General features: G+C 39.2%; 1 protein-coding gene and 1 non-coding gene across 2 annotated transcripts; one reads left to right on the top strand and one right to left on the bottom strand.

The window, feature by feature from the left end:
* Nucleotides 1–18,104: 18,104 nt before the first annotated feature.
* Nucleotides 18,105–19,847, bottom strand: LOC141628985 (uncharacterized). The gene is made up of 2 exons (XM_074442064.1): nucleotides 19,218–19,847; nucleotides 18,105–18,968 (listed from the first exon to the last, which is right to left on the bottom strand). The coding sequence occupies exons 1-2, from the start codon at nucleotides 19,845–19,847 to the stop codon at nucleotides 18,105–18,107; spliced, it is 1,494 nt and encodes a 497-aa protein (XP_074298165.1).
* Nucleotides 19,848–48,762: 28,915 nt separating this feature from the next.
* LOC141635451 (5.8S ribosomal RNA) lies at nucleotides 48,763–48,917 on the top strand. The gene has a single exon (XR_012540142.1). It is a non-coding gene; the product is annotated as a 5.8S ribosomal RNA (ribosomal RNA).
* Nucleotides 48,918–69,868: the final 20,951 nt, after the last annotated feature.

Genomic DNA, 69,868 nt, shown 5'->3' with positions numbered 1-69,868 from the left:
AACCCGTGCCCATTAACCCTAACCCATACCCTAATATCCTACCCGAGGGAGAAATCGCTGTTTGAAAGTTGCTGTCCAGATTCGATAAAAACGCGTGTTTGCTTTGTTTCTTCGTCGACGACGGCCTCTCGAGATAAAATCTACCATCGATTACGACCCAAGACGGTGTCAACGATACATGTAGGTTGAGGGTGCATCAAATCCTCCTCTTTCTCCTTTTTTTATTTCGTTTTTATGTTTGTTTTTCTTATAGTTTGTTTTGTTCGTTTATCGCTTTTTATTTATCGTTTAAATTAACTATGAAACTAGTTTAGTCCGAGTATGAGTTAAAGTACCACCATGAACACCCGCGTTGACTTGAGATGGGAAAAGAAACCGCTACATCAGTCGGTCGTACACCCCTGTCTCATTTACATATCCTCGTGTTCAAGGTAGGGCATAAATAAAACGAATTTCTAACTTCGCTCCTCGTTTTTGACCCTTTGTTTGTCTCGGCCAATTCGACCCACCTTAGGACCCGTCACATATTAGTATGACTTCTGATTGTTAACATATAACTTATTTAGATGACATTAGATCAATTTAATAACCTAATTAGACACGATAGGTGGCTTCGACATAAGCTTTAAAATCAACTAACAATTCTGTAATTCAATCGAATGCATCTCTCTTTCACATAATTTCTCGCTAGTATGAGAGTGCGTGATTAGCACCTTCTTATTGACACTCGATGAGTTAAATTAATTAGCGAGTTTGACCTAACTTGACCCCTTTTAGGCCGTGTAGAATGCCCCTTTGCGCGACATCATCTCAACCGATCAACGTCGTTTTCAACTTGTTTTCTAATTTGTTTCGAGTTCGTTTCGCAATCATTTGATCTAACTAATGAACCTGACCTAGGACCTAGGGTAGCCGTGTTTGGTTTGGCCGTGATTTGGCCGTGTCTTTTGGTCCTTCTGGTTTCGTCCGTTTTATGAATCGCTTGTTCTTTATCGCTTTATAACTTGTAATTTATCGTTTGTTCATCGAGTTGTAATTTTCAAGTTAGTTTCCCTTTATCGAGTCAAAACCTCTTTCAAAAACCTTAGTTTTGTTTGGTTAGATGGTTGTGTCCCAATGCATGTAAGAGCGTAGTAAATCGCATGTTGTTTAAAGCAACATGGCCCGGTTTATGCTAATGCATGCTTTGGTGCGTAGCCCTATGTCTAATTCGATGAGATTAAGTGAAAGCACACATCACGAGGAGTGATCCAAGGCCGTGAGTCATGTAAGCCGTGGGCCACCCCTCTTGTGCACGCTTTTCTAGGCCGATTGGCCGTGTGATGTGTCGTGTACGGTTTTGTGTATAGCGTTGTATTTAGATCGAGTTGTATCTTTAATTTATCGTTGTGTCGGCATGAAATGCCTGGTTTGTAATAGGTAGATCCCACGGCTCCCCCATTCCCCCTTAAGCCTTGTTTGCTTTGTTTTGTATTTTGTTAGATTAATCAACCCACATGCTAAATTACAACTTTGACAAAGTTAGTTTAGTTGCATCTAAATCGACGTAGAAACTTCACATGTTAGGGTTTTAAAACGATGTTTGCATATCATATATCGTAGTAGCTATGACCTTGTTTGAAATCTATACTTGACTTAGTAGAGGCCGTTATTGACGGGCGGGGTTGGGTGTCCTTATGGGCTTCCCAACACGTACCCTCACCCCTTACTCAAGATCTATGGTTTGTGGATCCGTCTAAATACCATTGGATTATGAGAGTCATTCAAATCGAGTGATATAGGGTACAAGTCTTTATCTTTAATCACTCGTAGTCGATTGGCTTTATGCTTTTCGATGAAAGGTGTAAAGTTGACTTGAACGGTTCCAAGTTCCCAAAAAACTTGGTGGCGACTCTAATTGGTCTTAATTCGATTCGAAAGAACCTCGAGTCGATTATGCCTAGTGTGGATCCCGCGGACGCAGTTCCCGAGGGCCTTGTCCACAGTTTGGCGACTCCGCTGGGAAAAGAGGACTAGTTACACTTTGTTTCTAGGGTCTTTTCCTCCGAGGTGAAACTTGAAAAGAAAGTGTTGGAAAGTAAAACATTACTCATAGTGCTACGATTCATGCATAAACCCTTAAGGACTTGCCCGGGCCATCCCAGCGTTTCTTCGTGATGCGTGGGGGCGACGTCCCACTATGCTAGGAAGCTGCACATTGCTCGCTTCCACTTCACCTCGCGTGGTTCTTGATGGTGGGGACGATCTTCTAGGTACTCTACCTTAAGACACCTTGCTCTATAAGACCGCAAAAGGATGGAGGGCATAGACCTTCTTGTAGAAGACTTGCCGAGACTTAGAGATGTCTAGGAGCATACATCCTTGTAACATGAGAATGACAATGTGCAAATTGTTTTCCCGAGTCTTTTCGAAATTTCCCATGTCCTTTTCAAAACCGAACTTTTGAACAACTTACTTTCAAAATAGCATGGTTTTAAAAACGCGGAATGCTGCCCAAATAGGACTAGAATTTTCGGCCCAAAATGAGCTTTTATAGCCGGCATGCTGCCCATTTCAAATCTCATTTTCGAATCAATCTTTCGTTTTTTTAAAACCAATCCAAAATGCCTCTCGAACCTCAACCAAGCATGAAATGCGTCAAGTCGTGTCCAGGTCATGGCCGTGTTAGGCCGGGTGTGTTTCGTTCTAAGAGTCTAGAACACGACCTTGTTGGGTCACCCAAGCTCACCTCTTGGGCCTTGAGTCATGTTGGTCGACCATTTGGTCTAGGATAGTCCACAAAAACGCCCAAGCTAGGCCATTTAGGGCGTTTCACCCGAACCTATGGGCTATGTTAGTCCAATCACGGGTTTAGTCATACCGAGTCCGGTTTAGAATCGTGCTATGACAGTTTGAGTCATGTCGTTTTGCCGAGTCTAAAATGAACCAAGGTCTAGATCCAACCGTGAGTCGAACCTTTGGTTAGTCAATCTCAAGTCGAGTCTTTGTTTGAGTCAAGTTGGGGTCGTGTCCTTAAGTGTGCAGGGGCTCTTACTTTAAATATTGACTCAGTACGGGGTTTTCTTGTAGAAAGGCCGCCAAAAACCCGACGTCAAGCAATGGAAGATGCTGTTAACAAGCTTACTGAGGCCGTGAACCTCATGATGACCCGAATGGATGCAATCGAACTAAGCTGGGTGAAGATTCCCCTCCACCACTGACTGATCTGGAGAAACGATTCAAGTTCATCGAAGACCGTTTGAAACTCTCCCAGGGGAAGAACATTCACTATGAGAATGCTAGGGCCTATGCCCCGGTGCAGGATAAGTTGCCCACGAACATGGTGCTCACTGACATCCCAAAGTTCAAAGGCACCGAAGATCCAGTCCATCATGTTAAGGCCTATAAAGGGTACTTAGCACTGAAGGGAGTACCTGCTGACATGCTCTCTGAAATTTTTGCCCAATCTTTGGATGAACACCCGAAGGCGTGGTTCTATAATCTTGACCTTAAGAACTTCCCCACCTTCGAAGATATTACGGTGGAGTTCTGCAAGCACTATGCTGACAATGTTGAGATTCAAACCAACATAAGGACTTTGGAAGTAATGACACAGAAGGAAAAAGAGGGCTTTACTGAATTCCTCGCAAGATGGCGCGCTGAAAGCGTGAAATTAGCCAAGAAGCCTGACGAAGTTGAAATGGTAGATAAGTTCGTAAAGAATCTACGACCTATTTACCGCAATGCTCTGAAATACCAGAATTTTGGCTCTTTCAAAGAATTGATAAGAATCGGGATAAAGGTAGAAGATGATGTCATAAGGGCAGAGGCTGAAAAGCCGAAAGGGTACCAAGGGGCCTCATCGTCTAAGGGAAAGGCCCCAGCAATGGCCCATATTGATGAAGCCATCAATCTCTTAGAAGGGCAATCGAAGAAGTCGCAGCGCCAAACACCTAGGGCATTCACCGATATCGGATGCACTTATACATACGCTCTCCAAAGGCTCATAGCCCAAGGAAAGCTGAAGCCTATTGGTCCAACTCCGGACCCTCCCGCTGATCAACAAGGTAAATGGTATAAACCAAATGCCTCATGTGCCTTTCATCAAGGGAAAGGCCATGATACTTGAAAGGTGCTATCGATCAAGCACGAAATCCAAGACATGATTGAGAATGGAACACTCCCGATCCCGACTGTTAAACCCAATAACATCACCAATCCATTTGGCGATCACTCTAACTTTGTTTCTGTTGAAGACAATGTCGATTATTCCCATCTTATCTGCCCATGCCACTTGAAAGGGGTGTTTATCGGGAAAATATTTGTGGATTGCTTTGAATTATTGCCAAACCCGAAGAATGAAATTCAAATCGGGAGTCTCGCTCTAGAATGTACTCCTCTCGTTAACGAAGTTAATAAAGGACAATTCGATTCACCAACCTTTATCATTGGCGTAGATCCTCAGAGGACTACCTCGGGATGGAGGCAGACCATCAAAGGGATCAAGGACAAGAGCCGAGCATCTAAGTTGACAGCTGAACAAGAGAAAGCTCATGACCAGATTTGAAATTATGAGTTGGGATCTGTTTTCTTATCTTAGTCGAGTCGAGTCTAGGACTTTCTTTTCCTGAAGTTGAGTCGTTTGTTCCGCGATGACCTAGGGTGTGTCTTAGGAATCGTTCCTTTGAGTCTGTCAAGCATTTGTCTTTCCAATAAAAAGTTACAGTTTCGTTTCCAAATATCTCTTGTTTCCAATCCTCAATCATTCCGAAATATGATAAAACGCACAACACACTCAAAGGAATCCCTGGGGTAGAAATATGTCCTGTTTCAAAATGTAAGGTACACTAGGATCCAGTGTTTGATTCCTTTACCTATTCCATGTCTGGTGGTAGAAAACCTCCATCTGAACCAATGTTTGTGACAAGATTTTAGATGATTCTATGACAAACCCGGACTAGCTCCTTGTTTCCCCTATCGATGATGGAAGGCAAGCCTTTTCCCCAACAAAATCATCCCATCTCGAAGAGAGAAGATATCAACCCATTCTAACAAGGAATTGTTAGTTCTTACCCAAATTAGTTGGCGAAGCCCAGTTTTCAAGGTGTATCCATTTGTGACTAAGAGAATGAATAGAAGATCATTTTCAAAGAGAGAAAAAAAATGAAAAAGAATGAAAAGATGAAAAGATGAAAAAAAGGATGAAAGAAAAGAAAAATGAAAAAAAAGAAAAGTGATGAAAGAAAAAGAAAAAAAAAAAAAAGAAAGAAAAAGAAAAAGGAAAAAAGATGTTGAAGTTATTGCAGAATGCTTTTGGTTGGATGTCAAAGTTACGGAAGCCAGAATTCAAGTCAAGTACCCATAGTTGAGGTTCAATGGACGAAGCCCAAAAGCTTAAGTAGTGACCTCTTTACCCTCTAAGTCCTTCCTGAGACGATTCTGAGGGGATAGTCAGGAATTTTGAGAATCATTCCACTTGTGCTGTTACACCCAGCCTTTAGGGTCCAGATATGGAGATTTGAACCCACTTTGTTTTTCAACCCATTTGCACTCGGATTTTGTCAAAACCGAGACACCTTTTCCAACCACGATGTAAGCCATAACCCGTTGGCCTTAGCACCACAAAACAAACCTTCAGAATGATGGTTAACCATTCCAACTTGTTATTTCCAAGCTCCACATCTCAAAAGATCCAAGCCTTTTACACCTAACCCCAAACACGGGATTTAACGGTACCTTACAGGCTAGAATGGGATACGACATGATACCTTAGGTGAAACCTTCGAGTGTGTAAACACAATCAATATGCCAAGTTTATGCACCTTGATCGAACTACGTCGGATTTGATTTCGCTCCACGCGAATACGTAGGCAGTCCTTCAGAATAAAGGATTCAATCCACTCATCAACCAAGTTGTCATCTTGTCGGTTTCTTACGGGTCCTAACCAAGTCCAAATGAAGCCACCTTTGTTTGAGTCGGTCTTAGCACTCGATGTAGACTAGGATAAGGATATAGGTTCAGATGAATAGTATCAAGTCTCAGAATGAGCTTTATCTAACGGTTTAGGCAGAGATGCTGAGTCACATAGATGTGGGTTTGTGTTGGGAACAGAAAATATGAAAAACCCGCTGAAAAGAAAGAAGGCGTGGAAGAAAAATAGTAAAAGCCCGCTGAAAAGAAAGAAGGCGGTGGCAAGAAATGATGAAAACTCGCTAAAAAGAAAGGAGGCGAGGAGAAGAGTGACAGAATATTCCCAACAAGAGTGATGTGTGATGTCTAAGTGTTCTCATAAAATCAGTCTGTGTTTAATGTCCGGGCGAAGCCAACGTTGTTGCTCCGTGAGTATAATCCACCCTGTCAATGCCAAGTGATCTTGATTCCCATGTGCCCTCGGGAGCACGACCATGCCATATGATATCTTCGTCCCAAGTTCGACGTCCTTCTGATTCCCATTTTCCATCTTTTGGTGCGCCGGATTGGCCAATTTACGTTTCTACCCCCAACAAGTCCATATTTGAATTAAAGCTCGTGCACACTTACGGTTTTATTTTCTTTTTTTTGTTTTACGGTAGCGGGCTACGCCCACGTTGTTTACGAGTCATACAGAGTGTCCGTGTCATGTTTCATGCTCACCCATCAAGGTCTGATTTCAAAAAATTTCAAAATTTCAAAATTCCAAAAACTTTTTCGGTGTGGATAGATGATCCAAGTAGTAGAAACTTCGGGTCGATGGCCCAATTATCCAAAATTTTCAAATTCAATCTTCGGGTCGATGGCCCAATCATTCAAAATTCCAAATTCAATCTCGAAGGGTCGATGGCCCAACATACCTTCGGGTCGATGGCCCAATTATTCAAAATTTTCAAATTCAATTTTCGGGTCGATGACCCCAATCTTTCGAAATTCAAAATTTCAAATTCAATTTTTGAAGGGTCGATGGCCCAACATTCCAAGTGATGTCAAATTTAAAATTCGGGTCGATGACCCAATTATTCAAAATTTTCAAATTCAATTTTCGGGTCGATGACCCAATCTTTTAAATGATCCAATTTCAAGGTCGATGATCCAAATATGCTTATGTGATAATTATTGCTCGTACATTTTTTTTGTGCTTCAAATATAGCAGGATATGCTTCAACTGGGGGGCTCTAAAGTCTTCGACTTTAGAGCCATTGCAAACTGGGGGCTCTGAAGCCGTTGGCTTCAGAGACCATTATCAAGATGTAAAGGATGATATCCACCAAGAATTCAATTCAATACAAGAGTATGAAATGGAAGAATTCCGTAGCTGAAAGCAAATGATGAAAGCGGCGGCAACCTCCTTGGAAAGTCCCGTCCCATTCGAACAAGTGCCAGCAGATGATAAATTTTGGGCAAATGTCAGCAGATGATGAATTTTGGACATACGCCAACAGATGATAAACTTTGGGCATGTGTCGTGATTCTTAACTACGACGCGGTTTGATTCCGTCAGAAACGGATACGTAGGCGCCTAAGGATAAGGCTCAACTCACCATATATGTAATTTTATGGGTCGACGACCAATGACGATAATTTGACACAACAGAAGCAAGAGTCAATCCCCAACGAAGTTTCAGGTATGATCTCTTCTTATGGTCAAGTGGCTTATATACGCAAGTCTAATGGACTATAAACGACCCGAAGAATCCTCAGGTCGAGAGGGACCTGGGGTATACTTTGACTTTCGCCTTGTCCAAGCCTCAGTCAAAGTGGGGGCTCTGTAGATACCCGTATCCGTCGATATTGGAATTTATAAGAGAACCCGACAAACACCCGATGATGATAGGACACATGTATTCTTTAGTTGTCATTGTCATTATTTAGAGCTCGTTTTACGATGTAGAATGGGCGTCGTCGATGAAGTATTTTATTAATTTAAATGATATTTAAATTAATGTTTTTTTAAGTGAGTTCATTTTATTAATTTAAATGATATTTAAATTAAAGTCTTTTTTAAGGTGATTTCAATTTAATTTATTTTATTTTGAATTTATTTTCCCAAGTTTATTTTATTGAAAATAAAATAAATATTTGATTTGAAAAATCATTTTATGAGTATATTTGGTTTGAAAAATCATTTATTTTAATATGTTAATTGATTTGAAAAATCGATTTAAAAATCGAAAAGAACTCGTTTCAACCACACGTTTTTGAGCTCGATTTTAGCTCGGTTTTTGAGCCCGTTTTCTTTACGAGTTGGCACGAATATCGAGTACACTAATCAACCTAAGCCACTACCCATCCAACCCCAGTTCGAACCCCATAACCACGGCCCAAACCATGCCCCAAATCACCCCCAACCAGCCCGCAACAAACAGCAGCCCCCCCTGTTTTGCAGCTCAATCCCGAGCCCAAAACCCGCTCCAAATACCACCAAAACCCGTGCCCATTAACCCTAACCCATACCCTAATATCCTACCCATATTACCTTACCTTAATCACCAAGAAAAACCCCCAAACGAACACTAGAAAACCCCCCAAAAGCTGCTGGACAGCAGCTATGTTCAGCCGAGCCCGTCTGCCTCTCCTCCCTTTTACCCTACTTAAACTCCTTATAAATACCCACCCTTCACCATACATTCATTCCTCTAAGTTCTTCATACATCCTACCTTCACTCACAAGCTTTAAACCTCAGAAACAAACCCTAATTGCCTCTCAAAAACCCTCCACAAAACCGACATCCAAACTGAAACAGTTTGTGTGTCCTCTTCGAAAACAATTCGTTCCTCCTTCAAACCTCCATCAAAACTCGAGTTTCTTGTTCCTAATTAACCATATAACATCCATCTACACATTAGACAAAGATTTACGAGCCAAATTGCCCTTGAGAGTACACGAAATCCCTCGAAAAACAGAGTGTTATACACTCTGTTTTCGCGGTTTGTTCCTATCTGTCCAGTTCTGTTTGTGCTCATTTTTCGTGCCCAATAACTCAAAACGTGCAGGGGTTGCTCTAAGATCTCTGTTCTCCTCTCTTTCTAGTTTTTAAAACATCTTTTAAATCGAATTTTCATCGTGAAACGAGGGAGAAATCGCTGTTTGAAAGTTGCTGTCCAGATTCGATAAAAACGCGTGTTTGCTTTGTTTCTTCGTCGACGACGGCCTCTCGAGATAAAATCTACCATCGATTACGACCCAAGACGGTGTCAACGATACATGTAGGTTGAGGGTGCATCAAATCCTCCTCTTTCTCCTTTTTTTATTTCGTTTTTATGTTTGTTTTTCTTATAGTTTGTTTTCTTCGTTTATCGCTTTTTATTTATCGTTTAAATTAACTATGAAACTAGTTTAGTCCGAGTATGAGTTAAAGTACCACCATGAACACCCGCGTTGACTTGAGATGGGAAAAGAAACCGCTACATCAGTCGGTCGTACACCCCTGTCTCATTTACATATCCTCGTGTTCAAGGTAGGGCATAAATAAAACGAATTTCTAACTTCGCTCCTCGTTTTTGACCCTTTGTTTGTCTCGGCCAATTCGACCCACCTTAGGACCCGTCACATGTTAGTATGACTTCTGATTGTTAACATATAACTTATTTAGATGACATTAGATCAATTTAATAACCTAATTAGACACGATAGGTGGCTTCGACATAAGCTTTAAAATCAACTAACAATTCTGTAATTCAATCGAATGCATCTCTCTTTCACATAATTTCTCGCTAGTATGAGAGTGCGTGATTAGCACCTTCTTATTGACACTCGATGAGTTAAATTAATTAGCGAGTTTGACCTAACTTGACCCCTTTTAGGCCGTGTAGAATGCCCCTTTGCGCGACATCATCTCAACCGATCAACGTCGTTTTCAACTTGTTTTCTAATTTGTTTCGAGTTCGTTTCGCAATCATTTGATCTAACTAATGAACCTGACCTAGGACCTAGGGTAGCCGTGTTTGGTTTGGCCGTGATTTGGCCGTGTCTTTTGGTCCTTCTGGTTTCGTCCGTTTTATGAATCGCTTGTTCTTTATCGCTTTATAACTTGTAATTTATCGTTTGTTCATCGAGTTGTAATTTTCAAGTTAGTTTCCCTTTATCGAGTCAAAACCTCTTTCAAAAACCTTAGTTTTGTTTGGTTAGATGGTTGTGTCCCAATGCATATAAGAGCGTAGTAAATCGCATGTTGTTTAAAGCAACATGGCCCGGTTTATGCTAATGCATGCTTTGGTGCGTAGCCCTATGTCTAATTCGATGAGATTAAGTGAAAGCACACATCATGAGGAGTAACCCAAGGCCGTGAGTCATGTAAGCCGTGGGCCACCCCTCTTGTGCACGCTTTTCTAGGCCGATTGGCCGTGTGATGTGTCGTGTACGGTTTTGTGTACAGCGTTGTATTTAGATCGAGTTGTATCTTTAATTTATCGTTGTGTCGGCATGAAATACCTGGTTTGTAATAGGTAGATCCCACGGCTCCCCCATTCCCCCTTAAGCCTTGTTTGCTTTGTTTTGTATGTTGTTAGATTAATCAACCCACATGCTAAATTACAACTTTGACAAAGTTAGTTTAGTTGCATCTAAATCGACGTAGAAACTTCACATGTTAGGGTTTTAAAACGATGTTTGCATATCATATATCGTAGTAGCTATGACCTTGTTTGAAATCCATACTTGACTTAGTAGAGGCCGTTATTGACGGGCGGGGTTGGGTGTCCTTATGGGCTTCCCAACACGTACCCTCACCCCTTACTCAAGATCTATGGTTTGTGGATCCGTCTAAATACCATTGGATTATGAGAGTCATTCAAATCGAGTGATATAGGGTACAAGTCTTTATCTTTAATCACTCGTAATCGATTGGCTTTATGCTTTTCGATGAAAGGTGTAAAGTTGACTTGAATGGTTCCAAGTTCCCAAAAAACTTGGTGGCGACTCTAATTGGTCTTAATTCGATTCGAAAGAACCTCGAGTCGATTATGCCTAGTGTGGATCCCGCGGACGCAGTTCCCGAGGGCCTTGTCCACAGAAACCTTTGAAGAATTCCACGTTTTGATTAAGAAACTCCAAAACAAACTTGGTCACAAATTGATCTCCATTAGAACCGACCATGGAAGAGAATTTGACAATGATTCGTTTATATCCTTTTGCAGGGAACATGGTATTGATCATAACTTTTCTGCCCCTAGAACACCACAACAAAATGGTGTAGTGGAAAGAATGAATAGAACTTTGGAGGACATGACCAGATCCATGTTACTTTGTAGCGAGTTACCTAGAAACTTTTGGGCCGAAGCTATGAACACAGCTTGTTATATTCGTAACCGTGTTGCTATTAGATCTATCCATAAGAAAACGCCTTATGAGCTTCTATATGGGCGAAAGCCAAACATTTCACATTTCCGCTGCTTTGGATCAAAATGCTATGTTCATAACAATGGCAAAAATAATTTGGGAAAATTTGATCCAAGAAGCGATGAGGCGGTTTTCATTGGATACTCAAACGAAAGCAAGGCGTATAAAGTTTACAATAAAAGAACTATGTGTTTTGAGGAAAGTGTACATGTAATTTTCGATGAAACTAATGTGCTTAACGCTAAATTGCAGGATGATGATGACTTTGAGATTGGATTTGTAAGAGATTATCCACCTGAACTAGAGGAGAATCCCTCATCATTGGAAGGAACAGTGCGAATGTCCACGAATTCGGGGAAATGAATGAACACAGGACTGTCCATCTGGAAAATCACCAAGTTGAGGCGTCTCGAATGATACCTGCACGGTCTAATGAGACAAATCAGGCCTCCAGAGCTCGGATACGTTGAGAAAGACAAATATAGATGTTGAGCGCGAATCGAATGTAACCCAGATACTATTCAGGTTTACTGAGATACGAATGTAGAAACAGAATCGAATGCAATTCAAGATCTTGTTCAATCTACACCAAAACAAACATTTGTTCCTCGACGTTGGAAGCATCAAAGTTCACATCCAATGGATAACATTCTGACTGACATCCATGAGGGAGTCAAAACTAGATCTTCATTAAGAAATTTTTGTGCTCATTATTCATTCTTATCAGAATTAGAACCTTCTAATATTAATGATGCTTTAACTGATCCTGATTGGGTTATTGCTATGCAGGAGGAGCTTAACCAATTTGAACGAAGCAAAGTGTGGCACTTGGAACCACGTCCAAGAGATCGTTCCGTCATAGGAAGGAAATGGGTATTTCGAAACAAATTGGATGATGCAGGTGTGATAGTGAGAAACAAGGCTAGACTTGTAGTGCAAGGATACAATCAACAGGAAGGGATTGATTAAGATGAAACCTTTGCACCCGTGGCGAGACTTGAAGCCATTCGTCTCCTTATTGCTTTTGCCGCTCATATGGGTATCAAACTCTTTCAAATGGATGTTAAGACCGCGTTTCTTAATGGCTATTTGCAAGAGGAAGTATATGTTGAACAACCTCCCGGTTTTTTTTATAGTAATTTTCCTAATCATGTTTATAAATTAGATAAGGCACTTTATGGTCTTAAACAAGCACCTAGGTCTTGGTATGATAGACTATCAAAGTTCCTTATTGAAAATGGCTTTCAAAGAGGTTCAGTTGACAAAACAATATTTCTAAAACTGGTGAAAGAGGACTTATTAGTTGTTCAAATTTATGTAGATGATATCATTTTTGGAGCAACTAATGATGTTTTATGTGCATATTTTTCCAATCTTATGCAATCGGAGTTCGAGATGAGCATGATGGGCGAGCTAGGATTCTTTTTGGGTCTTCAGATAAAGCAAACCACACATAGCATAATGATCCATCAAAGAAAATATATCAAGGAGATGCTAAAGAAATTTGGTATGACTACAGCTAATCCATTTCCTACACCTATGTGTTCTACACTCAAGCTTGACAAAGATGAAAAAGGTAAAAGTTTAGATGAAAAGGTGTATCGAGGTATGATAGGTTCACTTTTATATCTCACAGCTAGTCGTTCGGATATTCTTTATAGTGTTTGTTTATGTGCCCGGTTTCAATCAAATCCCAAAGAATCACATTTAACAGCTGTAAAGTGTATTCTTCGATATTTGATTGGAACTCAGGACTTATATTTATGGTATCCTATGGATTACAATTTCACTCTCACGGGGTATTCAGATGCAGATTATGCAGGTTGCTCAGTTGAAAGAAAAAGTACATCTGGTATTGCCACCTTTGTAGGACCGTGTCTTATCTCTTGGGCGTCCAAGAAACAAAATACGGTTGCTCTATCTACTGTCGAGAGTGAATATGTCGCTGCTGCTCAATGTTGTGCTCAAATCCTATGGGTAAGACAACAGTTGCGGGATTACGGTATGATCATTAATTGTGTTCCCATTCTTTGTGATAACACTAGCGCAATTAATATTTCTAAAAATCCCGTTCAGCACTCCATGACAAAACACATTGATATTTGTCATCATTTTCTTCGTGATAACGTAGAAAAAGGGAACATAAGCTTAAAATTTTGTAAAACCGAAGATCAGTTGTCCGATATTTTTACTAAACCATTGGCTCGAGAAGAATTTGAGAAAATCCGATTAGAATTAGGTCTTTTGAATAGCAGCTTGTAGTATCTTTGGTCCTGAAAATTAATACCTCAATGATTGACTAGATTGAAGATGTCGTGATTATGTGTCATTAATTTAACTCATGAAATTTTAAGTTGACGTGCATTCTGCTTACTCTAGTCGGTTTCTTTAATATAGACTAGTTATAAGTTGATTCTCTATGAATTGCTACTGTCTTTCGTAATTAAGCATATTCTTCTTGGCAAAAGACAAACAAACCTATCATAAATCTACCTAACAAGCCCAAGCCCATATGACCAAAATCCAAATAAACTCCATATACACTCTCCCCTCACCCGTCAAATACCCTCAACCCAAATCAAAATCCCCAAATTAAACCTAAACCCTAAAAAATTCCAAATCACTCCCCTTGTTCCGCGGCAACAATGGCGAAAAAGAAAATCAAAGCCGCCTCCAACCGCTTTAAGCTTCCTACTTCAACCATACATGAGAACCCCACCTCACCGGAAACCACAACCACCACCTTAACCCAGCCGGAAACAACCCCTATACCCACAAAAACTCCACCTAAATCAAAAGCCCCAACAAAACAACCACTTAATCCCACTGCCACCATATCCACTCGTTCTAAAACAATGCATACAACTTATTTCGCGCCGCCAGCTACAGAATTCGAGGAGTTACCATCTCTATCTGAAGAGCCTAAAGCTCCAAATCGACCCACAAGGCTTAGAAAAGGGGTCCGGATATGTGAACTCGAGGATGGTAATCGAGTTGTTCCCACGTGTGTGTATGGGAAAGGTAAAGGGAAGATGGTGTATGGAGATGAAGAAGGATTGTATGGAGATGACGAAGGATCTGGGGATAAAGAGTTGACTGATAATCTTTATAAGAGTTTGAAACCTTTGGAGTTGTTTAAAAAGGGAAAGGGGCGGTCTCTTAAAAGAAAGTGCCCGGATTCTCCGGAGTCTGCCGATGATGCTACGGCAGATGGTGCTCCCGTCCTGAAAGCTACGCTGCTGTCTGCCATGGATAATGATAAAGTTCTTTATTTTCTTCGGTCTGTGGATATGACTGACACGGAGTTCAGTATGTGTCAAAGATTACTTGCTCATTCTATTCTCCCAGGCCGCTACTACCCGCTTCTATGGTTAGAATCTAAACCCGCCTTTTCTTTTTTTCTTGATCTCCTTAATGCCCAAAAGTGGACTTCCATATTTACCGCTCATTTCATAGTATTTATCCAGGAAATTTTGCAATTTTATCAATCAGTGGCGGTGAATAACCAGGGTACTCTCCTATCTGCTAAAATTAATGGTAGGACTTTTGTCTTAAGAGCCGCTGAGCTTGCTCACATGTTTAACATTCCCTTTACTGGCTTTGATATTCTTGCTCAAAATAGTTGGTCGGGGTTGGTTGACTAGGATCCCCTCATGGTTCTTCAATATTTTGATCCTACTGCTACTATAGACTGTCACATTAGCCCGAGTATTCTTGATGCTCCTCATCAATTTCTATATAATGTTATCCGCCGAACCATCACTCCCCGTCCTCATTCACGTGGTTATTGCCATATCTCTGATCTGCTGCTTATGTATCATCTTATGATGAAGAAACCCGTCAACCTGGCTGTTATTATGTTTCATTATATCCGTGAGGTTGCAGCCGAAGTTCAAAAAACAACCAGCAAGAAGGCACGGGAATTACCCTATGGTGATGTGGTTGAGTCATGTATTTTGGCAATTGAAACTTCTGTCCGATGATAGTTTCTGTGTTGCTTTGGATGATCGTATGGGAGATGGGCTGATGGGTCAAATGCATATTCGGGTTGTTGATGATCAGCTACATGGGTTGCGCAGTAAGGCTTCGAGTTCTGCTGGGACTAGTACAAGTGGTTTTGGTGCTCTTGGATTGAAGATGGATGATCTATCGGATACCATGGCTGGTGGCTTGGGAACGCTTTTAGATGAATTAGTGGCCATCAGAGAACTCCTTGAACAGCTCACCGTTATTCCTGACCTCCTCAAACAACTCTTAGCCCGCCTTCCCAAATAGACCTCCCTTGCCCCACCCTTCTTTTGCTAACTTCTTATTGCTGGTTATGTATTATTCGTACTTTTCTTAGTGGTCTGTACTTATTTCGATGATGTCTTTTGACTGTGTCCGGTAGGTGCACTGACACTTAACTGACCATGGGGCGATGCGTTGACACATTTTGACCGTCCTTCTCCTTTTGATGATGCCAAGAGGGGGAAAGATTTAGGGACTCTAGTGTACTTAGTAGCTGCTGATATTAGACCTATGCCTATGATAATCTCGACTATATTTCATGAACCTTGGTTTAGTAGTTATTTTACTGATCGTGTTTGTTTCCTATTTTTATTGTTATTGTCTTGAATTTTTCAAATGTTTGCAGGGGTGTTTTGATTTTAAGGGGGCACTCTTTTAGGGACTTGCCATCATCAAAGGGGGAATTTGTTGTGCCTATTTTATTGATGATGACAAGTCATTTACTCTTATATTCCTCTAAGTTAATGGTGTATGCTAGATGTGTGTTTGACAGGTTCAAAAGTCTTTTTATCTGTTCGGAAAAGAAGACGGGTGGAGCGTTGGATGAGTCTTGGTTCGTGTCTAGAAAAATTGTAAGAATATATATCTTGTGCTTATTCTTATTCGGTCCAATAAATCACGGCTTATCTTTTGGACAAATTAATTTCCAAGATAAAATATTTTTGCTAAATAATTGTTTTGGAAAAATTCATTCCGTTGGAACTTCCTATATTTGCTCAAAATACTATCTTAACTTTTTGTGGAGTTTGAAGGCAACTAAATTAACAGATTCAAAGATTTCGTTTAAAAGATTGGTTGCTTGTTTGAAAAGATTTTATTTGGTCAATATTTGAATATATATAATACGAATAAATCTTGGCGGAAAAGAGATACAACACAGACGGAGAGTTTAAGAAAGTCCAAAAAGAATTTTTTATGCAAAGTCAACTTTGTCAAACTGGTTTTTAAAATCGTCTTTTGCAAATCTGGTGAAAGCATTCTTTTTTGTTTTATTTGCAAAGTTTGTTTTAAAAGCCGTGAGTTGTGGATTGAGTTTTGAGTACGCAAGTTATAAATTCATAAGGCTGATTTTTGTTCTCCATCGTTCCAATTGTTGAACCATATAAGGAGACAATTTGTATTGTAATTTTACTTTTCGTGAGAGAGTGTTTTTGGGGTATGGGGTTGTACTCGAGTCGCACGACCGGGGTTGATCGTGGGGTTTTCTTTGTAATCGAGTTTGGTTATAAAGGAAATAGTAATAAGAGAGAGGGTGGACGTAGACCTTTAGAGAGTAGGTCGAACCACGTTAAAAATCGTGTGTCTCTTGCTTTCTTTTGTTTCGTTTACCTTTGATTTTATTTGTTTTTCCTTTTTGTTTCACGTATTCACTCTAACGAACAATACAGCACAACTCTGATTGTTTGAACAGTCACAGAGACTGTTCAATTAGCCTGTGTATTGTTCCAGAAGGAAATTCGTGAACGGCCTAGCGCTTTAATTTCACTTTAATTTTTAAAAGGGTACTTAATTCACCCCTCTCCCCCTCTTAAGTACATGATCGATAAACTCAACAGTCGAGTTTGTTAGCAATAATATCAGTGTATCTCATATTAGGCAATAATCATCTACCATGATAATTTATTCTGTCCATTATTGTAAATGATATTCTCCTTAACTTCAATTAGTGATGGCTTTAACACTCATATATGTCCATATGTGTATATAAAGGCCGCTACTATACGTTAATCTTTTAAGCTAATACAATACATTCTTACATACTCTTTACAGAGTTAACTCGTAAGCGATGTGATAAATTGTTGAGATAGAAAAACTGAGTCAACTCGGGCGAATCGACTCAAGACAGAACATGTTCTCACCAAAAATTGCGAAAGCCGATTGAAGTAAAAAAAATGATCAATACCAATCACCCCTCCACCCTCCTCCAAAAGCAGACAAAAAGATGCCAACATCCGTCCTACACTTCATTCAATAATATTATAAATTAAATTACCTCATTCCTTGTTATAAAGACTCAACAACCCTTATTCACCGACGCAGTTGAAATATGCCGTCATCAAAATCGTCGACAAAAAAATGTTGATGATTCCGATGGTATGAATTATGAAGGTTTGCGCCGATAATCCATGATTGGAAAAGCGTCAGTACAAACACCCCAAATACATCACATGATCCACGATTGTGTATTTTTGTAAGTAGAGGTTGTTGTGGAGTAGGTTTTTGTTTTGGAGGAGATGAATTGTCATGCTAGTTGAAGCTTTTGCCTGTTGGTAAAGAATACTATAGAGTAATAAAAGTATTTTTTGGAAGTTGAAATTCTGCAATTACCTAGGATATAGAGGTGCTGTTTGGCCAAGCTTTAAAAGTGTTTTTGTAACTGAAAAAGTAGTAGTTTGGTCAAACACCCTAAATTAGGAGTTTTAAAACTACTTTTAAAAAGTTAAAAACTTATTAATCACCTCCAAAAGTAGAAGTAGATATTTTCTACTTCTTTTTTTTTTTGCGGTAAAACCCCCTAAGGGATTAAATCATTTCATTAATATCGTGGAAAATAGCATCAATAATGTTTTGAGGGGCATTATCAGACCAAATGCGTTTCCCCTCTAACCACGGACTCGAATGAGCTAGCAAATGTGCCACCCGATTCGACTCCCGTCTAACAAAAGAAAACTCAACCGAATTAAAACTACTGCGTAAGTGAAAAATGTCATCATAAATACGAAAAATATCCGCTCTTCCTTTCTTCTTCTCCCGGAGATCCTTAATCACAGCTTGACAATCGCTTTCCATCATGATACTCATGTGTCCCCTGCTCCAAGCCTCCTTCATGCCAAACAAGATCGCCTCCGCTTCCGCGTTCTTCGCCTCACCCACCATACGGTTCTGCAGCACCGCAGCCCACAGCAGTTCCCCACTAGAATTTCTAGCCACCACTCCCAACCCCGTCCCCATCCCTTCAGCCACCCCTGCGTCAGTGTTGATCTTAACCACTCCCTCAACAGGCCCTCTCCATACTCCCCTGTCAACTGCCACCTCTCTTCCGTTCCCTCCAATATCGACCCCCTCCCCTGCTTTCCTATTCCACCCAGCTCCTCTACATCCCCCTTCACCCTCCTCTCTCCTCCTACTACCCTCAGCCTCATCCATCTCCCTTAGCATCTCCTGCACCCTACAAATAACCAGCTCACAATGCCTTCCCTTCCCCTCGAAAATAGCAGCGTTCCTGCTTTCCCAAATCGCCCAACACGACAGCATAAACACCTTCCTCTCCTTCTCGTCTCCCTCCCTCATCACACCCTCCACCCACTCCCTCACCCTCTCAGCCCATATGTCCACCTTCTTCTCCAACCCAACCCCTTCCCACACCCCAGAAACCCACCCACAACCCTAAAAAACGTGGAGACAAGTCTCCATGTTGCAAGAGCAGAATGGGCAGTCCTCATCCCTCAACGCTAACCTACGCCCAATATTGTGCCTGGTAGGTAAAGCATCGTGACATAGCTGCCACATGAATATTTTGACCCGAGGTATGACTGGCGTTTTCCATATTACATTCTAGAGCCACTTGCTACGCCCATAGTCCGTTTGCTCCGCCTCTCCTCCCCTTCCCATTAAGAGATGATAAGCTGTCCTCACCGAGTATTGTCCGTCCTTTGTGTGGTCCCAACACCAATCATCCATAGGCTTAATGTCGCTTATCCGTATTGTTCTAATGCGTTCTTGTTCGAAGGGTAAAAATAAGGCACCTATGAGCTCCTCATTCCAACCGTTATAATCGTCATTCATAAGCTGCGCCACTTTCAAGGATATGTCACTGCCATTCCGAGGAGAGAGAACTCGTCGCGATTGGGTATTCGGGATCCAAGGATCCAACCACACCTTAGTGCTCCATCCATCCCCAACTCGCCTCCTCGCACCCGACAATATCACATCCTTCGATTCCCAAATACTACGCCATGTGAAGCTCGGATTCGACCCAAGTTCCGCCTCCAAGAAATCACGATCAGCAAAGTACTTGCCCTTAAGGACTCTCGCCATCAGGCTCGTGTCCTCCGTCATCAACCTCCATCCTTGCTTGCCAAGTAACGCTTTATTAAACAAACGAAAGTCACGAAAACCAAGCCCACCATTATCTTTGGACCTACACAATTTCTCCCAAGCAACCCATGGTATTTTCTTTCTTCCATTTTCGGCCCCCCACCAAAAGTTCAGAACCAGACTTTTAAGCTCATCGCAAAAGAAACCCGGAAGCTTAAAAACACTCATCGCGTATGTCGGAATCGATTGCGCCACCGCTTTGATTAAAATCTCCCTCCCAGCCTTGCTTAGCATCAAACTCCTCCACCCTTGCAATCTTTTATTTTACTTGTCCCTCAAGATTTGCACCAGCTCTCTTTTCGAATTTCCAACCACCGTCGGAAGCCCCAGATATTTCCCTTGTTCTCGGACAGCCCGTACACCCAAAATCGAAGCCACAAGATTCTTCCTATAATTGTGTGTACCTCTACTAAAAGAGACCGTGGTCTTGTCGAGACTAACCAATTGCCCGGACGCCTTCTCATACCTATTTATAATTGATTTAACCAAACGAGCCTCCCTTTCATTTGCCTTAGTGAAGATGATACTATCGTCAGCGAAAAAAAGATGCGACACCATAGGTGCCACCGGTGCAATCCGGATGCCATGCAGGTTACTCATCTCCATCTCACGGCGAATCATACTCGAAAACACCTCCGCGCAAAGAATAAATAGGTACGGGGATAGAGGGTCTCCCTGGCGAAGGCCCCTCTGAGGTTTGAAACACTCGGTGTAGGATCCGTTGATTTTCACCGCGTATGTCACCGACCGCACACAAAGCATCACCCTATTGCGCCAGCCCTCGTCAAACCCCATAGCTCTCAATGTGCCCTCAAGGAAACTCCATTCAATCCTATCATAAGCCTTTGCCATATCAAGTTTTAAAGCCATGTGCCCTCCTCCACCCCGGGAATTCATCATATAATGGAATAGTTCAAAAGCCACCAAGATGTTATCAGTAATAAGCCGGCCCGGTACAAAGGCACTTTGATTTTCAGAGACAATATCTCCAAGGAACCTCTTCAATCTATTAGCAAGCACTTTCGACACAATTTTATAAATTACATTACAGAGACTAATCGGTCGAAACTCAGCCATACTACTAGCCTCCTTCTTCTTGGGTATAAGAACTATGTGGGTCATGTTGATCTCCTCGGATATCCTGTCCCCATTGAGGATGGCCAAGCAACCCTTAATCACCGAAGCCCCTACAATGTGCCAATAAGTTTGAAAGAAGAGAGCATTCATACCGTCGGGCCCGGGGGCCTTTAGAGGGTGCATTTGGTTCAGTGCATCAAGGACATCCGCTCCAGTGTATGGCTCCTGTAGGCCCCGGTTCATATCCCCCGTCACCCTCCCCTCCACTCCGCGGAAATCATCCTCCATCAAGACCGGTCCAGACGAAGCAAATAGCTGCGTAAAGTAATCAACCGCCACCTTTTTGATACCCTCTTGCGTTTCCACCTTACGTCCTTCATCATTTATAATGAATTTAATGTGGTTCTTTTGCTTCCTCTGTCTCGCTTTTCGATGGAAATAAGCCGTGTTTCTCTCCCCTTCTTTGAGCCATAAGACCCTTGATCTTTGGCGCCAAAATTGTTCTTCCTGCTTGATCAGCTTGGCTATTTTCGATTTAATGTCCCGTCGCTCCTTGACATTGCTTTCAGTCCGCTCACAAGAATTAAGTTTTACGAGCTTTTTCCGATGAAGCTTAATATCTCTCACCAACTTACCAATATTAGCTCCCTTCCATGCAGATAGATTAGTTGCACATTTCATCAGATTAGTCGACATATCTTCCCCCGGGTCCCAAGTTCGTCTTATCGTATCCTCGCATCCATCTTCACCTATCCACATCTGCTCGAACCGAAATGGCCGGTTGCCCCTCTCCCCCTCCGAGTATCTGCTGTCGAGGACCACCATAATGGGAACATGGTCCGACCACCCCGGCTCCAAGTGAAAAAATCTTGCCCTCAGGAACATATCCACCCAAGATTCCGTCACCATAGCTCTATCAATTCTACTCTGGCGATTATCCATCCCCGCTTGACCATTGTCATAAGTGAACTCATACCCATCAAAAGGCAGGTCCCTAAGACCACAGTCATTTACCGCATCCCAGAAATTTGTCATTTGCCATTGAGGTCTCGTGCCGCCCTTCATTCCGTCCCAAAAAGAATCTCGTTGTAATCGCCTATGCATAACCACGATGTATCATTATCTGCCGCCAGAATGCGTAATTGCTGCCACGAAAGATGGCGATCTTGGACAGCAGGCCATCCATAAAAACCGGTCAATCTCCATCTCCTTTCCCCGAGGACCACTTCCCAATCCATATAGTGCACTGTAGCGGATTTGAAGCTAACCTCCAACCCCTTTCGCCACCAACACGCAAGCCCTTCTGACCGCCCAACACTATCCACGGCCCACCCGTCGTACTCTCTCATACTATGTACAATGACTGTCATCTCCGCACCACTTAATTTAGTCTCGCACAAAAAAATAAAATCCGGGTTCTCTCTACGGACAAGGTTTTTTAATCCGCCTACCGCAGCCGGGTTGCCCAATCCCCTGCAGTTAAGGCTCAAGATTTTTATGATGCCCGACGGGGTTGAGTGTCGTCAACCACCGCCTCAGATGAACGTACATCCATGATTTTTTGACTCTTCTTCTCCACAACACTCGCTGTTTCCTCCGTCACCGACCATACTCTTTTCTCCCCTACCCCCACCCTATTCAACTCCCTACCCTCCTCTTTCCCCTCCCGTTGAGCACTAGTTGGTGCTCTCACCAACCTCTGCCACTTCTTTCCATTCCTGCCACCTTCCTGCTCTCCACCTGTATTCACTCCCTGCGCCCTCTCCTCAGTCCCTTGATTCGCCTCTATATGCATATGAGCTCCATCATCACTCCCTACCATCCTCTTTTCTCCCTGCTCCATACCTGCCCTCCCCTCTCCTGCACCTTCCCTTGTGTCTGTCATCCCACCTCCCAATTCCTGGTAATGCGCCCTGTCATATCCCCTCATCACACCTTGCACTTCCCCCACAGCTATCTGCTCATCCTCCACTCTGATTGTTGAAGCTTGGCCTTCCTTACTTCTCTTATGCTTAAGGGATATACTTTGCAACTTCATAATCATCTTTGATATATTCTCCTGCTCCCTATCCTCGTATTCTTTATCGAACATGGAATTTAGAGACTTCGCCATCTTAGATCCTCCATCTGTCACAGTTTTCATGACCCTCCAAGGGGAAGCACGCAGCTGTTCACTGTACCTCAACTCTCCTTCTTCATATGGCCCGTCTTCGCAGTCTTTTTCCCCATGCCCTAGAACTCCACAGCCGTAACAGAACGTAGGTATCTTCTCATATTTAACTTCGAACTCGACTGCCTTTCCACTAACCATCTTAATTTGCACTGAGTCACGGAGAGGTTTTCGTACATCATGTAGAATTCTGACCCTTATTGCACGCTCCAACTCCGGCACTGGCGCCAGATCCATACCAACATACTCCCCAAGTTGCGCCCCTATTCGTTTAACATTCTCTACATTAGAGCGGCCCCTAATAGGCAGGTCAGATATTTTCTACTTCTACTTTTCACATAAACAACCAAAAAAAAAAAACAAAAGTGGTATGGAAGTAGTTAGGCCAAACACATACATTTTATATAAACCGCTTTTACAAAAGTATGGCCAAACAACCAATTTTTTTTCAAAAAGTAACTTGTGAATAAACTCCTTTTAAGAAGTAAAATCTATTTTACACAAACAAGGCCAAACAGAACCAGAGTAAAAAGATAAATGACTATTTTGTCCTTAATTCCTTACGGAGCAATTAAATTATGGGAGTGTATGGACAATTCTACCCTTTTAATGAGAGAGCTCCAAAATGAGAATTCTTAATCCTCATGCTGCCACATCAGCTGGGAAAGGGGTTTTCTTTTATAAATACAATGATTCTTGGTTAATGCGTGTTTATATATGAGTGAATTCGGGTACTACACGTATCATATGTAAGTTGTTTTATTTGTTTTTTTATTGCTAAAAATCAACAGCCATGTGAAAGGTAAATTGTTGTTCTTTGTTTGTAAACACTACATCTACTAAAGTGCCTTATCAAGTCCTACCTTAGCAAATAAAAGCATTACCATCTCGGTTACCCGAGGTAGTATATATCAAAGATACCATAATGAAATGTTTAATAAAGATAAATAAAGTTTAGTCGATTACATACTCAAAAACCAAAAGAAAGTACAACTCGAAGCTAAAGCAAATGAATGTCTAAGATTTCAGCGGAAGCTAAAATGATCATAATGTCTTGTCGGCGCCCCATCCAAACTCGCAAGCAAGCTTAAACATCAACACCTACCTGCTAGACTCACTGCTCCTTATTTGCCGGATATATCAAATGGTTCACCATAGTTCATAAAAACCAACAACATAAAAAATTAAAATATAATATATAGGACTACACCTCCACCACCACCACCACCACCACAACAACAACAACAACAACAACAACAACAACAACAACAACATTAACAACAACAACAACAACAACATTAACATACAAATATATGTACTCACAATAATCAAGTAAGTAAATTAAACCATAAAATATATAGCCCACAACTTAGAAACTCATGGGCAAATGGAAAATAGGTATTAAATAAGTAAATGAAGTGAATATAAACTATTATAGGTATTATTATAGCTTTTATAACCATTACACAACCATAGATTCCAATATTTAAATTTTATTTTAGTTCATTTTGTGGTATTGTTGAATAAGATAATTGAATGCCTAGTAACTTAAGAGGTGAATTAAATAAGAAAATTATTTAATGAAAATTGTGAGGGTTAAGTAATATGATGAGTTTTAATCAATTTATTAACATATTTTATTATAAAAAATAATTAAATACGAAAAAATAATAATTAATTTGGCGGGTGTAAGTATTATGAAGAGTTTTAATCAATTTACTAACACTAGTTTAGACCCCGTGTAATAAATGCACGGTATATAGAGTTTTTTTTTAATAAATTTATTATATAATAATGATATCTCACTAATTGTTCATATTTCTCGTCATTGTATTTTGTTTTGAGAAAAAAATTATAATTGACAATTAATCAAGAAAATTGAGTAAAGTGCTGAAATATATTTAAAAAAAAAAAACTTTATACCGCAAAAGCTAATGATTTCAATCTTTATTTTCTCTTAATTTTTTTTGTCACGAAACTAATGATAGCGATTTACAGTTTTATTTTATACATAGTATTAGTCAAATCATTTTCAAATAATGGAATTAATTAATAAAAGATTTAGCAATTAATAGTTTTATATAAATTTTATTTATATTTTAATTAAGATATTATAGTTTAGAGTTTAGTGAAATAATATAGTTTGATAAAAAGATTAATTTTAATGAAAAGATAATAATTTAATGAAATAAAATATAATTAGTAGTTTCCTTATTTAGTGAATGTAATAAATTTTAATTTGTTTCCTTATTTAATAAGATGCTTTTTGGAGGAAAAAATTGAGAATATACCTATTCATTTAGTAAATAGGGGATGTTTTATTACAAAAATTAATTAAATAGAAAAAAACATTTAATAAAAATGATGGGTGTTAAGTAATATGAAAAGTTTTAATTAAGTTATTAACATATTTTATTACAAAAATTTCAATTAAAATGTCAATTTTAATTATAAATTATGAAATTTTAATGTAAATTTGTAAGGGTTATATAAATTTTGGAAAATAATATATTTAAATTAACGGAAATTTTCCATGGTACCTCTTAATTTTGTCAGATTTCCCATGGTACCCTACTTTTAAGAATCTGTCTATCATACCCTTGAGGTTCCATTTTTGTGCCCATGATAACCCTTAATATAACGGTTGTTAAATGGACGTTAAGTTTTGATGATGTGACTATGAATAAGTAATTAAAAATTATCAATAAATATAAAATAAAAATGTAAAGCAGAGGTACCATGGGGAATATGACAAAATTAAGGGGTACCATGGGAAATTTCCGTAATTTTTAATTACTAATTTATTGCCACATCATTAAAACTTAACCTCCATTTAACGACCGTTACATTAGGGGGTACCATGAGCACAAAAATGAAACCTCAAGGATACCATAGGCATATTCCTAAAAGTAGGGGTATTATGGGAAATCTGATAAAATTAAGGGGTACCATGAGAAATTTACGATTAATGTCATGTAATAATAAGTTGATAATTCATGTCATATTAACTCGCCATGTCACATTAAAATTTGCCATGTCATATGTAGTAAGTGACGTGGCTTTTTGTTAATGCTAGGTGGCATTTAGTCGATGTGTATGTGGCATTTTAGGTTTCCCTTTTAATAAGATTGTATAGATCATACTGTGTAGGGAAACCCTACCTTTTCGCAATCCAAGCACACACAAGTAATCGCAATAGCAATCCTCCATGAAACTGTCACCTACAAATAATAATCACATACAATTACTAACTATCCCTAACTGGTATGCACCCATTACTAATTCTCCAATTTTCCCAAAATTCCAGGGTTTAGTCACAATAGAAAATTGATGAATGATATAATTACAACGTATAATAGGACTTACAATTTTTACTAGCAACGAAAGATGAGAGATGGAGCAAAATCCCTAATTCCGCAATCGATCTCCACACTAGATATTTAGGTATCTTAGAAAGGTGTTTATTAAGAGTTTAGAATATTTTAGGGTTGGACATGAAGTTTAGAACTGATTAGGTGAAATATAAACAACTCACTTAAAAACGAATAATGAACCACGGAAAAACATCCAGACCGAACACTCGGTCAAGTGTCACACACCACTCGACCGAGTGAGACCTACTCGGTCGAGTGCTTCACCAACTCGACCGAGTACACAAAAACAGTAGTTCACACAAACTCCCAAATATCCCCCAACCGCACTCGACCAACAGAGCTCGTCCGAGTATAGCACACTCAGTCGAGTAACCTACCTACTCGACCGAGCACCACAGAACAGAATTGCGGAGTATTACAGCCTTCCCTCCTTAAAAATGAAGTTCGTCTTCAAAGTTCGCATCTGCCTCTACACAACCCAAACTTTCTCCCTCCATTCTCAACACCAACTCAAACAACACCACCTACTTCAAACAACAACGCCCACCTCAACAACATATCCCGCAACATTACATCAACCATAATATAGCTTACCAAATTACCATTGTTAACACTGTTTTACTAACATACCGCTCAATAACAATTCCAACACCAACACAATCCCCCAAGAAAAAACGACCACCAAAATGAAATGTTACATTCTACCACCCTAAAAATGAACTTTATCCTCGAAGTTCGCTCACACTCATAACTATCACTACCCACAACCGTCAACACTATCTCAATCATACACACCTACAACATTACTCTATGTCCATTCGTTTCAAATATAATACCACGAGCATAACCCTTACTTTTAACGATATCAACCCACAAGTCCATCCTTAATTCTACCACGAAGACTCAAAATCTCGTAATATACTACAAAATGTAGAACTATCAACGTATTGTAGCATCCTACTTCTCTTAAGATAAATGTTACGTCCTTGTAACCCAACTAGTACTAGATTATTAGATTTTCCTTTCTATTATTGCCATCTCGTGACACTGATAATCGGTATCGTCTTAACATTAACACTGATAACTACTCCTATATCCAATACTCTTAACAATTTTCATGCCTTCAATCATCCCTCTCATCACCTAAGATTACTACAAAATCCTCTACATCATCCACTACTTTAACTCTTTAACTCTTCAACACTTCCACACAACAACACTCTCTGTGATTCACACACTTATCTCAACAACATATCACCACAACCAAAAATTCTTACATACTAAAGAAATCCTCAAAAGTTCCCCTTTAATCGTTAACAAACTCGTTCATACATTAACATTTTACTCATCCCCAACACTGCATCCATCCTGTGCCAACAAAAGTTTATGAACTACTCACAACTTCTAGGTCAGTAAGACACATATTCCGCTGACTACATGCCACAACTATGTCAACAAATGATTCATCCAACTTAATTCCCGAAAGTACACCAACAACTATGTCTCATTAACGAAATGTCTATGAAAAGATGACAACACAACAACCACAGCTGAAACTCCCATCCATTATATACTCTATTCTCTCACTCATAAGTCTAAAATTAGAGAAAATTACGGTATTAAAAACACGACACCAAATCCACATGCTAATAATAGAATAAACATAATATTTCAAAATTCTTTTCTCAACTATTCCGCCTCCTCCAACATAAGGCATCGCAACACCACCATCAACAGCCACAACGCAGCGCGAGGGTACTCGTATCGAAACACGGAGTATCTTGCCCGGATCGCAACCCGACGCACAATAGCCACATCGATATTTATTGTACCCTACATAAACTCCGTCCCAACACAACATCCTTGAGAATAAATGATAGCAACCTCACAACTCATCTCAACCATCCATTATACACAACAATTAGATGACAACCTCATGATTAGCATCCCATACTACTATTCAAAGGTCGAAATCTCACATAATCACCAGCATACATCATAAACACAAAAACTTTGGAGAGACGATCTCTCACTAACTTATTGAGAGACCATTTTGCCGTGCCTCTTTATGTAATTTTCGTACCCTTTTATTGTTGAATTGTTTTCCATAATTTGGTACATGTTTTCATAACAATCATACCTATTTTTATCTTATTTTATAACTATTTTTATTAGTACCCCATTTTACATTATACATACCCCTTTTAGTACTTTTTGTACCACATTTTCATCAGTTTATAATTGATCTCTCAATAAAGTTATTGAGAGACTGTCTCTCAGGAGACCTACTGCATCATAAATAAACATTCAAATTTAACTGACCATTTTATATACATGTTACACTCATATGCATTATTACATATCAAGTGAAATTCTATTTCAACACCCTATGGTTTCTCGTAACCACAAAATTCATCTTAACTTCCTCATAACTAACCTCTTAAACGATTGACTTCCCTTTTTAACAACATGCGCTCCCGGCGGCCCTTGAAAATTCGGAGGACCGAATGCTAACCTTGCCCGATCGTACTCATAACCGCATCAGGTCTCCAAGGTGAACAACCTCTGGCCAATGAAACAATATAGGCAAGGGAAATCGGCAAAATGGATCTATAACTTTAGGAAAATGATTGGCTCTGAGGGCTGGGCACAAGGATCTCAGTTTAAAACCCGTCGGCTGCTGGCGGACTACTCGAGCTGCTTCCATGGCGAGAGCGGATCACCGCGTGCCGGCCGGGGGATGGACTGAGAGAGGCTGCCACGGGGGCTATCCTTGCACGCTGAACAACCAACTCAGAACTGGTACGGACAAGGGAAATCCGACTGTTTAATTAGAACAAAGCATTACGATGGTCCCTGCGGATGCTAATACAATGTGATTTCTACCTAGTGCTCTGAATGTCAAAGTGAAGAAATTCAACCAAGCGCGGGTAAACGGCGGGAGTAATTATGACTCTCTTAAGGTAGCCAAATGCCTCGTCATCTAATTAGTGACGCGCATGAATGGATTAACGAGATTCCCACTGTCCCTGTCTACTATCCAGCAAAACCACAACCAAGGGAACTGGCTTGGCAGAATCAGCGGGGAAAGCAGAATCCGGGCCAGAAGCGATGCATACACTCGCCGTTCGATTGCCGACCCACAGTAGGGGCTTCGGCCCCCAAGGGCACGTGTCGTGGGCTAAGCTAGCGCATCGGATGCGATGTGGTGGCTGCCTTGAATTAATTTTAACTGGCGGCGGGTTGAATCCGTCTATACGACTTAAATACACAACGAGGTATTGTAAGTGGTAAAGTGGCCTTGATGCCACGATCCACTGAGATTCAGCCCTATGTCGCTTCGATTCGTCCCTCCCCCAAAATTCCACCACAATTATGTATTAAAAATACGAGGTTGCATTACATATCGAGATGGGTGAATGAAAAAAATGCCAAGTACAAAAATATATTAACAAGTGTATATGAAATGGCACCGTGGTGGGCACATGAAGCGTATAGGCCTTTGCCATTAAGGTGGTAACACTTATTAAAAAATGTTAAGTAGTGCATGGGGTGGATGCACCATGGGCAATTATCGTGGGCACCAAGTGTTGCATGCCTAGGGCGCGAGCTATTAACGTGGAAAAATACTTAAATATACGAAGGTTCGTGGCCGTATTGTGTACCATGGGCATCAAGTGCCGGGAATGACCGATGAATGAGGAGGCCATGGGCACCAAGTGTCATGCATGACCGAGCAATGATGAGGCCATGGGCACCAAGTGTTGCATGCCTAAGCCGTGTTGTGTACCACGGTCACCAAGTGCCGCGAATGACCGATCAATAAGGAGGCCATGTGCACCAAGTGCCGTGCATGACCGAGCAAAGATGAGGCCATGAGCACCAAGTGCCAGGAATGACCGATCAATGCATAGGCCACGGGCACCAAGTGCCTAGCCCACGACCACCATGATCGTGCAATGGCCAGGCCATGGGCAGCAAGGCTAGGCCATGGACACCAAGTGACTAGGCCACGACCACCATAACCGTGCAATGGCCAGGCCATGACCGAGCATTGTCTAGGCCATAGGCAGCAATGGCTAGGCCACGACCACAATGACCGAGAATTGCCTAGGCCATGTGCAGCAATGACCGTGCCATGCCTAGGCCATGGGCAGCAATGACCAATCATTGCCTAGGCCCTGGTTACCCATGATCGAGCATTGCCTAGGCCATTGCCACCAATGACCGATCACTGCCTTGACCATGGCCACCCATGACTGGGCATTACCTAGGCAATGTGAAGCAATGGCTAGGCCATGGCTACAAGTTCCTAGGCCACGACCACAATGACCGACCATTGCCTAGGCCATGTGCAACAATGACCGAGCACTGAAGGCCATGGGCAGCAAGTGTCATGCCATGCCTAGGCCTTGTGCATCAAGGACCGATCACTGCCTTGGCCATGGCCACCCATGACCGAGTAGTGCCTAGGCTATGGCCACTCATGAGCGAGCATTGCCTAGGCCATAGGCACCAATTACAGTGCAATGCTGGGCCATGGGCAACAAGTGTGGGGCATATGCGTGCAATGCTCAAGCCATGGGCACCAAGTGCCTAGGCCATGCCCATGGAAAATGGCTTCCTTTGAATAGCCATGGCTAGGAATTTTGAGGTTAGTTTTATAGGCCATGGCTGTGAAATGCCTAGGCCATGAGTCATTTTGAGGTTAGTTGCCTAGGCCATGGGGCATTATGAGGTTAACTGCCCAGGCCATGATCGTGCATTGCCTAGGCCATGAGCGCCCTTATGCAATGCTTAGGCCATCATGCCAAGCCGTGGCCGTGGGAACCGTGCAACGCGAAGGAAAGATAATTTAAGAGATTTCCAAGGGAATTATATCATACGGTGACAACGATTCGTAACGGACAACTAACCGAAAGTCATCCCTACTCGGTTACCTTGATCGGTCCCAAGCACAAGCTACGAAAGGCTATACCTCAATAACCGAGATGGCATCCCGTGTCACCATGCCCAAATACTCCGGAGAGTTATTGGGGATGGTCATAGGGTAAGTTGAACAAGAAATGGACACTAGATACTTGCTTTGTCCCATACGATGCACCACTCACACACACACACACACACACACACACACACACACACACACACACACACACACACACACACACACACACACACACACACACACACACACACACACACACACACACACACACACACACACACACACACACACACACACACACACACACACACACACACACATACATACACACACACACACACACACACACACACACACACCCACCCACCCAATGCTCACCCAACGACACCGTGGGCATTTTTCATTTTCGAATGGATTTTCCCGATCCATGAAAGCCAAAAATGCTTAAAACCATTGGTAATATGATATTAAGATGCAAAGTGGGTGTAAAATGAGGAGGACACCCAAATTGCCTAACACAACCCACACAAAGGGTACATCCCACACGCAAATCGACACCGCTCGCCCCGACGCGGTGTCCAGAATCGAAACAAGTCGGAATGAAGATTTTTATGAGCGTAAAACCACCTACTCCAAGTTAGCTACCCAAAAATGCAGGGTTTGCATAATGGAAATCTGGTTTGGACCCCCAAAGTCCCCCCACACCGAGAACAAGGCTGCAGACCCTTCCGCAGAAAAGGACCCGACTTCGAGATCAATAACTCCATAAAAATAAATCGGAATGATGATTTTTTTTCTTCAACATCAAGTACTCCAAGTTAGCTTTCCAACCATATATCAATTTCCCAAAACAAAGCTCATTTAGTCCTCCAAAACTGCGATATAAAAACATATCGCTATTCTACACACTCAATGTTTCCTGCTACAAGACCAAAACTATCAAAAACGCCTCTATAGGGGGTAGTGATGGCTTGAGCGGCTGGGGCACCATGGTGCACGATGGTGATAAGGCAAAAATCGTATCACCTTAATTAAAATAATCCTATCTCAGTACTAACAAATAGCTAGTGGTAAGACAAGTATCGAATCCACATGGAGGCGGTAATAAATAGTTTGCTAATATTTAAAGTGTCTTAAAGTAACCGTTTTTCTTGAAGATTTGATTTGGTTTGTTTTCTAACAACTAATTGCAATAAAGTTAAGATTGTAAACAATAATATTAAGAAGTTTAGGGAGCGGGTTCACGAGGTCAATTATCCGGGGGTGTATTTTAATCAATTGTAAGGTCAATCAAATTACCTAAGGTCACAAGATCGGTCGATTCAATTATGCCCTTTAGATTCAGTTTAACATGCAATCGCTATATTTAAACTTTACCTATCTGATTATCGCAGCCTATATTAATTCCAACCCGGTCGGTGAAAGTATTAATTCGCTACCCTAATTATCAATTCAGGCCCAAATCAAATAATTAGAATAAGAACAATAATCAAACGATAATTCATGTGATTTTACTACAGTCAATTCATTAACCTCCTTCTAATCAACCTAGATCCCCTTTACCTTAGATATAGGATTTAGCTGCTCATATTACTAGAATTAACAACAACACTAATAATTGAAGACATAAGTAAAGACATGCAATAAGAGTAAAGAAACAATAACAAAACTAGATTGAATAATTGATGAAGAAAGATTAAAGTACCTTAACAAATTAATGAAGAACGAATTGTAGATCTCAAAAGTATGCTAGCCGACTAATGCTAAGAGTTTTAAGAGTTTTGAAAGTAATAAAAAGCGTAACTTAATAGTCTAATACAAGTTTAGTATATATAATACAAATAAGACGTGTTTTAGGAAAATTCGGAAAAGTCTTCAATAGTAAGAGTACTCGATCGAGTACACACCACTCGATCGAGTACATGCCAACTCAATCGAGTACACCTTCTCAGCTTCTCTTCGTGTAATCTTCACTTCTCATCTTCTAATCTTCTAGTTTCACGTGCCATGCCTCGTGTATTCTGCTATGCCAATTCCGCGGTGCTCCATTTTACTCATTTTACTTCATAAATGCGTCATTTCTGCATTTAAACACCAAGTAGCTGCAATATCGATATTCTAATGTAACAGACATATAAATGACATATTTAGCACAAAAACCGCATCAATAATAACTCAAATGGAGTCATAAAAGCATATATAAAAGTGATACATCAAACTCCCCCAAACCAACTCTTTGCTTGTCCCTAAGCAAAGCATCACCCAATACAAAATAACAATCATACAAATGGTAAATGAATAACTCAGAGCTAATGTCGATGCACATACAAATCCCAATCTATCCATATCTATAACAAAGTAATGAAGAGTGTTGTGCCAATAAAACAAATTCAAAGGCACGGGGAATAGAAGAACGCAGCTCAACTCAAGATGTAACATGATACCGTAACTCAGCCAAATACCTTTCAATCTTGCAAGACAAATTAGTCGGATTCTCGCGGATTCACTCATGCACTCATAAGGGGTAAGTTATATGTAAGATAGAAAGAATTAAGACACTCACTCAACTTATGAAACATGCATGCATTATAATGTGATAGAAATTTCTCCAACTAATACGCATTCATAATAAAGATAAAAGTACATGTATCAAGGACAATAGGGTGGTAAATGGGCAAATGGTATATAAGTGGTTTGTGCCAAGGCACGTATGGATATGTGAGGCTAAGACGGTAGTTGCAGCACTAAAACAAAAAACCAACTCTATTATAATAAACATAAATCATTCCAACTAGAGAATCGTCTCAACTCTGACAACATATGAGAGACTATGAATTACTCTCCAAAAATGCATTAGACTCTAGAACACCTCTTATAATCTCTTAACAAAATCAAATGAAGCAATCTCTTTTTCTTTTCTTTTCTTTCCTTCTATTTTTTCGACATCTTTTTATTTTTCTTTTATTTTTCTCGTTTTCGGTCTCTTTTTTTTTTCCTGCTTCATATTTTTTTCTTTTTCATCATAAGAGATTACACAATTGCTATAAAAATTTAAGCTACTACTAACATGACAATAAAAGTCCCAATCCCAACCAAAGTAGCAAAAATAGACATGAAACTCAAGCAACTGCGACTGTCCCGATAAGGTAGGCAAATTCTGGATTGTAGCTATTAGGTAGGATATAGAACGGCTACAAGGGTTCAAACGGGCTAACAAAAAGGGTAATGTATGGCTTATTTGAACGGTAAGAACCACATTTCCTCATGTACTTAATCATATGAACGCGCAAAAATTAAGAAACTAATGTCACACTTATGCAGTTTGATATTACACATTCCGCAAGGAGAACCACACTCTTAAGCCTAATTGACAATGAGACCAGTTTATTGATGTTCCTGGCCTAGGAAGCTCTATAGACCTCAGAAATTTAAGTGGTTTACCAACATAATATTGCCAAATTTACTTAACATAAGGCATATTATTACGGTCAAGACTTGAGTTTATGAGCTTTGTTTTCATGAATAACTAGTCAAAACAATGTACATGGATAACTATTTTGGGATTCAAATGCAAAAACAATGCAAATTATCATAACTGCTACTCAATTCACCAAGACTCGACCTAAAACAAAGTAAAACATGTTTTTGTATTTTTGAAAATTTTTAATTTTTATGATTTTTTATTTTAAAAGTACACAACATAATTAAAAGCACACGACTTGAAATAAATCACACAACATAAATAAATATCCTCCCACAAACCTAAATGTCACAGTGTCCTCATTGTGACGCCTACAACATAGCAATCACACAACAAACCCAGCAACCTAAAGGATACCACTAATAAAGGGAATAGGGAAAAATAAAACAACCTAAAGATAATACATTAAAAGAAAGTACAAAGAAGAATAATACCAGCTGTAAAGCAGAAGTTCCCCCAAACCAACTGCAAAGTGGGGGATGTAGTGACCAGCCGTCACTACTGCTCATCTTTATCATAATCATCATCATTGCCACCATGGATGGCATCATCAAACTCATCAACCTCCCTCAGCAAATTATCCAACCCTGGAACAGCAACACGACCAGCATGACCTCCATGTCGACTTTCACGTCAACCACGACCTCTAGTACAGCCACCTCTAGATCCACCAACTGTCCCAGAAGTAGAAACTCCAAATTGACCACCATATCCCGAGGTCCAATCACCAAACTAACCTCTATGAGAAATAGAAACCCCAATATGATCCCCAAAACCACCAACAGGCATGTCAGGCCGGATAGGAGTGTAGAAAGAACGACTAAGAGCACCATAATCCAGACTAAACTGACCAAACTCTGCAGGAGTGATACCATATGAAAGACACGACTCTCATCCCCAGGAGTAGTGTAGTAACTCGGCGCAGTGCCAGTGTACTGACGCCCCTCAGTTAAAGTAGTAGCCTCCATCTACTCCCACAACCGCCTGTTAGTCAAGGTAGTGTTTATCCCTTCATGTATCCTCACCTCCCTCTCAACAACTGGGTCAAAGTGATAACCATAATGTGAAGGAGATGCAAAAGAAGGAGCAGCAGGCTGTGGCTGGAAAGAACCAGGTAAGTGAGTAGGTGGTGCTCGGCGTGGTTTACGACGCCCGCCGGTAGCAGTGGTAGTGCTAGAAGAAGGCAAGGTAACTAGCAAACTATCTGGGATCAAGTAAGTATGGGGAGGAGGACGACGAATAGACTCATACTCCTCAAGAGCAGAAATATATGGTAGCCCAACATTTGGCAACTTCATCCATGAATCACCCCTTACCTTCTAGTAAATATCAGTGCCACCAATGATATCGATATAACGGACACCATACCGCAGATAGTCATCATCCATCAAAGGAGCATAAACAAGCATTAGCTTATAAGGAGTCTCACCCTGAAAGTTACAAATTAGACGAGGAAATCTGGTAATGATAGCTCCACAGTCTAAATCGGCATGCTTCCCTGTCATACGGTCAAGAGCACTACCAATAAGAGTAGGAGGGCTAAACAAGAATGGTTCCTCCTGAAAAGGGTTCAAATAACTAGCAAGCAATAAAACTTCCATGCACTGAACCTTGCTCCTATCATGCCTAACATATAACAGATAGCTCATAATGCTCAAACACAGCCTCCAACAAACATGTACATCATTTAAAGCCATAGCACTGACATCCACGTCAGCATAACCAATAAATAAGGGAAAGTAACGAACAACAGACAATCCCGTAGGAGTAAACAAATCACCACTAGTGTGAGGATCAATACCCAAATACTCAGTAATTTGGGCAAAGGTCAAAGTACGCTCTACATTAAACAATCTAAACTGAATCCTATGTCGTGTTGGATCATAGACATATGAACTCAAAAACTCAAGGGTCGATAAGAAAGTTCATGTAAGTCAAACAAACCCAACAACCCGAGTTGAAAGAACATATTCTGCATAGGAACCTCAATGTTAAATGTACGCAATACTTTTCGATCAACACATTGAGTTGGAGACATATGATAATTCTCCATCACATCCACAAATTTCTCCCTTTGCACATTGTCCCGAAACTCAATGAAAGGGTACTCTGGAATTGGTCCAAGCTCTTCTTCTTCCTCCTTGGAAGTCTCTACTATCACGGGTTGACGGACGGAAGCGCGCCTCTCCCGTTGTGTTTTTTTGCCCTGTCCTCGGTTTGACATACCTACAAAAGCCATTCATACAATTACAAACCAATTTTAATGCCAAAATAGCTCACATTTTTAAGAAAAAGTGAGTCGGAAATTTCGATTTCGGGGTCGAAAATCACACATAAGCTATGTAAATGGCAAGAAAATTGCAATTATATGACAAATAATGAAGATTCCAAGCAAATAAACACAACTACCAACCGATTTAATGCATAAAATCAACTCGAAATTATGAACCCTAAATCTGAAATATTCGAATCTAGGCCTTTAATTCATCAATTAATGGGTTAAATAGCAAGGAAATAGCAATTGTATATGAGCAATAGAAGATTCAAAGCAAGAAACATAAGAAACAAGCAACAAATTGCAAATTTTCGAACCAATTACGAGCAAAAACGGGATACTTACTTGAAGAAATTGGAACAATTAATCACACAAATAAGCACAATGGAGTGAATGAATTTGCATTAAATCAATTTAGCACAAATTAGAATGAAGTTTGATGATGATATGAGTGATTTAGAGTAATGGGTAATGTAAATTTAGGAGAGAAAGGCAAAGAGGAGTGACGAAATGAACAAGGAGAAACAATAGAATGTGAGAAAGGAAAAGAATAAGGCGTCTTTCTAAAACACGGAACTGTGGGTATTCGATTGAGCCTGGGTGTACTCGATCGAGTATCCAATTCCCAGAATGCCCAACTTTCGACATTGCAATTTAATTTAATTTGTTCGGGTTCCCCGATCGAGTACTAGTAGACTCGATCGAGTGCTCAATTTCTTTCCTACTTTCTCGCCAGTACATCAATTTTCACCTTGTATTCCGCCTCTATGCAAAAAACACTCGCAAATACATCGAATTCTCTCCCTCACATCACTCATAACATAATTGAAATGCGATTAAATGAAATTAAATTCCTAGATTACAAATTATTACCACTCAAACTCAGAACTGCCTCCCGGTAGCGCTGGTTTAAGCGGTCCCGCACGACCGTATTACCTCATTAGTAAGAGGAATAAATGGTAAAGAGGTCAATGAACTCTATCACCCTAACATAGGCACCGTCATAATAGGCCTTCAAATGTTGCCCATTCACTTTAAAAGTCTCACCTTTGTCAGTTTGCAGTGTAACTGACCCAAATTTGTTCACTTCAGCAACAGTGAACGGTCCTGACCATTTACTCCTTAGCTTACCTAGGAAAAAATGCAAACAAGAGTTAAATAACAATACCTTTTCACCAACATGGAATTCTCATTGCAAGATGTGCTTGTCATGCCACTTCTTTGTCCGCTCCTTGTATACTCGAGCACTATCATAGGTATGCAGTCAAAACTCATCAAGATCGTTCAACTGCATCTATCTTTTTTCACCCGCCAGTGAGGGATCCATATTTTGCTCCTTTATATCCCACATAGCCTTGTACTCGAGTTCATCCAAGTGCTTACCCCCATCACTAATGACTGCGTGAGGGACTCCAAACCGCGGAATGATAATCTTCTGAAATAGCTTGACAACTGCTTTAGCATCACAAGTAGGAGTGGCAATGGCTTTCACCCACTTAGAGACATAATCAACAGCTACTAAAATATATTGATTCCCATGAGATGTAGGGAATGGCCCTTGGTAGTTAATGCCCCAAACATCAAAAATCTCTACCTCCAAGATCCCAGTTTGAGACTTCTCCTGCCTTTGCGAAATATTACTCGTCCTTTAACATGCATCACAAGAACGGACAAAACTAGTAGAATCCTTCAAGATCGTTGGCCAAAAGAAACCCGACTGCATCACCTTAGCAAAGGTCCTATATGGACCATGATGACAACCATAAGAAGAAGAGTGACAATGAGAGAGAATGGCATGTACCTCACCCTCTGGAATACACCGTCTATAAATACCATTTGCGAACTCTCGGAATAAATATGGATCATCCCAGAAATACCGCTTCACATCATGTATAAATCTCTTGTTCTGCTGATAAGATAAGTCTGGAGGAACAATACCTCCAACCAAATAATTAGCATAATCTGCAAACCACAGAGTCCCCATAGTAATAGCAAGTAGATGGTCATCTGGAAAAGAATCATCAATGGGCAATAGATCTCTTCCTACAAATCTCAAACGAGACAAATGATATACAACAACATTCTGCACTTGACTTATCGAGGATTTCCAAATCGAATTCTTGTAATAATAAAATCCAACGGATAAGTCGCGGTTTGGCTTCTTTCTTAGCCAATAAATACTTCAATGCTGCATGGTCAGTATGAACAATCACCTTAGAACCCGCAAGATAGGCTCTAAACCTGTCTAAAGAATAGACAACTACAAGAAGCTCCTTCTCCGTAGTAGCATAGTTAATCTGCGCATCATCGAGTCTTACTTGAATAGTAAATAGCATGCAACATTTTATCTTTTCTCTGACCCAAAACGGCTCCAACTGCATAATTACTGGCGTCACACATAATCTCAAAAGGTAAACTCCAATCGGGAGATCGGATTATTGGAGCTGAGATAAGAGCTTCTTTAATCCTCTCAAAAGACTTAACACACTTATCAGTAAACACAAAAGGTGCATCCTTATGGAGAAGTTGGGTTAGAGGTTGACCAATTTTTGAAAAATCTTTAATAAACCGGCGATAAAATCCTGCATGACCAAGAAAACTTCACATACTTTTGACATTAACTGGGTACAGTAGTCGCTCAATTACCTCAACCTTAGCTTTATCCACTTTGATACCTTTACCTAACACCAAAGGACCAAGTACCACCCCTTCAGTAACCATGAAGTGACACTTCTCCCAGTTGAGCGCATGACTGCTCTCCTCACAGCACTGCAAAACCTTAGTCAAATTTCTCAAACAAACATCAAAGTCAGTACCATAAACACCGAAATCATCCATAAAGACTTCCATAATAGACTCTATGTAATCAGAAAATATGGCTATCATACAACGCTGAAAGGTAGCTGGGGCATTGCACAAACCAAAAGGCATCCTCCTATAAGCAAATACATCATATGGACATGTAAAAGTAGTCTTTTCCTAAGTGCCAGGATGAATGGGTATCTGAATGAATCCAGAGTAGCCATCTAGGTAACAAAAATAACTATAACATGCTAGTCTTTCCAACATCTGATCAATATAGGGAAGTGGGAAGTGGTCTTTCTTAGTAGCTGAGTTAAGCTTCCTATAATCTATGCACATTCTCCATCCTGTAACAAGTCTAGTAGTAATTAATTCCTTTTAATCATTGGCTACTACTGTAGTACGTCCCTTCTTAGGTAAGACTTGGACACGATTGACCCACTTAAAATCAGAAATAGAATAAAAAATCCCAACATCAAGTAATTTCTGAACCCCTTTCCTTACCACCTCCTGCATTGGAGGATTTAACCGTCTCTAACCTTTGCGCACTAGGCTTGTGACCTTCTTCCAGAAGAGTACGATGCATACAAAAATCAGGACTAATACCTTATAAATCATTAATGCTATACCCAATAGCCGTTTTATGAGTTTTCAAAACGGCCAACAAAGTAGATAGTTGGCCTTCAGTTAGGCTAGCATTGACATTTACTGGGTTCATCTCACAGTCATCCAAAAAATTCATACTTAAGATGAGAGGGAAGGGGTTTAAGTTCAGGTTTCTTTACCTCGGTAGCTTTAGATGGGCTACCTAAGCTGTATACCATTTGCTTTGGGCACTCCTCTCCAGTCAACAGCTTCTCAATCTCATCAACTTCCTGGCTCCATGAACCCGTCTCAGTAGCTGGATCAGATACTAGGGCAATCTCTAGAGGATCCCTACTCAAACACATAGCAAGACACTCATCAATAGTAAAATCAATAACATCAATACTATGACAAATTTCTTCTATCATGGGATGTTTCAAAGCTTTTTCTAAGTTGAAAACAATTGTGTCATCCTCCACAGCCAATGTCAGACTCCCTCTTCTAACATCTATAACCGCCACCGCTGTGTGTAGGAATGGTCTACCCAAGATGATAGCAATTTGGGTGTCCTCAGACATATCTAAGACAACAAAGTCAACTAGAATGAAGAATTTCCCCACTCTGACTGGAACATCCTCCAACACACCCAATGGATGTTTAATAGATAGGTCAGCCATCTGCAAGATCATATTAGTAACACTCATTTGACCCATATTTAACTTTTTACATATAGAATAAGGCATGACACTAACACTAGCTCCTAAATCACAAAGAGCTTTACTAATAGCAAGATGACCAATATGACAAGGAATAGAAAAACTCTCCGGATCCTTTAGCTTAGGTGGTGAATTAGCTTGCAACACAGCGCTGCACTTTTGAGTAAATACAACCGTCTACACTTCATCAAAGGACCTCTTCCTCGTCAATATCTCTTTCAGGAATTTCGCATAAGCCGGCACTTTACTGATCAACTCAGTAAAAGGAACACTCACTTATAAGTTCTTTACTACCTCCATGAACCGTCCAAACTGCTTGTCTAGTTTAGATTTTTGTTGTCGATGCGGAAAAAGTAGTGCAATAGTCATGGGATCGGCTTCCTTTGCTTTAGAAATAATTTTGGAAACATCGTCATCAATTTATGGGATTACTAGATCGAGTCCAGGGTGTACTCGATCGAGTATAGAGGATACTCGATCGAGCCTGGGTGTACTTGGTCGAGTATTCTCAGCAGTAGCATCTTTCTCGCTTTTCTCACTTTTCTTCTTACCTCGTTTTTCAGTTTCATTAGATTCTTTCTCGTCATCACTTAGCTTAAAATTACTCAATGCCTTAGGGTTCATGTAGGGTAATTCATCTTCATCAATGGGCATCTCCGAATTTTCATACGTGGTACCGCTCCTCAATTGAATTACATTACCTTGCTCATGAGCTTGTTTACCTTGAGGAGGAAGATTTCCGAGATGTTTTGAAGGATTATGGACCGCCATTTGAGCAACCTGCGAATCCAACATCTTATTATGGGCTATAAGCTCAGAAATTTGAGCCGTCTGCTTTTGTTATATCAACAATATTTGTTGCAACAAAGCCTTCATCTCTACCATCTCATTACTTGGAGCTTGTTGAGGATTTTGTTGAGGAGCTTGTTGAGGAGGTTGTTGAAATTAATTATTGTACTGTTGACCTCCTTGATTTTGCCTTTAATAACCTCCTTCTGGTTGATTACCACAATTCTGAGAAACCACATATGTGTTTTTTCTATGGTTACATTGTTGTTGCTGTGGATTTTGCACATTCTGACTAGACCACTGAAGGAAAGGGTGCTCCTTCGTTCTTTTATTGTAAAAATTAGAGAAAGGTGTACCTTTCCTGAAAGACTGAAAGGCATTAACTTGCTCTATTGTGCTCAAACACTCAGCTACACCATGACCATCCATACCACATCGTGTACAAGACTCCTCCTGTTGAACCATAGCATGAACTACCTTCGTACTATCCAAAGATTGGGTAGTCTTCATCTCAGCAGTTTAGGCAGTTAAAGCTTCTAACTGCGCCGCAACACCACTATCTGATCCACTCCCTCTTGTACTACCTCTGGGGTTACCATACTTAGCAGTATGGGTAGTTATCTTATCAATCAATTTCCATGCATTATCATCATTAGTATTGTCCTGGAATCTCCCATTAGCTGAAGAATCAAGTAAAGCTCGATGATCATTATACAACCCGTTGTAAAACTGGTTGCAAAGAAACCACTTTTGAAAGCCATGATGGGGAACTGAATTGACTAATCTCTTGAAGCGAACTCATGCCTCATTCAAATTTTTAATGGAGCCTTGTTTGAAGCTGATGATCTGACTTCTTAATGTATTGGTCTTCTGTGGCGGGAAGTATCTCTTGTAGAATGCAAGAGCTAAAGTATTCCAGTCAGTAACCCCATGATCCTCCATATCTAAATCTCACAACCACTCCGCAACACCATCTCTTAAGGAGAAAGGAAAGAGCATCTGTTTAACCTGATCTTGAGTCACCTAAATAGTTAAAGGGATTGAACAACGGTAATCAGTGAATTTCTCCATATGTTTTGCAGGGTCTTCATTAGCTCCCCCTCCAAATAAATTTCGTTCCACCAAATTGATGTAAGATGAACGAATCTCAAAAGTACCATTATCAGTGGTAGGGAGCTTGAATCCTTTAGGGATGGAAGCCAAAGTAGGCTCGGAATGCCTTGCTAATATAGGCATATCGATCACTGTAGGAATTGGAATATCAAAGTCAGAAAGAATATTGTCCTCTTCACAGGACGGATTTTCTGAAGTAGGTGAATGCTCTGTATCAACGTCAAGTATACTCAAGTCATCTACTTGACCCACTTTTTTCTGAAACTTTCGTCTGTAGCGAAAAGTCTTCTCTAGCTGGAGATCTAATGGTAGAATCTCGGACCTAGTTGACCTGGGCATACACAAAACTAACAAGAAAAGTCTGAGAACGGTCTAAAGGAACTAAAGTTTCTTGAGACAAAAGACAAAATAAACAAAAATAAACAAGAAAATTGTTGCCTCCCCGGCAACGGCACCAAATTTGATAAGGCTAAAGTCGTATCACCTTAATCAAAATAATCCTATCTCAGTACTAACAAATAACTAGTAGTAAGACAAGTATCAAATCCACAGGGAGGCGGTAATAATTAGTTTGCTAATATTTAAAGTGTCTTAAAGTAAACGTTTTTCTTGAAGATTTGATTTGGTTTGTTTTCTAACAACTAATTGCAATAAAGTAAAGATTGTAAACAATAATATTAAGAAGTCTAGGGAGCGGGTTCACTAGGTCAATTATCCGGGGGTGTATTTTAATCAATTGTAAGGTCAATCAAATTATCTAAGGTCACAAGATCGGTCGATTCAATTATGTCCTTTAGATTTAGTTTAATATGCAATCGCTATAATTAAACTTTACCTATCTGATTATCGCAGCCTATATTAATTCTAACCCGGTCGGTGAAAGTATTAATTCGCTACACTAATTATCAATTTAGGCCTAAATCAAATAATTAGAATAAGAACAATAATCAAACGATAATTCATGCGATGTTACTAACAATCAATTCATTAACCCCCTTCTAATCAACCTAGATCCCCTTTACGCTAGATATAGGATTTAGCTACTCATATTACTAGAATTAACAATAACAATAATAATTGAAGACATAATTAAAGACATGCAATAAGAGTAAAGAAACAGTAACATAAACTAGATTAAATAATTGATGAAGAAAGATTAAAGTACCTTAACAAATTAATGAAGAACGAATTGTAGATCTCAAAAGTATGCTAGCCGACTAATGCTAAGATTTTTAAGAGTTCTGAAAGTAATAAAAAGCGTAACTTAATAATCTAATACGAGTTTAGTACATATAATACAAAAAAGATGTGTTTTAGGCAAATTCGGAAAAGTCTTCAGCAGTAAAAGTACCCGATCGAGCCTGCTCATACTTGATCGAGTACATACCACTCGATCAAGTACAGGCCAACTCGATCGAGTACACAGCCTTCTCAGCTTCTTTTTGTGTAATCTTCACTTCTCATCTTCTAATCTTCTAGTTTCCCGTGCCATGCCTCGTATATTATGCTATGCCAATTCCGCGATGCTCCATTGAACTCATTTTACTTCGTAAATGCGTCATTCCTACATTTAAACACCAAGTAACAGCAGTATCGACATTCTAATGTAAAAGGCATATAAATGACATATTTAGCATGAAAACCGCATCAAAAATAACTCAAAGGGAGTCATAAAAGCATATATAAAAGTGATACATCAGATGGCATAAGCATAAGGCCCTCCACTCCGAGACGTGGTGCATGGCAAGACCCATTCATCGATTTTTTTTTCGCCATGCAAATTCATCTCAGGGGCCCCTGACTGGTACGCAGGTTTCGGCATCGTTGGCTATAGTGGCCATCATGTAAGTCCGCTCAACCCCGAGACGTGGTAGACGGTGATTCTTTTTTCGATCAAAATTTATTTTTGAAAAATCACCGTGCCTCAGAGGTACCGTCATAGACGGGATCGGGCATCGATAGCTGGTGTGACTGGTACACGACGCCATCGAGTCCGAGGCGTGATGCATGGTGAAAAATGTTTATCGTTCGATTTTTTTTTTTTTGAAAAATCACCACGTCTCGAAGGCCCCATCTATGATGGTTGTGGGCATCAATGACTAGAGTTCCTGCTGCACTTGCTGATCATGTAAGATCCACCGTTCGAGGCGTGGTGCATGTCCATACCCCTTTTTTTTTTTATGGATTTAGTAGCCTGAACACTTGGACATCGTCTAAATTTGTTTCTCTAATCGGCATGCACCACGTCTCGGAAATAACCGGCTATGACGGGTTAGTCGAAAATCAGTTTTTGAGAATCGTTGTCCCTTGGAGTGATTAAGTGCTAATGAGTAAGGCCGCAATCTTTAGTCGCGAAGTACAGATTTCAATACCGAGCGTAGTTAGCGAAGAAGTCCGCTTGGGAGTGAGTATATGTACTCACCAAGACCAAGCCGGTGTTGCGCTGATCAAATGAGTAGGCATTGCATCCCAAAGCGATTATTGAGCGTTGTTTGCTCCTCGGAGTGCTAGGCCACAATCTTTAGTCGCTAAGTACGGATTGCAATGTCGAACGTAGTTAGCGAAGAAGTCCGCTTAGTAGTGAGTATATGGACTCACCAAGACCAAGCCGATGATGCGCTGATCAAATAAGTAGGCATTGCGTCCCAAGGCGATTATTGAGCGTTGTTTATCCGTCGCAGTGATTAGGCCACAATCTTTAGTCGCGAAGTACAGATTGCAATGCCGAGTGTAGTTAGCGAAGAAGTTCGCTGTAGTGAGTCAAATTTATACTCACTAAGACCAAGCCGATGATGCGGTTATCAAATGAGTAGGCATTGCGTCCGGAGGCGATGATTGAGCATTGTTTGATCACCATCTAATCTAATCCATGCATCGTTTCTCGGTTGCCGAATGCAATTGGCCTTGAGCCGGGTTGTCCCTTGTTGCTCGGAATGTGCCTCGATTTTTGCGGCTACATGTGGTTTAAAAGGGTCAGTCCCCCCCCCCCCTCCCCCCCAAAACCGTGGATCTTTATGGGTCCTAGTGTGCTAGAGGGAATGTCCCCGCCAAGGCATTGTTGCTCAAAATGTCCCTCAATTTTCGTGGCTACATGTGCTTTGAAAGGGTCGGCCCTCCGCAGCCACAAATATTTATCGGTCCTACTGTATTGGGGGGAATGTCCTCGCCAAGGCATTGTTGCTCAAAATGTCCCTCAGTTTCCGCGGCTAGTTGTGCTTCGATGGGGTTTTCTTCCCGCAGCCACGAACCTTTATAGAGTCCTACTGTGTTAGGGCAAATGACCTCATTACGGCATTAGCGAATCGCGTGAGTGGCGTTGGGTTTTTTTGTGTTGGCGGGCTTTTTGCTTGTGCAATGAACTGTTGACTCATAATTCGCTTCACTATTGGCTACAAGTTCTATCGTGGCCTTGGATGAAGGGTGTTTCCTGCGTTCGATGCCTATTGAAAGGTATTACGATGTCCTAAACGAGAGAGTGTTTCTTGATATTCCCTCGGTGGTGTCGGGTGAACCGTTCATGCTAGGGTCATTGTCCTCCTACTCGCGTAAAAGATGTGGTGGGATGGCTAATGGCTTCTAGCAGTTCTCTAGGATGCGGTATGCTTTTCGGAGGTTTGATTAAATCTTTCGCCCATTCAAGAGTTGTTGCTCAAGATGAACGACTATCGGTACACGTTGACCACTCGTTTGCTCCGGTGGCTCATGTGTGTCATTGTCGATTGAGGAATGCTACCTGGTTGATCCTGCCAGTAGTCATATGCTTATCTTAAAGATTAAGCCATGCATGTGTAAGTATGAACTAATTCAGACTGTGAAACTGCGAATGGCTCATTAAATCAGTTATAGTTTGTTTAATGGTACTTGCTACTCAGATAACCATAGTATTTCTAAAGCTAATATGTGCAACATCGCCCGACTTCTGGAAGGGCTACATTTATTAGATAAAAGGTCAACGTGGGCTTTTCCCATTGCTCTAGTGATTCATGATAACTTGACGTATCGCACGGCCTTTGCGTTGACGATGCATCATTCAAATTTCTGCCCTATCAACTTTCGATGGTATGATAGTGGCCTACCATGGTGGTGACGGGTGATGGAGAATTAGGGTTCGATCCCGGAGAGGGAGTCTGAGAAACGGCTACCACATCCAAGGAAGGCAGCAGGCGCGCAAATTACCTAATCCTGACACGTGGAGGTAGTGACAATAAATAACAATACCGCGCTCTTTGAGTCTGGTAATTGTAATGAGGACAATCTAAATCCCTTAACGAGGATCCATTGGAGGGCAAGTCTGGTGCCAGCAGCTACGGTAATTCTAGCTCAGATATTGTATATTTAAGTTGTTGGAGTTAAAAAGCTCGTAGTTGGACCTTGGGGTAGGCTGACCGGTCCGCCTTTCAAATGGTCATCTTGCCTCTACTGCCGGCGATGCGCTCCTAGCCTTAATTAGCCGGGTCATGCCTCTAACACTGTTACTTTGAAGAAATTAGAGTGCTCAAAACAAGCGTACGCTCTGTATACATTAGCATGGGATAACATTATAGGATTCCAGTCCTATTGTGTTGGCCTTCGGGGTCAGAGTAATGATTAATAGGGACAGTCGGGGGCATTCGTATTTCATAGCCAGAGGTGAAATTCTTGGATTTATGAAAGACAAACAACTGCGAAAGCATTTGTCAAGGATGTTTTCATTAATCAAGAACAAAAGATAGGGGCTCGAAGACGATAAGATACTTTCCTAGTCTCAACCATAACCGATGCCGACCAGGAATCGGGGGATGTTACTTTTAGGACACCGCCGACACCTTTTGAGAAATCAATGTTTTTTAGTTTCGGGGGGAGTATGGTCGCAAGGCTGAAACTTAAAGGAATTTACGGAAGGGCACCACCAAGAGTGGAGCCTGCGACTTAATTTATCTCAACACGGGGAAACTTACCAGGTCCAGACATAGTAAGGATTGACAGACTGAGAGCTCTTTCTTGATTCTATGGGTGGTGGTGCATGGCCGTTGTTAGTTGGTGGAGCAATTTGTTTGGTTAATTCCGTTAACGAACGAGACTTCAGCCTGCTAACTAGCTATGCGGAGGGCCTCCTTCGCAGCTAGATTCTTAGAGGGACTATGGCATTCCAGGCCATGGAAGTTTAAGGCAATAACAGGTCTGTGATGCCCTTATATGTTATGGGCCACATGCGCGCTACAGTGATATATTCAACGAGTCTATAACATTGGCCGACAGGCCCGGGTAATCTTTGAAATTTTATTATGATGGGGATAGATCATTGCAATGGTTGGTCTTCAATGAGGATATCCTTGTAAGCGCGAGTCAACCGCTCGCGTCGACTACGTCCCTGCCCTTTGTACACACCGCCCATCGCTCCTACTGATTGAATAGTCTGATGAAGTGTCCGGATCGCGGCGACGTGGGCGGTTCGCCGCTGATGACGTCGCGAGAATCTCACTGAACCTTATCATTTAGAGGAAGGAGAGGTCCTAACAAGGTTTCCGTAGGTGAACCTGCGAAAGGATCATTGTCGAAACCTATCCAACATAGTGGGTATTGGGGCATTGCTTGGTGCCTCGTGTGCCGGCCCTTCCTTATCCTAAGCTGGGGAGCGCTCACTTGTGGGCCGTTTCCCAGCAAAAAAACGAACCCCGGCGTATAACACGTCAAGGAATACAAACTTTATGTGTGTGCTCTCCCACTGTCCGGTTAGCCAGGCGTTAGAGCGGTGGCATGTCTTAATAATAAATGACTCTCGGCAACGGATATGTCGGGTCTCGCATCGATGAAGAACGTAGAAAAATGCGATACTTGGTGTGAATTGCAGAATCCCGTAAAACATCGTGGTTTTGAACGCAAGTTGCGCCCAAAGCCTTTGGCTAAGGGCTCGTCTACCTAAGCTTCACGCATCGCGTCTCCCCCAAGTCCACCCCGAGTGGGGGGGTAGGAGGATGATCTTTCGTGACTCACCGGTCACGGCTGGCCTAAATTTGGAGCCCTTGGCATCGGGATGCCGTTAATATAGGTGGTGAACAAGGCCTCGGCCAAGCAAGCAACCCGTCACGCATCGCGGTGCCAACGTGAGCTCGGAGGACCCTTTGACGTTGCCTTATTGCAACCAAACCATTGCGACCCCAGGTCAGGTGGGGCTACCCACTGTGTTTAAGCATATCAATAAGTGAAGGAAAAGAAACTTACAAGGATTCCCCTAGTAACGGCGAGCAAACAGGGAATATCCCAGCTTTAAAATTGGGTGGCTTTGCCGTTCGAATTGTAGTCTAGAGAATTGTCCTCTGCGGTGGACCGGGCTCAAGTCCCCTGGAAAAGGGCGCTTGGTTGAGGCATTTTTGTGCTTAGTGCTTAGTCGTTGTCACTACCTAACACAAACAATATTTATAACTTCACAAACTACTCTTAGTAATGAGAGAAGTAAAGGTCGGATCCCAAGGGACGGGTATTGATTTAAGATTTCAATTGCAAGTAGTTATGTCTTAGGGTGTTACAAATTGGGTTGAGATGAGGTGTGGTCTAAACTAATCAATAAGATGAATGTAAACTAATGAAAACAAAGTAAAGCAATTAAAGGGGTTTGTAAACAATTTATTAAAGGCACTAGGGTGTCATGGGTTAATAGGGGATACATGGAAATAGATCATACAAACATGTTCTCAATTAGAAGCAAGCACTTATTGTTGTGATGGGATCGAGTGAGTGTATATCTTACAATCCCTAGGAAGATTTGGGTCCCGGAGCCGAGTCGATCAAGACTTTACAACACTTACAAGTCGACTTAGTCTCTTCCTATTCAACTCTATGCATGGTCTAATGAGGCTCGAGTTGGTTTATGTCTTATAAGCCTCATTGAAAAGATAAGAGATGGGTAAAAAATGCAAGGTTTCATAGTCTAGCATTTTATCAAACATAACATGTTCATAGGTTGAAATCACAACAAGCAAGCAATTAATTATGAAAACATATTAGATTAAGCATAGATTAATTCCCATGATTGTTTCCCCTAATTCCCTATTAACCCTAGCTAAAGGACTACTCACTCATGATCAAGTTTAGCATGCTAACAAGGTTGTCAATCATACTAACAAAGCAAAACATGATGAATAAATGATGTGATTAACAATAATTAAGCAAAGGTAAAAAGAGATTATACTTATTGAGATGATCCAAATAATAAAGCAAAGAATGATAGAAGTAAACTTGATGATTGATGGAAGGTTGTCAATCCTCCAATAAACCCCGAATAATCTTCTAATTACCCAACTAAACTAAGAACAATTGAGAGAATAAGGAAAGATTAAGATGTGATTAATATTAAAATGTGCATCACAACTTTGATTAAGACTAAATTAAGAGAATGATTATGATAATATGAGAGTAGATGTTCTAAGATGATAATCTAGGTAGTACAATAGGGTATTTATACTAAAATTAAGTACAAGAATTAGGGTTACTAAGGGTTTAAATGACGATTAAGACCCTAAGAGAAGCTTGAATTTTGCTAATCTCGAGGGACATGCGCGGATCATGCTGCAACTCCCAAGGGAATCTGTTCGTCCTTGTCTGAAGCATGGTTGGTCCTGTAAGAAGATCCGCTCGGGCTGGCTTGGAGACGCTCGAATTCTGGCTCTGGGACGCTCTTCCCGAGCTCAGGACGCTCGGATTCTGGCACAGGGTTCTTCTCTTGTTTTGGCTTCCTAACAATCCGTGGGGACTGTCTTGGGGATGCACGGATCTTTCATCATTGCCCATTTCTCTTTATTTATTTACTTAGGCTTCTAGTGTCGGTCTCCTGTTCGATGCTTGGTCATTAGATGTGATCCATTTTGCTCCATAAATGCAAGGCTAGCAATCCTCTCCTACCAAGGACAAAAAACCTCAAAGAATATGCAAAATGGGAATCTAAAGATAAGAAATGACCCTAATATATGCTAGAAAGCATGGGAACGAGGTTAATTCGAGGACTAAATGTGCTCAAATATGAGTCACATCAAACATCCCCAAACCGAACCTTTGCTCGTCCCGAGTAAAGAGGTGACTAAAACTATGAGCTTTATTTAAACTAACCTACTAACATAGCCGATATGCGACAATTAGCGGGTCTCACTCTGCCCCTTCAACTCACAACAAGACTCCCATGAGGTAAGATGCCTTCTTCCAAGGCAAGGTGGGGCTTGTCAAAATGGCGATACATCCAATCATTAACCACACAAAAGCAACTAATGGATGCATATAGAAAAGAATAGCCACTTTTCTAATCTAAGCGGCAGAAATTATATAAGGGGGAAGCAATCCAAGGGTACACACTCCATTATAGATATGGTTTCTTCAAATTACTAAGCCTAGGAGGATACAAACAAATCACCTCCAAGTTGTGTCAGGCTAGGGTACCTTTGTCCTCAATTGCTAAATGCTTTTGTCAAGAGTAGACTCCCTATGATGTTAGAAACACTGTAGGATCACAGAATTCCCCTTCTTGCCTAGACAAGAAGAAGGGTCGTTCCCTCTCTACCATGCACAAAAGTGGAATCAATGGATAAAGGGATCAATAAGATTTTGAGTTACATAATGGGAGTTTGCTTTTGATTTGTTATCCCCCCCCCCCCCCAATTTCTTGTGGCATTTGACATTTTTGAGAACAATTTCTTGCCATTTCTTGATGTTTGGCATTTTGATACTTGGCAAATTTTTCAATATTTACATTTTTTGAACATTTTCAAAGTCACCCCAATTTGTAACGAGGGTGCTTTTATTTGAAGCTTAGGAGTTCTTATTTTTGTACTCCTCTTTTATTTGATGCAAATTTGTGTAAACTTCTTGATTTTCATTTTGGTGCTTGAACTCATCTTGAGATTTTTGTGTCCATTCCCTTTTTTGTTGACAAAACATGATGATAGAAGTGGAAGATGATTGCATGGTTTCAAGGGTCACCTTGGAATAAACGGTAGCCATGGAGTCATCACATCACAAGGTACTCTTGACTAGGCCTTAGTCCATGGGTCAAAGGATACTAGCATGACACATCCTAGGGTGTTTTAGAGGTATTCTAATGAGCAAAGTCTCAAGAAGAAAAAGTATCTACAAGAGCCTTATATACACTTATCAAGCTTCCCAAATAGATGTTTTCACAAAACTTTTCCTAAAATGCAACTATATGACATGATGCAACTAACATATATACAACTCTAATGCAAATGCTTCTATCAACTAGTATGCCATATAAGTTAAATGCAACTACTAGAATCACATTGGTTTGTACCGCATCAACCAAAATAAAGTCACATAGTCATTAACATAGAAAGGAAAAAGGAGATTTGGAAAGATCATACCATGCGGTCTTCATATTTCTCATGCCTCGGATGTGGCATAGTCGATCCAATGTGATAAGATTGACAAACAAACACAAATATATACAATATATACAACTCTATACTACAAAGGAATGAACATGTTTTTTATTATTGAGAAATTTTTCAAATTTTATGAATTTTTCTAGAATTTTTCAATTTTTATCATTTTTGAATGCAAGGTTAAGTTAGAATTTCCCATCCCCACACTAGTATGGGCATTGTCCTCAATGGCTAATACGATAGGAAATTATGTTATTCAATCTATATGAATATGCATGATTTCTAAACTAATATGCAAACTATATGACATATAAAACAAGTGAATGCAATCTAGTCTATCCTATATGATGCATGCTTTCGATTGTTCGGAGACCTAATTTGAATTAACTCGCATCCCTTGTGAGTGAACTTCCCCAAACCAAACAAGACACTATTTCTAGTATAAAAAGAGGGAAAGTTCATGCACAAGGTAAGAGTGCAATGCATGAATTGTCCTTTTGGATTTTACAAATGGGAACAAAATATGAGACACCTCAATGGAACCGAGGTGGGAGTCCTTTAAATGGTGCTAGGACTCAAAACAAATACTTAAGATAAAGATAAAAAAACATGATATAGAGACAAAGCTAAAACAGGTGTAGGAAACTCACAATGGAATAGGTTGAAGTCAAGTAATCAACCTTGTACTTGTGGTATCCTCCAATAAGCCTTGTCAACCCTCAATTGTCGCTCATTGCGACATCATCATAACCGACCTTATTGCCACCATCATCATCATCATCACTTTCATCATCAATTTCTTCATTATCTTCTTCATCATCCACCTCCATTGACTCGGAGGATTCACCATTTTCATCTTCATCATTGGAACTTGAACCTTGCTCTTCTTCTTCTTGGCATGAACCAATACCTTCCCCATCTTCAACAACAACAACCTCATTTCCATTAGTCACCCGACTATACTTTTCGGCATCTTGAGAAGCACTAGTAAAGAATACCTCCTTATCCGCCCAACTAGGCAAAGGACATGAAGGATCAAGGAGTCCTTGCCTAGCTAGATGTATTAGGGGTGGATATTGGTCACGGTAAGCATTCACCCGATCATCGTGAGCTTCTGTATGCATTTGTTGCATTAATTGGGTCAAATAGTCATTTCCTACCATGACATTAGAGCCACTTGGTTTGAATTCTTGGTAGACAAAAGGATAGGGTGGAGTCACAATGGTAGAGGAGGAGGGCTTGGTAATTGGATCCCTATGTTGCTTTATTATCAACTCCGCTTCTTTGGAGACGGATAATAGGTAGTTTGGTCTACGGACGGAGATACGGAAAATCTTGGTGGGCAAGCAATGGACTTGGCTTCTTTGATGAGCCACTCATATTTATGGTCAATATTGTCATTCTTGACCCAATGAAACTTCTTGATCATAGTGCTCAAATCAAGAAGTTTGCTCCCCTTAACCGGTTTGTAGGTGTTATCCTTGTTGAACTTGGGGTTAAAGTGTTTAGCTAACCTCGTTACCAAGCCCCCGTTTATAATGAAGGCCGCTCTATCTTTTCCATTATCAATTTCAAGCCACCGATCAAGCAATAGTTGAAGAATGTTGTACTTTTTGGTGAACTTCCCATTGATATTCATGAAGGACTCAAGGTAGACAAAAACAAGTTCAGTGAAGTAGTTGGTGCATTTCCTAGCAATCAAGGTATTGGCCACAAACTTGTGCCAAACTCTTATGCCTGAATGGTGAACATATAAAGCATGGCACTCCTGGAAGGAATAAAATTTTCGACCGGTTATAGCTTTCCAAAGGGGTGTGGCATCATACTTCAAAGGCTTTTTCTCAAAATGACCATATCGCATAAGAACACCAAACTCACCCTTAGTCATTCTTCTACTCTTGTTCTCAAGACGGAACTCAACATAATTTCGAGTCTCTATCTTATACACCTTCAAGGAGCTTATGAACTCCATGGTCAATGAAGGGTAAGTCAATTCATCCATTTCAAAGAGGGTTATCAACCCCATAGACTCGAAAAATGCTCTAGTTCGCTCAAGTACACCCAATTTTTCCAAAGTGTCTTGACAAATAAACTTGGTAGCTACAATAGTTTTTTTTGGCAAGGGATAGAAAGGCAATCCTATGCTTATCGGTTAAGAAAGTTACCTCCGTAAAATTTGACAATTGTTCTACAACCGGAGTAGATGTGGTAGCTTCCTCAATAGGATTGATGGTTACTTGGACTTCCTCCCTTGGTTGGGTTACTAACAAAGCCTCAGATGCAAGAAGGGCTTGTTGCCTCTTTGATAAATTTTGAGTTTTGGGTGCCTTGGTTCTTGCCATTGTGTTCTCCTTCTCAAATTGGTATCAACAAACCAAGATGTTGCTTGAATGTTCTTTGCTTCTTCAAACTTCAATCGATTCCTCAATTAATTTAGGATTTTCGAAATTTTGCCCAAACCCTAGAAAATTGATTCAATTTCTGAGGAAATTGATGTTTAGATGGTCTTTTGTTGATGAAGGAGTAATTTAACCTTGTTTTGAGCAAGTGTTGTTTAGATTGTGGTGAATTTTGTTGAGAAATTGATGTTTTTGAATGAGGGGATTGAGGGTTGTAGTGAGGGAAAAATCTATGTGTTTGTGTTTTTGAAAGATGGAAATGAATTGGGAAGAAGGGTGTCCCGTGTTTTGTTTGAGTATCAGGCTTGGGACGCTCGGATCATAGTCGGGACGCGCAGATCGTCTTACAGGACATCCTGAATTAACAAAGCAGTGCTGGGACGCGTGGATTTGTTTCAGCTCGAGCAGATTTCTGCTGAGACGCTCGGATTGAGTCTGGGACATGCAGATTTTTATTCAGCAAAATTTCATAAGTTTGGAACTTCCCAGGACCCGCGAATTGATTTCAAGACGAGCGTCCTAATGTTGGGGACGAGCGTCCTGAGCTCGGCTTGTGCAGATTTTCTTACAGGACATCTCCCATAAATTAAAGTTTCCCAGCTCCCACGTCCTAAGGCTAGGACATGCGGATTATTCCCGGGAACGCTCGGATTGTGCTCGGCTCCCACGAGCTCAGGTCTGCTCGTGGGGATTCCTCTTCCCATGTCATTCCTTCTTCCTTTCCTTGTTAAATGTTGTGGGTTGTACTACAAAGGCTTGGTTAGCCTAGGAATTTCGCATCCCCACACTTGATCAAACACTACACATCAAAACATGTTAAAATACCTCCCTCACTTACTCTCATGTCAAAAATCTTGTATCAAAGTATAAAAATGCAAATCCAAAAAAATGACAAAGATGCAATAAAGGAAATAAAATGCTAGTTAGGGGGTTAGAATATTTACACATGGTGGTTTAGGGAGGACTCCACCAAACTCTCCTTCTTGTGAGAAGTATCAAGGGGGCAAAGCCAAGGTGTTGTTGATGTTGCTTAACAACTTGTAGAAGTAGTCGAAGGCTTGCTCATTTTGATGATAGAGGTCTTGTGTAGACCTTTGCGCATTGTTTTCTTCATTGTTGTAGTCATCTAAGTGAAAGTGATGACAAGGATCTACAAAACCTTGGTCTAAGGTCATAGCATTTCCAATATAAGGGTTGACCAATCCTTCAAATTCATCATCCCATAGACCACAAACTTCATTAGATTGTTCCCCAATGATGTCATGAGTTGGCAAGAACAACTATCCTTTCTTTTTATCATGGCCATTGAGTCCTTCTTCATTACTTGTCATGATGGGTGAGCTTTTCAAGCTCTCATTGTTGTTGAAAATTCCATGCTCTCCGAATAGAGCTACTTGAAGGTCATCCACTTTCTTCTTCCATATGGGTGATGTTTCTTTACCCATGGCTTGATCTTTGTATAGAGATTCTAACTTCTTCCTAACATTTTCTCGGCTATAGTGATCGACCATGAAGCATGGCTCATGTAATGAGGGGGCTCTCATTGTTTTGTCAAGATTGAAAGTAATTGTCTCTTCCCGTACTTCAAGTGTGAGCTCTCCATGTTTCACATCGATTACCGCTCCCACGGTGTGCAAGAAAAGTCTTTCTATGATGATAGGAATGTTGGAATCCTCCTCCATGTCTACAATGACAAAGTCTACCGGGATGAAGAATTTGCCAATTCTCACGGGAACATCCTCCCATACCCCTAAAGGTATATTTGTTGATCGATCCGCCATTTGAAGAGTGATGTTGGTGCATTTGAGATCTCCCATTCCTAGCCTCTTACATACCGAGTATGGCATGACACTTACACTTGCTCCAAGACCGCACAATGCTTTGTTAATTGTAGTGTCGCCAATGGTACATGGGATAGAAAAATTTCCCGGATCTTTGAGCTTTGGAAGGGAACTCCCTTGAAGAATAGCACTACTCACTTTGGTAAAGGCAATAGTCTCCAACTTTCGGATGGATTTCTTCTTGGTGAGAATATCCTTCATGTACTTTGCATAAGCCGGAACATGATTGATCAATTCCGTGAATGGGATTGAGACTTCTAAGTTCTTCACAATTTCCATGAACTTTCCAAGTTGCTCATCAAACTTAGGCTTAACTTGGCGACTTGGGAATGGAAGTCTAATCACAATAGGCTTTTTCTCTTTAGCCTTCTCTTCATTCTTCTTCTTTGAAAGTTCATTGGTAGTAGGATCTACCTCCTTAGAGTTTTCCACAACTCCTTGCTTGCTACTAGCATCCACAATATCCTCATCAATTGGCCTCTTCGGCCCCTCATATCTTGTACCGCTCCTCAAATGGATGGCACTAACCATTTCATGTTTTGTGGGTGGGTTACCTTGAGGAGGTAATTGCCCCTTTTGTCTTTGGGAGGTAGAAGATGCTAATTGGATCATTTGAGTCTCTAACATTTTGGTATGGGTAAGTATGTTGTTGATGGTGATTTCTTTAGCTTGGCTATCTTTTTGCATTTGGGTGAAGAATTCTTGTTGGTTCTTTTGCATTTGGAGGACCGCTTTTGAACATCAAAGCTTTGGTCATTGGATTGGTTGTAGGAAGGTTGATTTTGATATCCTTGGCTTTGGTTGAAAAGGGGTCTTTGAGCTTGGTTTCTCATTGGAGGTGGAGTGTATGTTGGTTGAGGATTTTGAATATTTTGGCTCTTGTATGAGAGATTTGGATGGAATTTGGTGTTCTCATTATAGTAGTTGGAATAAGGGGTACCACTCTTGTATGCTTGGAAAGCATTTACTTGTTCATTTCTTCCCCTACATTTGTTTTGATCATGTCCCAAGGTTCCACAACTTTCACATACTCCATTTGGGATTGAGGATGATGCCACCATAGCATTAACATGTCGTTTGGGTGATTTGGAAGCTTCATCAAGCTTAGCCATGGCCTTTTCAAACTTCAAATTGATGGTGTTGATATGAGCACTTAGTTGAGCACCCAATTGTGTGATGGAATCTACCTCGTGCTTTCCTCCTCTTGTGGCCTTTTGAAGCCTACTATATTGGGAATTATGAACCGCCATCTCTTCGATTTTGGCCCATGTTTGATTGTCATCAACTTCGGTAAACCTCCCATTGGATCCCATATTAAGAACATTGCGTGAGTATTCATATAAGCCGTTCCAAAATTGTTGCACAAGGAACCACTCATTAAGTCCATGGTGTGGACAAGAACGACAAGTGTCTTTAAATCTCTCCCATGCTTCATACAATGATTCCTTATCCCTTTACTTGAACCCGGTGATTTGGGCTCTCAACATATTAGTCTTCTCCGGAGGATAGAATTTCTTGTAAAAGGCAAGTGCTAACTTCTTCCATAAATCAATACCAAGGGTAGCCTTGTCTAGGCTCTTCAACCATTGCTTTGCGTTACCGATCAAGGAAAAAGGAAACAATACCCATCGGATTTGGTCTTGAGTAACTCCGTTTGAGAAATGAGGATCCTCTCTAGGCATCCCTCCAAATTGACTTCTCTCAACTAATTGTATGAATGCGGATTTGGCAATGAAATTACCGGTTAAATGTGGTGGTGCAGGAGTACCGTTTGGTAGGTTCTCCTCGGTTGGTACGGAATGTGATGAAAATTTAGGCATTGTAGGTTGATTTTGTGGTTAGTTTGGAATTGGGTTATCCTCTCCTTCTCTTGCAAAAGGGTTGATAAAATCAATGTTATTTGGTTGAATGTCCACAATCTCTCCAATACCTACAACTCTTGAAGTACCTCTAAAAACTCTTCTATTGTCGGTTAAGGTCCTTTCAATCTCGAAATCAATAGGTAACAAATTACCTTGTGATCTCCTAGTCATGCAAAATATCAAACAACTAGAAAACAATTAGAACAACCTTGAGGAGATTGACTTCCCCTAGGTAAAGAAAGACACAACTGAAAATAATTAACGAAAATCAAATCAATTGAACACCGTCTCCGGCAACGGCGCCATTTTTGGTCGAGGCGTTTTTGTGCTTAGTGCTTAGTCGTTGTCACTACCTAACCAAAATAATATTATAACTTCACAAACTACTCTTAGTAAAGATGTAAGTAAAGGTCAGATCCCAAGGGACGGGTATTGATTTAAGATTTCAATTGCAAGTAGTTATATCTTAGGGTGTCACAAATTGGGTTGAGATGAGGTGTGGTCTAAACTAATCAACAAGATAAATGTAAACTAATGAAAACAAAGTAAAGCAATTAAAGGGGTTTGTAAACAACTGATTAAAGGCACTAGGGTGTCATGGGTTCATAGGGGATTCATGGAAATAGGTCATACAAACATGTTCTCAATTAGAAGCAAGCACTTATTATTGTGATATGATCGAGTTAGTGTATATCTTACAATCCCTAGGAAGATTTGGGTCCCGGAGCCGAGTCGATCAAGACTTTACAACACCTACAAGTCGACGTAGTCTCTTTCTATTCAACTCTATGCATGGTCTAATGAGGCTCGAGTTGGTTTATGTCTTACAAGCCTCATTGAAAAGATAATAGATGGGTAAAAAATGCAAAGTTTCATAGTCTAGAATTTCATCAAACATAACATGTGCATAGGTTGAAATCACAACAAGCAAGCAATTAATTATGAAAACATATTAGATTAAGCATAGATTAATTCCCATGATTGTTTCCCCTAATTCCCCATTAACCCTAGCTAAAGGACTACTCACTCATGATCAAGTTTAGCATGCTAACAAGGTTGTCAATCATACTAACAAAGCAAAACATGATGAATAAATGATGTGATTAACAATAATGAAGCAAAGGTAAAAAGAGATTATACCTATTGAGATGATCCAAAAAATAAAGCAAAGAATAATGCGATCACATGTTTAAATCTCATAATAAGAATGCATGAGGGAAAGTAATATTTTATTGTCAACTGATCCACATTAATCGGTAATGATTGGCTGACTAGAGTTTGACATTACTGTCGTATGACGGTGGTGATCAGTTGATCCCTTAAGGTCATACCTCTAGGGTAACACTCTTAATTTATTAATTAATTAATTGTATGTTGATACAAGTTAATTAATTCTTTAAAATTAAACGAATAATTTTGTGAGTGAGAATTCGTATCTTATTGTAATTCGATTAAATAAGATTCGTACTAAGTAATCAAATTGTTTTATTACTTAGGTTTATTTATTGTTTATGAAACAATTAAAATAAGAATGAATGGTTTATTATAAATACAAGTTGTTGTGATTTATAATTCTATGACCCATTTTAAGTACTTGTAATCATGAATTACTAGTCAATTTTTGTATGTGATTTATTTTTGTTTATATAATGATTTTTAATAAGTTAAAAATGCATTATTTAATAACATGTCTAGTAACATGTCCAATATGTCACACTACACAAATTGAACAATTGACAAACTTAAAATGGACCCTTATTAACATAAGGGTGCCGTGTAAATGGGGTGGATAGGGAGTTGGTTGTGTTTTGTTCTATTAACTAGAGGGAACATAATGATGTCCTACTAATCATAGGCTTGCATGCCTAAATCTTGATAAGAACAAACTTGAGCATGTATTGGGTATTCTTCCCCATGCCATCCGGCCACCAAGAAAATAAGAAGAGTTTTCTCTTCTTATTTTGGTCATTCTTAACAAAAAATGAGTAATTTGAATATTCTCTCTAATTTTTGTGAGTTACTCTTAAGAAGAAATCTCGCAAAATCACTAATATTATTCCACCATTACTAGTGGTAGTAATCAATAATATTAGTTATTAATTTTAAGGGGTCATATACGAATTCTAGTATTTAAATTAGTATATGTATTCAGGGTGATTATCTTGGTACAATTCCTTGAGGAGTAGATTCCAATATTGAATCTAAGTTCTTCCTTTGAGTACTAGGATTTTCTTAAGAAGACTAATTTGGAAGGTGTCCAAATTAGTATAACCATTCGGCCCTCCATTGTAAGTAGATCGATTTCTTCTTACTTTGTTTCATATTGTTATGCATGCATAAGATCTAGATTAGTTTATGACTAAACTAAATATATACATAGTTATTAGATGTGTCTAATATGAGGTTAATGAATCTTACAATTGATATCAGAGCAATGGTTGTTGCATGCATAATCGGTTATTTTTTTTTCGAGTTAAAATGTTAACATATAAAACTAGAAATTTGTATTTTGTGAGGATAAACACCACGAAATTTTTTGCACGAGTAACATTCTGGTCTAAATTGATTTTAGGTCATTTTGATGATTTATGGTATAAATATTGCTCTTTAATTTATTGTTAGTATTTTTTATTACATTTTATTTGATAAAATGACTTTTAAATACTAAAATAAGTTAGACTATGATTCTGACCTTGAACTTTTTACACGACCTCACATGCATATTTTACTTATTGTATATAAAATTTTGTATAAAAGTGTTTTATATTGCATGATTTATGATTTTTACATGATAAAAATGGATAAATGGAGGTATTTTGGTTAAAATTAGTTTGACTTCGTTTCTGCCCATGAAATTTTAGTATGTTGTCACATGGAATATTTACACACTGTACGTAAATTTTGAGATTAAATGGTTTTATTTTGCATGATTTATGATTTTTAGATGTAAAAATCATTTAAATAGTGATTATTTTAGCAAAAATAGCTAAAATGAATTTTATGGCATGAAATTTTTTCCAAATGTTGTGTATATGATATGAATATCAGATCTAAAGTTGTATATAAAATTTTGTTTGATTTAAGTGGTTATTAATTTTCATGTGATAAAAATTGATAAATAGCAACTTTAATAGTCATTAATATAACTTCGATTTTTGGGGTTGAAAATTTGTCATTTCCAGGATCTGGAAATTTATCTAGAATATTCAAATTTTTAAATTTTGATTTTTACATAATTTTATTGTTAATTTAGAATTAAAAGGTTAAAGTTATGTATTATGCGATTTATTTGTGAAATAAATTAAATATATTCTATGGGCAAATTTTTATTAAAAAATTTGGAATGTTGGTAATTTTCCAGAATATACAAAATTATGATTTTGAAATTTTCGAATTTTTATGATTTATTGGGAATTATTTCTTTTTATTATGAATAAAAGTGTTTAAAGAGCAATAATAAAATATCAAGTTGAATTATTGTCAAATATTTAGTGAAGACTAAATTTTTGAGTCCTAAGAAGGTTGGGGTAATTAACTTGGACATAGATTTGATATATGTAATATTGAGTGATTTTAATAAGTTAATAGTCACAATTATCCATAAAACCGGACCGAATATACGATTTTATCTTAAATAGGGCGATTTGGCACATCACAAGGCATGTTTCATACATATATTAATGCTGTATTTTTATGAATGTCATATTTTATTTTATGTAATTTTGAATTATGTAATTTGTACTTAGTATGGCCTTAGTTTTTTAATTGATATTTCCCGAAATGAATGGGGATATCGATTTGGTTGTAATAATTTGTGATCTCGTATCATTTTTATTTTATTTTATTTTGTTTTTCTTTTTTTATAAAGTAGAAAAGCTGTGTAATTTATTTATCCCGGAGTTCCTTGAAGACGGTGCCATTCGGGAAGGCGTTCCGACAAAGACGGTGTTATCTTGAAGTGTGTGCCATATGAAGTTCAAGGGACCAAAGGAGTTAGTTTCCGAATTTGTAAATAGTTTATTAGATTTACTACTTTAGGAAGGCCATACTAGGATTTTATCGTTTTGCTTTGCATTTGTTTTATATGTTTGCATGCATAGCCTAATCGCCATAACTACCCATGCATATCACATTTTATCGAGTCATCGACCGTGTCAATTATAATTATCGCTAGGTCACCGCTTTAGTTCACTTAAAATGAGATAGATAATAAACTGACAAGACCTCTCGCTAAATAATAATTGAGAATTAGCCTTACCAAATAGTAGAACCATGAATCCCAATTTCATAAGGAAGTAGGCTCGGCTCACCGGGGTGCTAAACTTGTTACGGTCGGTAAATGGGTGGTAAATTCTTACTACATCGAAATTTGGATTGAGCTCAAGGGAAGTATTCGCGACCGTAGCCGCATGTGTTCCGGGCTTAAGATAAATATTAAAGTAATTTTATCGACCGGGAGTTCTAGAAGTAGAATCGATTAAAAACTTAATCCACCGAGTTATATTGATTAGGGATGTATCGGCTCACCGTGCCCGAGTTAATATGAATTTGGATCTCGGGATCATTTATAATAGTTGGGTAGAGGTCACTATATAAATGCTAAAACATTCTTAAATGTTTTGTTATATAACGATGAATGTTTGATTTTCCCTCTATTTCGTTGTTTTATGTTCTTTATTATCGCTCCTAAACATATATGATATCAATTCGATTGTAACACGAGTCTCCGCTAAACCACGATTACTTACGACCAATAGAATCTCTTTATAAAATGAACCGTATCATAGGTTGTGGACTAGATCCATAGGAATCGTTCTATTCCATAGAACTCGATAGGAATCGTCCTATGCAACTATAAGATTAACATCTTAAAATTCCTTACATACCTATATTCTCTTGTGAAGCATATGAATAGAAGTAGTACTTGATCAAAATATGTTTTGATAATATCTTCTATGCATCCATGGTTCAAAAGCTTTATTGCTCGAACTAAACACTTGTCATCAAAGCACTTAAGTTGTTAAGCACATGACAATGTAAAATTGGTAAACTAATTTGTTAGAAATTTTGATTAACCAAATACCACAATAGAGTTCATCTTTGTAAAGGATTAACTAAGAATTTATATGGAGATAAGTCTTCATCAAGTAGAAATTCTTGAAGTGAGTCGGTGCAATAATAAGTAAAGTATCTATCTTAATTATAAAGGATAGAACTAGGCTCGAAAGAGAAGGTGTTAGACACTAAAATAGAGACAAATCCCTAATAAGTAAAGATCAAGGAAGTTAGTCGTACGACACCAACATATTCCTTCTTGAATATGTATGACATTGACTTAGCCTTCTTGCGAATTATCACGTCATGAGTATTTGATATAAATTTGTGAACAATGTTAGGAAATACCACATTTCATGATTATGAAATAGGGCAAAAGGATGTCAAAAACCACCTTTCTAAATGGGTATTTAGAGGAGGATGTGTTCATAACACAATCCGAGGTTTTTTTAAATCCTTAAAATCCTAACATTGAATTATCGTACGACGACTAGCAAGAATAAATTCAGAAATTTACATGAATGGAACTAGGGTAGTTGTCATTTCATCCATGGACATATAAGTGTTATAGTGTATTCGTTGTATAAGACTCAAATTGGTGACCCCAATTATTTCTCGATTCTCGATTGAAATTGCATTTAGAAGACTAGTTTTGACTAGTGTCCCAACCATCTGATTGGGAATCTCTTGGTATGTGTGTGAATCTTGTATTCAAAACAACATTAATTCATGACTTCTTTCTAGAAAAGAATTATGAATAAAGAAAGATATTCGCCCTATTTAAACTTTGAAGTGTATGGTCGAATACAATTTCAATCAAAAGGGGTTATTACTTCTTCATCTCTTTTACCAACGAACTAGGTAGATACTTGGTATCCACTTAATGAGGTAAGAAGAGAAATTCTTTGAATAAGTTCAAATGAATGTTTAAAAGTATCAAAATCTAGAGATTAAAACCAAAGTATTGGTACTTTGTTAAAATAGGGAACAATAAAGTGAAGGCTTTTATGCACCAAAAGGAGTGTGATATGGTATCACATGTCCACCTTCATAATATTGAAAGTGACAAAGAATCCTATACGATATGATTGAATCTTTACTATAAAGTTGGAAATAGTTTCTATCACAATTTGTCTAGTATTTATTTATTCCACTAACTCAAAACATAATTAAAGCAATTATCTACATTTCATATGAGATATGGTTAGGCATGGTACCTAAATTGTAGCTTTTTCGATAGTAAACATGTGGTCTCTCTTCCTACATGATCACGAGAACAAAGGGTTTGTGGCTTGTGATGCTGTCTATTAGAGAAAAGAAGATTATTTCTTATAGACAGAGTGGGAGAAAATGTTCAAGAGCCACAAACTGAGAATAAGACGTAGGAAAACGTTCCTTCCTGGTCAAAATCAGTAAATATTTATTCGAAATCTAAGCGGACAGGTGTCATGTTATTTTAGAAAATAACAAACCTGTAACTTATTATGATGTAGTTCCAACTCCGCAAAAGTCCGAAGCAAGCATAAACATGAAAATGTTTATTTAGCTTGGTTGGTTGGTGGCAAGGGTTTTGCATGCAACAACAATGCTTCATTGTATTCGGATATGATTTGATATAGTTGGATTTTAAAATCATCTTGCATGAGTTTTGTAAATCGCAACTATCCTAAAGTAGGATGCGAACTTAAGAGGAAGTCTTAAGTAGATGTCAAAGAGTTGAATTGTATGTTTTGATCATTTGATAAACATTTCTCGAATTGTCGAGTAATTCTGTTTATACATGGAGTTTAGTGGGAGTAATGTGGTGTTATTAGTCTTATATGTAAGGGACATATTGATCATTGTGAATGATGGAAGACTTAGGAGAAGTATAATACATCTCTAAGGTATCCAGACCTATAAAGATAGTTCTGAGAGGATATTAGCGTTAAATGAATATTCTTATATTGATAAGAGTCTAGTCAAGTTCAAAGGTATTGAACATGTAGAAATTGAATCCACTTGCTTCCGCTGTGGGATTAATTCATTACGCTTAGATGTATCACCATTCTTAAATTTCGTATACTTGGAGTATGACGAAAAGTTACAAATCAAATTTTTGAGAAGAAGTCTGTATATAGCCATATAGTTCATTGGTTAGTACTCTTGGAGCACTAAAGATATGAAGCTAAGCATTTAGAATTGAGATGGATTTATGTGCAAGGAGTTATACAAAAACCATGTTCTAAACACATAAGGATGGTTATAGAACCATCTTGGCTATATTATTTAAGGAGCAAATCTACTAGAAACGTTCTAGGCAGTAGAACAATGAGGGATTAACAACGTAAATTGAGTACACTTGCAATAATGAGATATGCAAGAAGGAAGGGATGATATTAGGATTCCGTTTTATGAATTGGAGGCACTATGGTAGTTCGTTCCAGTAACCAAAGGTCCTATCCCATACACTATGAGGACAGTGGGAGATATCCTAAGGCATGAGAGCCTATGTCTAGATTGGATTTAGACACGTACTCAAAAGTTTTATAATAAAGATTATACATAACAAAAGGAAAAAGCATATGACAAGGTTAAAGAAAGTGCAATGTGTTGTTGAGACTTACTAACCAAAAGCCTTTTTTTACAGGTTTAACATGATAAGTCATGTCATTTCAATTGAGTTGAAATGTGCAACATATACAAAATGGAATATGGATTATATATTATGTAGTAATTGATATTGTATCAATTTTACATATGTGATAATGCATTCATCGTTTGAGTTTTATTAAAAACTCTTCTATTCCTTTGTTACATCCAAATGGGTTGTTGAGACAATATTGAACCCCATTAAAGTGAACTGGATTGACATAGTATTCGCCCTCAGTTGCTTATATGAGGTGACATCTCGAAGTGACTGGAGTGTGATGCGATTGATGGCAAGTTCAAGTGCCATAGAGTCATGAGAGATGACTAGTCGATCACATTGGCAGACTGTATGGGACACTCTGTCGGGCTTATGACCGCTTATAGAGTTCTGAAAATTTTTATATAGTCTGGTCGTGGCGAGAGCTACTATAGTATTCTTATGAGTCGATTGTTTGACTAAAGACTGTTCGCCTAAGATGGCACAGTTTCAGAGTGACTTTGATTTATGTTCTACGACCTTCGTAATTGGGGTCAGATGGGCATGTTTTGGGTCATGATGAGCTGTGGCTATTCGAATGGAAGAGTGCAATAGGAATTGTCCATCCCTGTCAGGGTTATCTTATATTTCAAGGCCACTCGAGGAGTAATGAACTGGAAATGTGTGGCCACGCTCGGAAGGTATCTACGGTAGATAATTCCGGTCAGACAGTTATTCTCCAGATCGAGGAAACCACTCATGATATGATCAAGTGCAAGTATGACCTGAAAGACACCTTGCATTGAGTGGGAGATAGTAATAGGTCAAGAGAATTGGTGACGCACACTTGTCGTGGACAAGTGGGAGATTGTTGGAGTATGTGTCCTCACCAATAATACGATCACATGTTTAAATCTCATAATAAGAATGCATGAGGGAAAGTAATATTTTATTGTCAACTGATCCACATTAATCGGTAATGATTGGCTGACTAGAGTTTGACATTACTGTCGTATGACGGTGGTGATCAGTTGATCCCTTAAGGTCATACCTCTAGGGCAACCCTCTTAATTGATTAATTAATTAAATTGTATGTTGATACAAGTTAATTAATTCCTTAAAATTGAAAGAATGATTTTGTGAGTGAGAATTCGTATCTTATTGTAATTCGATTAAATAAGATTCGTATTAAGTAATCAAATTGTTTTATTAGTTAGGTTTATTTATTGTTTATGAAACAATTAAAATAAGAATGAATGGTTTATTATAAATACAAGTTGTTGTGATTTATAATTCTATGACCCATTTTAAGTAATTGTAATTATGAATTACTAGTCAATTTTTGTATGTGATTTATTTTGTTTATATAATGATTTTTAATAAGTTAAAAATTCATTATTTAATAACATGTCCAAGATGTCACACTACACAAATTGAACAATTGACAAACTTAAAATGGACCCTTATTAACATAAGGGTGCCGTGTAAATGGGGTGGATAGGAAGTTGGTTGTGTTTTGTTCTATTAATTAGAGGGAACATAATGATGCCCTACTAATCATAGGCTTGCGAGCCTAAATCTTGAGAAGAACAAACTTGAGCATGCATTGGGTATTCTTCCCCATGCCATCCAGCCACCAAGAAAATAAGAAGAGTTTTCTCTTCTTATTTTGGTCATTCTTACTTAACAAAAAATGAGTAATTTGAATATTCTCTCTAATTTTTGTTAGTTACTCTTAAGAAGAAATCTCACAAAATCTCTAATATTATTCCCCCATTACTAGTAGTAGTAATTAATAATATTATTTATTAATTTTAAGGGGTCATATACGAATTCTAGTATTTAAATTAGTATATGTATTAAGGGTGATTATCTTGGTGCAATTCCTTGAGGAGTAGATTCCAATATTGAATCTAAGTTCTTCCTTGGAGAACTAGGATTTTCTTAAGAAGATTAATTTGGAAGGTGTCCAAATTAGTATAACCATTCGGCCCTCTATTGTAAGTAGATCGATTTCTTCTACTTTATTTCTTATTGTTATGCATGCATAAGATCTAGATTAGTTTATGACTAAACTAAATATATATATATATATATATATATATATATATATATATATATATATATATATATATATATATATATATATAAACATATATAGTTATTAGATGTGTCTAATAAGAGGTTAATGAATCTTACATGATGGTGAGGTGATTATAGTAAAGGAGAGATATGTACTTGGACCTAGGAAGTATGGCTGGTTCCGTTTCAGAAAGAGGATCATTAGAGTAGCCTGAAGCCGAGACCGTAGAAGATGATCGTTGTTATATTTATTAGTCTTGTTGCTAGTCTTATTTACTTCATTTCATTTCCGTTAAACTTTATCTTGTGATATAATCAATAAAGGGCAATGGTACTATTTGCCGTATATACATATATATATATATATATATATACATATACTGTCATGTTTTATTATATTCAGTTGTGATAAATGCTAAACTCGGATAAGCGGTTGTTTTAATAAAGTTAAGATATTTGATATAATTCTACTATTGTTCCTATTATTATTTCTCCTGCAAAATTAAAGTATGATATACATGTTGACAAGGAAGTTGGAGTCTAAACCCTAACATTTGAATGATATATTTTATTTACTGTCTTTACATGAATTGTGCATGTAAGAACTAATTTATTTTCTTTTCAGAACTAGACATCGTTAGTGGCATGAATCGGTAATGAGTATATTTAGTTTGATAGTGTGATATATTTGTATATGACCATGTTAGTTGGATAATATAAGTTTTAAAGAGTTAATTGGTCTAGCCGCCGATAACCTGTTGCTGTCTAATATGAGTTTCAAGAGAATAATAAAGTATTGAACTAGTTGATTTTGTGTTGGTTGTACAGTTGGAGTAATATCCTTAAGATGTGATAATATGAACTTAATTATTAGCCTATGGGACTTTATGATTAGTATGTCAGAGTACTATGTGTTATAAAACAAGTGACAAGATTGTTAATAGGTAGGATATCGAACTTGAATTGTTGGAAACTGTAAAGAGTAGAGTATACTGTTAAGAGTGTCACTATTGTGTTATGTGATGTGTTTATCATTAGCAAAGTTAATTATGAATTTAATTATGAGTTATGGCTATGGAGGTACGTAGTCGTCTTAATAAGTTTAGTATACTAATTGCAGAGTTTAGTTTTGTACGTATAACTGGAAACATTGGTACATGTGGGATTATAGAGTGTGTTATGATTTATGTTGATATGTTACCAATGGTGCTAATAAACGCTTGTAATAAATTTTGTTATAATCTTTGAACTTGGTTATCTTTATTTGATTGTTATTTATACAGTGTGGTATCTTCGTTTATGACCAAGGTTACGAGGACGTAACCTTAAATTTAAGGAGGGTAGGATGGTAAAATATCGATAATTGTGGCATTTTGACAACATTTTTAATAGTGAGGCCTTGATAAGTTATATTTATATTGTTGTGTTAATGTTCTTAGTCTTAGATACTTTTGTTTGAGTTATTTGTTTTAGCTGAAGTAATTCCTTTAAAGGGGATAGGCTACCTTGTGGTTGTTGTCTTTGCTTGGGTGATATGTGTTGTGTTGAGTAGAGCTTCAGTTGTGTTGTTAAACTTCGGGACGAAGTTTGTTTTAAGGGAGGTAGAATGTAATGCCACTATTTTGTTGCTGCATTTTGTGGAGGAAA

Source organism: Silene latifolia, chromosome Y (genome assembly GCF_048544455.1).
Source record: "Silene latifolia isolate original U9 population chromosome Y, ASM4854445v1, whole genome shotgun sequence".
Lineage (NCBI taxonomy): Eukaryota > Viridiplantae > Streptophyta > Magnoliopsida > Caryophyllales > Caryophyllaceae > Silene > Silene latifolia.
Note: the sequence above shows the minus strand (reverse complement) of the source record. Positions and strands in the feature narration are given on the sequence as shown.

Bases quoted from the DNA above. Each gene is read 5' to 3' on its own strand.
- LOC141628985 (XM_074442064.1), bottom strand. From the start codon at position 19,847: ATGAGTGTTTTTAAGCTTCCGGGTTTCTTTTGCGATGAGCTTAAAAGT. The intron at 18,969-19,217 runs GTGAGGACAGCT...CACGTTTTTTAG, and splicing joins CAAAGGACGGACAATACTCG to GGTTGTGGGTGGGTTTCTGG.